This window comes from Eucalyptus grandis, chromosome 5 (assembly GCF_016545825.1).
Source record: "Eucalyptus grandis isolate ANBG69807.140 chromosome 5, ASM1654582v1, whole genome shotgun sequence".
In the NCBI taxonomy this organism is placed as follows: domain Eukaryota; kingdom Viridiplantae; phylum Streptophyta; class Magnoliopsida; order Myrtales; family Myrtaceae; genus Eucalyptus; species Eucalyptus grandis.
In genome coordinates this window covers 61,047,333-61,108,280 of record NC_052616.1, presented here as the reverse complement: position 1 = coordinate 61,108,280, position 60,948 = coordinate 61,047,333, and the positions used below count along the sequence as shown (strand labels likewise).

The window sequence follows — 60,948 nt, the reverse complement described above, 5'->3', positions numbered from 1 at the left end:
TGGTGCACACACCATTTTCAATGTTAACTTTGTGGCCTTTTCGGATAGTTGCCCAACACTAAGCAAATTCCAAAAGAGTCCCGGCACAAAGTAAACGTCTGCAATAGTAACATTAGTACCATCTTTTGAGTTGATATCAATGTTACCTTTGCCCATCACGAGAATTTTGGATATATTCCCGAAGTTGACTTCACCACGAACCGTCTCATCTAACTTCGAAAATAGCTCCTTTTGACCACACATGTGATTGCTGCACCCAGTATCAAGATACCAAATTTTTGTGTCCATGGTACTTGAGTCATCCATTTGGCATGCTAACACCACACCTTCATTTGCATCGACAGTGTGCACATATTCTGGCTGCTCTTGCCCCCTGTTTGCTCGACATTCGGATTTGTAATGTCCGAATTTGTTACAGTTAAAACATTTGACTTTTGATTTGTCACGTGTTTGATATCTTTTAGTGGAATTTAGATTTCCACCTCTACCTCGGGCACCACCACGACCTCCACGACCTCGGGCACCATGATGACCTCCTCGATTTGATTGAGTGACCCGACTCTGTAGTGCTTGCTCAATTCGAACCGATAGACTTCGGTTCATTATTTGCTCATGCGAACATAATGAACCCATCAACCTCTCCAACGTCATGGTTGATATATCTTGGCCTTCTTCGATCGCCACAACCACGTAGTCAAATCTTTCAATCAAAGACCTCAAGATTTTTTCTACAACTCGTACATTTTGGAGCTCTTCACCATTAACCCTCAGTTGGTTAACGATGGCTTGTACACGATCAAAGTAAGCCGAGATAGATTCTGAGTCATTCATGCGTAAAGACTCAAAATCTCCTCGAAGTGTTTGGAGCTGCACCCGCCTGACATGATCATCGCCTTTGTAGGATTTTTGCAATATATCCCACGCTTCTTTCGCTGTCTCCGCACTCGATATTTTTTCAAATATCATCTCCTCCACAGCTTGAAAGATCGCATATAATGCTTTCTGATCTTTCTTTCGAGATTCCACCAACACTTCTTTCTCCTCCTTCCTCAAAGCATTGAATTCTTTAGCATCAGCTACTTCGGTGTAGCGTTCTCCACCAGGTTCCACAAATCTTGGGACTGAATAGAACCTTCATCCGGACGGACCAGTTGTTGTAATTTTTCTGTTCAACTTTGGAAGTTGCAACTGAAACGAACTAGTGGATGCCATTGCTAGCTCGATACCAATTGTTGGAACCAAAAAGACTTGGAGGGAGAGAGTACACACACAAAGAGAGATTATATTACACAATATGCCTTTGTAAAGGCTTAAGAGAGTACACACTAACTTTGCTAAGTTTAAAACTCTCTCTAAAATTTCACTCTCTCACACACACTAAAACTAACGTAAACCCCTATATCTAAAAGTACTTCACCGCATGGACTTCAAACTTGCAAGAGTTAAAGTTAAACTTTTCTTCTTGGCAGTCAAAAAAGGTGGGCTGCGTATCTCTTCTTCTTGCAGTCTTCAGAAAGAATAAAATATTACTAGCCACAAGTTCACCTCCCTTCGTACTTCTTGAGATCTCCAGCAGCAAGGACTTGTACTTTCTTCATGATTTTTCTTCTCCGGCGGCTTAAAGAGACGTGGTGCTGTAGCACACGTTTCTTTGACGGTTTACAAACCGAATAACACTTGCTTACACACACATAGCCAAAAAACAATTAAAAGACAAATAAGCTAATCAAAACACAAAACACAAAATCAATTTTACTATTTTCTAACAACACCGGCGACCGTTTCTAGCATGGCAAAAAACTTCGTTGATTCGATAACACAGGAATATTTCACGCAAACCATACTAGAACCCAGTGTAAGCAATAAAAATTAACATGATTTAACAGAGATGGCAGCAGGCACTAGTCTATTTCGAGTTAAAAATAGAGACTGCATTTCAGCTCTCTTTGGGGCATTTCATCAAACAGTTAGGGTTCATCTGCGGGAGGAGTTACGCGGATTCATTAAAGACGTGGGCTTAGGCAAACGTCCACACGACATGTACAAGAAGCACTCAAAATAGCTCGGGGACGGGTTAATCGCACTCAGAATGGGCATTAACGAGAAACGATCGGTCTCGACCAAAACAGACCCCAAAAACTCGACATCTCGTTCGAGCATTTTAGCAAGCAGTTAAACAACAGATTTTTGCCACGATCGATACTCCAACGCGGGCTTAGGTTCCTAACCGAATATACCAGAACACACGGAAACATCCATGAAGGATCGGTAGGACCGGAGCTCGCGCGAACCGGTCGGTCGCGAGCTCCAGGCCGACACCTCCCAAAACGGGGCACCTATGGTTCGGAAGACATACCTAGTTCGGACGACGAGCAACGGGCGGACCTTAGGCGACGGCGAAAAGCTCTCTCGATCTCACTCTCTCCCTCTGGCTCGCCCTCCGCTCTCTCGAGCTCTCAGATCTCTCCCTCGGAATCTCTCTCTCGGCTCCCTAACGAAAAAAAAGTATAAAAGTAAAAAAAAAAACCTGGAACGAGCCTCTCTCTCTCTCTATCCCTTGCTTCTGCCGCTGCCAGCTTGCCGGCATGCCTGATCTTGACCCGCGGATCACGGCTGCTTTTGCTTTCTGCTCCTTTAAATCTCTGTCGCCAGAGAGGAGCGCGCGTCGCGTGAGGGAGGAAGGAGGAAGAAGATGGCGCGCGGGCCGGGCCGGGGAAGGAACCAAGGAAATGGGCCTGGCCCAAGCAAGGGAGAGGAAGAAGAATGGAAGAAGAAGGGAAAAGAGAGAAGGCCGGGCCGGCCTAGCCCCAGCTCGGTCTCCCTTTCTCTCTCTCTCTCTCTCTCTCTTTTTAATTAAATCATTTTTCAAAAAAAATCTAACAATTAATACTAATAATGCAAATGTTCCTAAATCAAATGCACGAGTTGACTCAATCCAAAAAGTTCATATGAAAGCGAACGCACTTCTTCTCCCTACTTTTGGACTTTTTGTACCAAAGCAATGGTTTGATTTCCCATCGTACACGGTACGCCTATATAACATTTTCAACATGAACGACTGACTTTAGCTGTCTTTCTTTATTGGGAAAAATAGTAAAGCCAAAACGCATCTCATCATTTTGCAATATTTTTTTTGTAAGTTTGTTTGGTGTACCTACTATTATTATTGACGAAAGTTCATAAAAGTCAATAAATTTTTCATATACATTGTGCCCTAAATATAACGACTACATTGTCATCGTTTGGAATTTACGTTAAGGATTTGCTAAAACGTTTTCCAAGTGCACTTGTTAATAAGTGTCCTGGAGACTCCAAGATTTGTTAACAGTTTCCATACACAATTCTTTTTAGTGTCGTGTGCAATCAATGCTTAGGAAATCAGAATGTTTCCATTAAGTATGCTTAATGACTGTTCAGGGCACCCATTAATCGGACCTAAATATGTATACTAAAACTAACTAAAGCTTTTTCTCATGTTTATAAGGTTTGTAAAGGTCAAATTAGTGCCTTCATTTTAGGAGAAGTTCATGAAGGCTTTTCATTGGCTCAAAGCGAAACCAACATGCTCGCCTGCTGCATGGATAATTAAAGATATTGAAAATGAGCAGAGCACTATAAATTAACATGTCGATAGAAAAGTCAACTTGCACAAGCAATCTTTCTATAGTTTTCCATCATACTACAATTTTTCCCGATGGAAAATTGGAAATATATATTTTAAAAACATATATATCTCAACATTAATCATGCGTAAGCTAAGCCTTGCATGTAGAAAACAATATGTACACACATATATATATATATATATATATATATATATATATATATATATATATATAAAAAACGCTATCACATTGAACAAATGATGATATAGAAGAAACACATTAGATTAAGCAAAGAATAACAAAAAGAGTAAGCAACATAAAGGACAACTATTGGGCACTCATTTTCCTCTATGGTATTAGAGTACAATTTTCAAGAGTGGTTTGACTTTCTTATTATACATCCAATCGATCATCACATATCAAATTTTTCGTTTTGATGGAACTGGACCCAGATAAATAGTATGCACCCATAACCTAAGTAGGCGGCCGGATCACAATTTCAATGCAAAATGGCGGAATTTGCGAGGAACCATCGTAACATTTCTGACGTCAATTCACCGGAAGCTTCTCTTAAAATGCTTTTCTTTGTTCTTTGTTCTTTTTTTTTTTTTTGGGGCCTTCCAACGTCAATGCTGCCTTGCCCGAGAAGGCTTAAAAAAACGCGTCGCAAACGTGTGTCCGTACAAGCCAAGTGCTATAAAGCCGTTCATCGCCACCCTCGTCTTCCCGCAGCTTCCAATCAGTATTCGCTCATTTCTCTAGGGCTTACGCGCGCCGGCTCGTGCATAACATTCAGCTTCCATTGATTTGATCAGAGCATACCTAAAAAAACATGACGGTTTGTGAATTCTGCTTCTGTGATTATGTTTGGGTGTCCAGATCTCTTGTTTCTCTTCTCTTTCATCTCTTTGAGTTAGCTGGTTTCGCGTGTTGACGTTGTCTGTGCACGGATCCGCAGAAGAAGATCGTGTTGAAGGTTCAGATGAAGTGCCAGAAATGCAGAACCAAGGCTCTTCAGACCATCACCGAAGCAGATGGTAACGACCCTCTACTTCCCATGAACTTGGTTTTATGCTTAGGTTAATCGGCCTCATTCGATGATGTTTTCATCGCGTCTGATCTTGAATCATCACTTCTGCTCAACCTCAGTTCCTCCAAAACGAATTAATAATTTTCACTTCGACTGTTGCCGCTGTTTTAAATTACACAATCAATTTCCCTGACAAGCAATGCTGTCAACATATGCAGGTGTAAACTCAGCGGCCTTTGAAGGAGAAGACAAGGTGGTGGTAGTTGGGGGAGTTGACGCAGTGCCTCTGGTCAACCGTCTAAGAAAGAAAGTCGGTCCGACTCAGATTATTAGCCTCGGAGAAGGGAAGTAACACCCGTGAAAAGAAAATACTCACATGAAGAAAATGACATGACTCAGATTTTTCTTTTCTGTTCTTTTCCTATTTTGAGAGAGAGAGAGATTGTCAAGTTTCATTAGGAGGCTGCTGAAATTTTTTTGTATTACTTTTCTTGGCTCTTTTTACAATTATGATTCGACATGAATAACAATATCAAATATGTTAATATATTTAGTGAGATTTTACATATACAGTCTTTTTTTTTATATGCCTATGTGTCTTATTCCTAATTTTTGTTGGTAAATAGATCGAATAGTCTACATATGATCCTGGAAGCGAATCAATCAAAGTAAATACTTCGTTTTTTATCTTCCTTTTTCTAGTTTTATTAATATATTTGCTACTAAACTTTTTACATATTCATTCGATGAGAGGGAGGGGGAGAGACATGGTCATGTAAAAGGTCAACAAGTCTTAAGAATTCTGCTCAAAAAGCCGACTAGAATTGTCCTTACCAACGGATTGAATGGGAAAAGTCGTTCGCGAAGGCCTGGGTCCTCTTTTAATAATACAAATAAGGTCTTCGTTCCTTCTGTAAACAGAGAATTCACCTAATTTGTGGGTGGGTCAAATCAGTCCGAAGACCTGCTATCAACTAAAAGGTGGTAAAGGACAAGTGCACTGACGTTTGGGCCGCGGTTTCATACTTCAATTAGGCGACTCAAAATTTCTTATAATCATATCAACCTTGAATATCTATTAACTTTTTCATGAATATACCGATTAAAGTCATTTTCAATTGACAATAATTTCACAAGGATGACCAAACATCGTTCCAAGTCCCCAGCCCCATGAAATGCTACAGCTACGAACCAATTCGAAATAGCCTTCTTGGTAAAAAGATCGAGTTGAGCTATAATCGTTGTTTGGTAACTCCCAAATCTAGCATTCCAACGTCTAAGACCTACGTTGAGTGGTCTAGTATTTAGTGTGAATCCATTGATCATGTGTTCAAATCATGTAAGCATCATCCAACTTAGAATAAGGGGGTGTTTGGTTGGGCATTCCTCCAAAGCCCCTTTGGGGAAATTTTGGGTGTTGGCAAGGGCTTTTGAATGCCCATTTGTGAAATGCGGGCATTTTAAATGTCGAAAGCTGAATTCCAGGGAGGACTAGCTTTGAGCATTGGGCATTTCGGAGATGCGATTTCACTGTTCACCGAGTTACTGTTCATCGTTTCCTCCGCCGTTTGCCTTCTTTTTCGCCGTTCGTCTTCTTCTTGCGATGGGTGGCACTCAGCCGCGAGCAGCCAGATCTGGTCGCCGGGGAGCCAGATCTACCGGCCAGGAAGCCTCACCTGTGGTCGTACAACCTCGGGCAAGGTGGTTTGAGGTCGGGTGACCTCAGGCGGCGTCGCTTGGTGCGCGCGAGCTAGGCGACGCCGGCTAAGGTCCGCACGACCTCGGGCGGCATCGCCTAGTCTCACGCGAGCTAGGCGATCAGGCGAGGCCAGATCTGGCCGTCCGGCGGTGGCCGGCGGTTAGTCGGCGGTGGTCGGCCGCCAAAATTTGATTTTAGACTTTAAAAAAAATAACAAAATAACAAAAACTAATTATAAATGTGAATTTTGCCAAACAGTGTTTATGCAAAGTTGCATTTCAATGCTATAATTTACCAAACGGTCTAACATTTCCAAAAGCCCCTTTACCTCAAAGGTATATACATTCTCTCAATGGCATTTCCCCAAAGTCGAACCAAACGGGCCCTGACATGTCAACTGCTTATAGAGGGCCTCCTTGAATACTCCATATACCTATTACTTATAACCACATTGACCCGTGAAATGCACGGGTTAGAATTAGCAATATTTCCATGAAATATAACCCAGTTAAAACCAAATTTTATTTTGACCTTCTATGTAAATATGTGTTAAAATTAAATGGTTGCAAATAAGAAGTAACATAAATGAATATACTAAGTATATAACAATTAACCACGTATCACATAATATATGTACATATATATACACACACATATGCTCATCCGCAACATTCACTACTAAGGGAAAATGGGGTAAGGACACCGCAAATACCAAAAGTTTCAAAAAGTATACATAAGTGTCAAAATCAGAAAAAAAATTGGGATATTTAGACTCTATTTGTTTTGCAAAAATGTGGCATTTCTGGAAAATATTTTTCAAAAGTCATTTTCTGGGAAAATATAATTATTTACCGGTGTTCGGATGAAACCCGATAATGAAATGCAAAATATTTTTGTTGTTCAAGTAAGGAAAATATTTTCCTCCATATACTCTTTTTCATTATTATATTTTTTTAAAATGAATTTTCACATTTTAAAAAAATTAATTTTTAATTTTTAAATCTATTATTAATTTTTTCATTTTTTTTCTTTCTTTTTCTTTGTTTTCCATCTTCTTCTTTCTTGGTCGGTCGCCGGCCACGGTGATGGCTCCGTGATCCACCGGTGAGCCTCGAGCTCGCCAATGAGCACAAGGCTCACCAAATCGACGAGCGCAAGCTTGAGATTGACGAGCTTGAGGTTCGCCTAGCGATGGCCAACGACTAGCCAAGAAAGAAGAAGATGGGAAACAAAGAAAATAAAAAGAAAAGAAATAGAAAAGAAAAATGAAATTAAAAATAATTCGAATTAAAAAAGAAAAAGGAAATTAAAAATAATTTGAATTAAAAAAGAAAAGAAGAAGAAGAAAGGGGAGGAGGAAGTGAGGATTTGTAAAGGTGTGAGATAAGAAAGATCAAGTGAGAAAAATGTTTTCCACTTTTCAAAAGTGGAAAGCATTTTCTTCTAATTTAAAAGGCTTTTTTTTCCTTTCATGGAAAACATTTTCCCCAAGGAATTTATTTTCCGTGAAACGAACGCTGTAAAACCTGGAAAACGTTTTCCCCGGAAATTATTTTTTGCGAAACAAACGGAGCCTTAAGTGCCAATGACGAGAAATTCCGGCCAAATGGCTAACGTGACATTTTCTGGCGACTTTTTCTACTGACATGGCAATTTCTTTTTTAAAAAAATTCCATGTGGCGATATAAACCCCCAAAATTAATTTTTAATATAAATAATAATTATAAAGAAATTAATAAACCAAATTATTAGAAAGGGGGGATAGTAGGTTCGGCGAAGGCCTCCACGGCCCTTGCCGAACTTGCTGTTCCCCCCTTTTTAGTTATTTTTAATTAATATTAAATTAATAATTTATGGACAAAACGATGTCGTTTTGCACGTTCATTGCTGAGTAAGCATTCTGATGAGCCACTTAGACCACTTTAAATTATTAAAATAAGCCATGTCGGATTTCTATTTACCCTTGCCAACGTTGTCACTTAAGTGTCCTGATTTTTTTTTTTAAGTGGCACTTAAATGTCTACCCGTGTCAAGTTTTGGCACTTACGATATACTTTTCCCAAGAGAAAACTAATAAATTACTAAGCGTGATGCTTAGCATAGGCTCTTCCAAGCCTTATCAATTGTAACTTGATAGTTTATTTTATTTTTTGGAGCTGCCATTAATTGGTTATGGTTGATTAGACACTAAAGTAAAATGTGGATGGACCAGAGATTCATTGGATTCTGGAACTTGATTATACTAGATTAATCTAATGTTTTTCGGTATATTTTCTCTTTATTTCAACAATGTTTTGTACGTAGTCTTTATCAATAAATCTTAATCCACAAACTTGTGAAGGGTGATCATATAGGCATGCAATCAAGAAAGGGTAGGAGGACCTCTATTGTGAGGTTGATTGACCGATCCTACGGGTTGCATAGGTTGTAGCTAATAACAATTAGATGCAAGATAACCATGCCGACACTAGTGTTTGCAAAATGGGTTGCGCAAGGAGGAAGAACTTGAAGTAGCAAGTATCGCATTTGTTGGTGTGGAGATGGACACAATAGCACGTGGTTCTTTCAAGGTAGCCATTCAAGTCTCCTCACTCAATAATTCCGATACAACTATCTCAATACGAGGAAATATATCCCTATGCGAAGGGAGGCCCTCATGGGTTCAAACTCATCAAAAATTGCATGACATGCATACCATCATGATTTTTAGAAAATTAGTGAGCATCACTAATGGACTGATGCATGTGATATAAGTTCCCTAATAGCTGATATTTGTGGGTAATATTTGAATTGGAATAATGACCGACAATAAGATCCCAAGCTTCCTTTGCCGTATTAGACAAAACTAGATTCAGATAGATGGGATTGAAGTGTTTTGAAATCATATGAGAACATGATGACTTTTACTATCCCATTCTTTGAAATGATCCACAAATTTAGCCTTAGTTTCCTTAGAAATTTTAATCAATTATAGATTCATTTAATCAATTATCTAGATGAGCAAAGCATGTCGACTTACACCACAAGTAACGTATACTCCAAGGGGCCATGAATTCATTTCGGCGTCTAATGAATTATATTTGCTGGATTGAGATTATGCTTGCTGGTTGTGTATTGTCTTGCTCGGCTGATTGGTGTTGTAGTCTTAATTTGCTCAGCTGGCTGTTTATTTGCTGGATTGAGATTATGCTTGCTGGTTGTGTAAATCCCACTCTCTTCCGTACAGAGTATTTAAGAGTCCGCGACATATTGGAATTAAGCTCCATATTGGCTACACTGATTACTCTTAAGCCCTATCCTATGATATTGGTACAGTGAACAATAATTGTATAAAAAGCATAGTGCATCACATTATTGGTATGAATTTTTACTCGGTTTATTCTATCAGTAGACAATAAAGGTTCATTTGTTTAAATGAAATTCGTTCCCTCATAATTGTTATCAGATTTTTCGAGGTTTGGATGACGGAAAACCAATGGATCTATGGAATAACAAACTTAGATTGTGGGAAAACAACTTCCCATTCTGGCAAGAAGGAGGTCCGTTTGTTTCATTGAAACTTCATGATAAAAAAAACATATACATTTAGTTTTCATTTATTTGATGGTTCAGAGAAAATGATTTCCTTCTTGTCAAAAGAAAAAGTCATTCACTCCCAATTGAAGCTCGTTGTTTTCAGATCCAGGAAAAACATTTTCTATAGATAGACTAGTTTTCCATAATCCAAACACCAAAAAGTTGGAAAATGATCTTTTGAAAACAATTTTTCTTCAAATAGATGGACCTTCCATGACACTATCATAGAATAAGGAACTTATGTTTTTTTTCCCCACGAAGGTATGCACCCTTCTAGGAATATTGGCGGCGATGAAGAACATTGCTTTATGGGTCATCTTCATTAGATAGCACTTGAGGTGTATTTTGGGACACCTAGTACCGTCATACTTCTTGTTGAACTATGGCACCTTGAAGGTTTAGGGAATTTTTTCACTCTTGAATAGGGAGACAAGTTGTTGAGCCCTTACATCTCATGCCCTTACAACAAACACAACCGCTCTTCCATTTTGGCAAGGCGTGTAGCACTCTTTTCTTCTAAAAGGAAGACAAGTTCTTCCTTCAGAGAAGGATCAAGGTCCACTATGAGAGGTGTGACCGAAGGGACTTCTCCAGCTACTTCCTTTCCAATAAGGTCAATAGTTGACGACTCAAGAATGCAGACAGAACGGGCATAAATGTAGGGGGTTTTGGATCCCCAGCAGTAGGTAGGACAGCGAAAGTCTTGATTTGCTCGGAAATTTCCGCCAGCATTGTTGTAATTTGAGCCAGCTGGTTCTCCACATTCGTCAATTGAATGTTTGAATCTTAGTTCTTCATATGTGCTCTTAAGCGAGTTCGAATTGGAGATCTTCTTTGGTCATAATTACTACCAAAGTACTTTTCTAATGCTTGTGCGCACAAGGAAAGTTGAAACTACTCCGTGTTTTACCCCACTTTTTGATCGATTATTCCACAATAACTGAACTAAAATCTCTTCTAGATGTCTTACATAGTTTGCCAAGCTCATCTTGATCACTGATCATTCCTTCAATGAGCGAATCTGGATGGCTATTCAACTGTCGACTGCGTATTAGTGTACTAACTTGGCACTCGATACATGATAGCACTTTCAGTGCACACGAACACACATTCGAGAACTTGTGAACTGTCCATGTGCGCGCACAGCACACAAAACTTGCGCTTTTCTCCCTTTCTCTTTTCTTTCTTCTGAGCTCTCACGAACGGGAGGACTTGGTCTCTCTTTTCTAGGATGAGGCTGCCCCCTTTTTATCCATGGAGAGTGGCCTTTGAATACTGAACCGAACCTCCCTCCTTTGACTACTGAATCGAAACCTCAAACTCTGACATTTGCCTAATCAACTCAACTGAAGATCATCCACCTTTTGGTCTCTTACGTGTTAGCCGGTTCTTTCCCATCCTTCTTGTTAAATCTACATGGGGTAAAATTTGCATTTACCTCTTGGTTCCTTGAAGCTCGGCCGTCGGTCTCTTGGAGTTTCTGCCGGTTCTTTCCCTTCTGCATGGTCCACCTTTATGATCTAATGGTCCATATGTGAGTTTGACTTATTTGATCTGTCACAGTCAATGACTTCAGGTGGCAGTGGAAGGCATTGGAGCAGAATGGTTTGGCTCTATTGTCTTGGGGGTTTTCCTTAATCCTCAGAGTCTTGGTTTTGATCTTAAGAAGAGAAATGAGTGGACAAGCATATATTCCTTCGGGTGAAGGGTCTTCAAGCCACTGGTAGCACGGCTGATCCACATGAGCAAGCAATTTCTATAATCAGCGGAACATGGACCTTTGATGAAGATAACCTCATGCCTTCATTCTCAAGCGTGACCGCCATTTGCAAGCACAGACAATCATTTGTGAGTAGAGCTACACTGCCTTGAGTGACGGAATGGGCTTGGGCTTGGGCTTTGCATCGATGTTGGGGTCGTGTCCATTACCTTTATAAAATTACTGTCTTAGTTCTCAGCAAAAAGTTCCGGGTTGGATCGCATAACGGGCCAGTTCACAAAAATTTGTAGTCTCATCTAGGTCGATGCTCGATGTAGACATGCTATCAAAAAATGTCCCTGATTTCTACACGTGGAGAAATGCGGTAGAGAATGATAATGCTAGACTATGGGGGACTGTTTTTTTTTTTTTTTTTCAAGATATGTATGTTGGACTCATAGGTGAAATTCAAGTGTCAACAGCTACTCCTCTTTGGGGGAGCTTGCAGAAGTTCCTTTCAAAAATGAAAGACACTTGAATTTTGCTAATGGGTTATGCAGTGAAATTCAAATGCAAATGCAGTGATGGAAGCTCGCTAGACGGTGGCAGGAAAATTGGCCCCTCTCCTCTTCTCTCTCTATTAAGTTTTTTTTTTTTTTTCGTTTTTTAAATTCAACCTTGGGCTACAAAAGCTTGCTAGATGATGGCATACTTTGGGCTGCAAAAGCTCACCGTGCAAATAAAATTTCAAGGCTGCATTTGCACACGTAATGGAAAACAGAAGACATCACAAGCTTTTGGTCTCTCACCGTGCAAAGAGTACTCCAAGGCTATAGGTTGCAATCACTTGTGGAAGGCGAGGCTTTGAGGCTACAACCCGCCATCACTTGCGGAGACCATGATGTGAACTCACCATATTATAAGAGATTCTGAGGTTGCCAATGAGCCTTGATGAGACCTAATCATTTGATTTAACATATAGGGGTGTGTCATTCCTAAATTAGTTCAACCAAGAATGGAAATGACTTGTTCCATCTCTCATTTTGCAGATAAAGGAGTGTGTTTGACCATAGTGACAGCACCTCTTACCAAGGAATCACGATAAGGCTGAATCATCCACTTCGGCACAAATTGGTGCGTGTCATTCCAAATGGAATCCATTTAGAATGTGGAAATAAGATGTCCTATTTCCTTTGTTGCAGGTGATAAAACGGGGCAAGTTGCCCAGCGGGCAACAACTCTCGTCCATGATGTAGTTTTAGGAACCTTACTTGTTTCTTTCGAATGGCAAGAGTTTGCAGACTTTTCTTCCCTCCATAAAAATCTGTAAGCCATTGCCTTCGTTCTTATGTCCTAAGTGTGGAACCATAGGCTCCAAAGTCCTAGATGAGTAACCTTAGGCATTTTAAGTCTTGGGTGTGGAAATCCTGGGCATCTAAAGACCTAGGTTAGTAACTTAGGCGTCTCATGCCCTACGTTTAGAAACTTAGGCATTTCAAGTCCCGTGTGAAACCACAGGCATCTTAAGTCGTGAGAATGGAATTATAGGCATCTTAAATCCTAAGCGTGGAGCTTCAGGCATGAAGTCCTAGATGAGTCACCAAAGGCATTTTAATTTCTAGATGGATCGTAGTAGGCACTCTAGATCCTATGTGAAATACCTTTGGCACTTCCAAGCTTTAGGGCTACGAGTGTACATAGACATGAGGCGAAATTCAAATGAAGGGTAACATGGTATCTGTTCCAATTTACCCACTAAAACTCTCTAACATGGGTCACGTGTTCTCGATAGGTTCATTCGGACGTTTTGTTACTAAATCGTGATATTGATGGGGAGTGACGTTGTATAGATTCCAATTTATTCATCGTGAGCTAGTTGTTGGGAAATGTCAAACTCCCAAGAAGGCAAATTCAAATAAAGGGTAATGTCTTGTCGTTTTCAACTTTTCAATCCCCAGGATTAATGCACTAACACTTTCCTTCCTATTATTTATAGGGTTAGTAAGTGATCATGCCGCTAGCAAATACCTTATTCCCTTAAAACAAATAAAAGTCAAATGTAGAGTTTATATATATATATATATATATATATATATATATATATATATATATATATATATATATATTATCACAAAGAAGCACCTTGGAGTCGCCAAGCTATCACGATCCTCCCAGCAATTCGAGGAAGATAAGTTTACAAGTAATGCCGAGTTGGGGACTGTGCACATTCTCCTAAATTCCCACCTTATTGTTATTATGATTGAAATTGATCTATCCATGAAGTCCAACCTAAATAGGTGTCCTCATGCCTAGATTCCAGGTTGCGTAGGAAGTGCGATATCTTCCTATGCCTCATTTGGCTCTTAGCCAACCATAATATGTTAGTGACAACTCCCATTTAGGTTGGACTTCATAGATAGATCAATATCAATTGTAATATCCCAATTGCGTGAGGCAGGGGTTTGGGAGAATCCGCGCTGGTTGAGGATGGTTGGTCCCCAACTCGAGTTTACTTAGGGCACGCATGACAAAATTTATGTTTCTCTATTTTTTTTTTTGTTCCTTATAACAGTTTTGAAACAGAAATCCATTTGATAGCGCAATTTTGAAATAGATTTGGAACAAAAAATCCTAAGTTAAAATTTTTAACTTTTTAATTTTTGGAACAAAAATGAGAAATGAAAACTCTTCTGTTCACTATTGTCATCGCCCGCCGCCCACCTGTCGCTCGTGGGATGCTAGATGCCTGCCACCGATTGTTAGACACCCGCCACCTACCGCTCGTTGTTGGTCACCGAATGCTGGATGCCCGCCGCCACCCTCCTAGAAATAAAAAATTTCTTTCATTATGAAATGAATTTATAATCCAAAAACAAAAATTTTGAGTTATCATCAAATGCATTTCTTTGCTCAAAAATTCGTCTAGGGAATAGACATTAAGATATTTATGGTCAGAAATTAATTTCTGTTCTAGAAGTTTTATCATGCGCATCCCTAGAAACACATCTTCCCATGATCGTTTTGGGACGGTCATAACAAGTTGCTTACCCATTCATTTCTATGTTTTCAGGTTTTTCAACTAATAGCTAGTAGAATGAGAGCAATGTCAATGAGAATTTTGGTAGTTGGATTTTGGATACCATTGGGTATGAATTATGTATGTCTAATGATATGCATTGGGTTTAATTGAGTTTGGAGATGTGTGTATACATATGTATATACATATACATATACATATACATATGTACATATGTATACATATATCGTCTTTGATAGATTGAGAAACTCTAGTCCTGTAGCCAACTCCCTGTTTTATCAAATATATAAATGTGTATATATTTTGTTAGCAAGTTGGTTTTGTTTTAGGCTGCATCCTTCAGGTAAGAATACAACCACATCATTCCTATTTTTGTTAGAGTTGGGGTGTGAGATATATTGTGACGGCTATGAGATGTGTGAAATATGTGGGAGTTGCGATATAGAGAACGAAGCTGGTGATTGTTGCCGTCAGATCGTCTTGGGAATTGCAAAGGCTGCGATAAAATTTGATGAATTTCACTTAGGTACAGGTTCTTAGTTTTGATGGATATATTACTGCATGGGAAGTTATTGGTTGGCTTGGAAACTATATTAAAAAATTTGATTACAAAAATATCCTAGAAATTGAAGGGTAGGGCTTTCTTACGGTGGGACAAAATGAAAGAGCGATGTTTCAGAGAAGGAAAATCACCCATCATGACTTGGTAGAAGATGGGTATTGTGACATCCTGAAATTCAAGCCCAGTGAAGGACGAGTGAAAGTGAATTTTGTCAATGCATTGTTGGTTGATCTCACTCGGAATTGATCACTCCTGAGATACTGACCTTGAGGGGAAAGGCTAATGAGGATAGAACTTGTACAACTAAAGGACTCGACCTGAGAAAACGACTTGACCATGAGACTTGCGTGAGGATGATCCTGTAGATAGGCAGGCCGATTCTAAGGACGACTAGAAGTCGATATGTGGACATAACATAATGGAATAATGGGTGATTCCGTTTACCGTTATCGAACCCGCGAACGACCCTACGTTAATCCTAAGTAATCGTGTACTTTGAAATAAGAATCTATCCTCTGTAATTTCATGCAGTCAAGGATGTCCATGCGTTGAGATGTCTTGAACGTGGTTTGGCACGAGTCAGTTATGCGTGATTCCTCAGAGCCGCCCGTCAGTCTGAGTTGTAACCGAAATGGCATTTGGTGAAATTGACATGGCAAGAGAACTTAGGATTGGACTTCGAATTATCGGGAATGTTCGGGACGGACTTTGGATGAAGCTACTCAAATACCGACGAGCCGCTTAAGCCGAGCAGTTGGAAAAGGGATTTTTGTACCGAGGAAGCGAGTCCATGAAGACGTGGGCCGGGCCAAGCCAGTGTGGGCCTTAGGCCTAAGGTGGACAACCATCATGGTGGGCCTAAGGAAATCAAATGAGCCCATTGGGCCCAAATCCACTATTCATCTTTCAAGCCCATGGTCCAACTTTGAGCCCAATCAAGCCCAACCAATTTCCAAGCCCACTCATATTCATGGCCAAGCCCATTTCTTAGGCCCATCCACCAATTTCAGCCCAAGGTCAGATGTGTAATTTGTGTAAGGTGGAAATGACCAAATTACCCCTAGTTATAGGGAGAAAAGGCTAGAGAAGAGAGAGAAGAGGATGATGTTATGCATGGGGACTTGAAGCAAGCCTTCAATGGCTTTGATGAGGCCTTGACAGTCCTCACATCACTCACTCTCTCCCCTCCTTTGGCTCTCTCTCGACGGAGCTCTCTCTCCCTCGTTCTCCCTCTCTTCCCGTTTCTATTCCAGTAGACCTTCCTTCAAAGATTCGAGTTTATTGTTGGCTTCTCGGACGAATCAGAATTCGTGCCACCCACCATTGTCTTCAGAAGATCCAGACCGTGCGGGAGACTTGACCGTTAGCCGATCGGCCGCTGTTTGACCCGTCAGCTGGCCAAAAGCCAACGGCCGTCCAATCGCTTGGAACAGTTTTGCTCCAGCTGACCTTTCGTCAAATATCCGAGTTAAAAGTTATCTTCCCGTGAGAATCAGGCTACGCTTCACCCACCACCACGAAGAGAACTTAGAGGCCGTACCGGAGCACCCAATTACTCGCCAAAACGATTCTCCAAACGTCCCAAAATCCGGCGCGAAGCCACCGGTCGCCGAACCACCCGGTTCCGCCCAGTTCTGCCTGGTTCGCGATTTTGGCCCGTTTTCTCCTGTTTCGACCAAGCTTTCACCCATCCCAACCTCCAGCAACTCTCCCTTGACCCCCAAGTGTCGCCGATTGCCGGCCACCTACTTCGCCGAGCTCCGCCAAGCCGTTCAACTTGTTTTCTTCTCCTGGGCTTTTTTGAAGTTTCGAGGAGTCTAACTGTGCTTGTTGTGCTGAGCTTGGGACCGCCTTGGATCGTCGTGGTAGAGGTCCCGATGCGTAGCCACCGTCGTTGCCGCCGCGTCGGTGTCTCCGGCGTGCTTAACGGGTGAGTTTAGCTTCTAATCCTTCGATTAGTGCCTAAACTTGCTTAGGGTTGGTTTAGTTAGATTTAATTCTAGTTTAGGTGATTTAATTAAGTTGTATTAGCCCTAAGATAGGTGGTTGAATGGATGTATTAGATTAGTTTAGCTTAATCTCGCTTTATTTGCTTAATGATGCTTATGTGCTTAATTAAGCTTGTTTTGCTTAATTAATTGTTTGTTTGTTTTAATTAATGTTTTGTTTAATTTCTGAGTTTAATTTATTATTTATTTAATTCTGGAATTTACTGTTCACGCGACACTATTCACGATTTACTGTTCACGAGGTACTATTCACGCTGTACTGTTCATAAAGTACTGTTCATGCTCACTATTCACCAGAATGCGAAAAGTGGTCTAATTTCACGTGTGTTGATTTTATGAAGTGAATGGATGTGTAAATGCATGGGCCTCCGCATGAATTGAGTGATGATTTGTGCAATTGTGTGATGATTGTGAAATATATGTATTTTTTTAATTAGAAAATACCGGGCGTCGGTTTACAACGCCAAGAATATGTTTATGGATCATTGAAATTAGTGGGATTTTCAAAAGGGGAAAGCATTGTATTTTGGCTAAGGCCGACCGTGTATCCACACGCGGCTGTTTTGTCGGGTATGATAAAAGGTGAGCGAGAATACTGTAATACGTCGGCTCGATGACTAAGTATGTCATCTCGGAGAAAGATGTTATGATTTGTCAGCTCGTTGAGTTGGTACATCACCTTGGAGAATGCACGTGGGTTCGGTGACCAAGTACGTCATCTTGGAGAATGCACGTGGGCTCGGTGATTAGATATGTCATCTTGGAGAATGCACGTGGGCTCGGTGATTAGGTATGTCATCTTGGAGAAGGCATGTGGGCTCAGTGACTAGATATATCATATTGGAGAATAAATAGTATATTATGTCGGCTCGGTGATTCGGTATATCACCTCGGAGAAATGCATTATATCATACTGGCTCAATGACTTTATATGTCATCTTGGAGAATAGATAGTATTGATCGGAATGACCGGTGATCGGTCTAATTGACATGTAATCGATTGAGTCGATTGATTGATGGCTCGATCTGAATTGATGCATTGATGTATGAAATTGTTATATGCATTAATTATATGCGTGAGTGAATCACATTGTTTATGGCACGCACGCATGAATTGATAACATGCAAGGAGTGGCAATGGCCAGGTGAGATTGCTTGTGACGTGACTCATATGTGATTGATGAAATGTCTCATCTAATGGCCATATGCATTACGTGTATTGTGTTGAATTATAACGTGCATGGTATGGTATATCAGGTAAGGTTGTATGCGAATCGACTATTGGCTGTTGCTTGTGGTGGGGTAGTTTTGGATAAATACCCTGAGTTGAGTTGGTGTACTAACCGGGGCTTAGGGGTGGAACTCGCTGAGATTTATATCTCACTGGTTATTAAATAATCATTTTCAGGTCCCTAGTGTGAAGAGCCAGGAGCTTGAAGCGGAAGGGTCAGGAGCATAGGTGGCTCAGTAATTCTTTATGATAAAGACCTTCTGTATAAGTTTGAAGTGTTTATAAAAGTGTATTTGATTTGAAATTGATTGTCCTGCTTTTCTATCTCATGTATGTCGTTGTCAGGGGATTAGTTAATTCGCTTCCGCATGTGCAATAAAATAAAAAGGGTCCGCGACGAGTCTTGAGAACGTCGCGAAATTCTATTGACCATCGAGGGTTGTGCGTGCGCTTGAGATTCGGGGCGTGACAGGTATCTTGTTAAACTATTGATTTTTGGCTAGGCATAACGAAGAATATTTGTTCGTCCGGCAAATCAAAGGTATGTACAGCGGGAAAAGAGCATTGGTGATTGTACAAGGCTCGTTTTACATAATTTCCAAGATCATGCATATCCATGCATGTCTCTGATGTTCCCCCAGTTTTCATTTGAAATAGTAGATGATTTTAAACTCGAACATTAGTTTCGAGTTAGTGATGATTTTTGCTATAGCTGAGAGATTGAAACCGATCCAAATCATGAAATCAGGTTTCTCGTGATAAAATAGAAGTTATTGGAGAAGGAAAGCTGGGATTTTTACAGGAAGTTGATTTTTTTTTTTTTTTTTTTTTTGGGAGCAAAACAGGAAGTTGATTTTGTGATGCCTGAAATGGACAGATCTGTCTCCCTACCTCACAATTGGTTGTCTAACCCCCTCATTCCCTTTGGCTTTTATTGTGTTCAGAATCTCTTTTTATGTACTCGAACTTGTTGATATACTAATGCAAGTCGTTTTTTGACCAAATAAATAAGTAAATAAATAAATGGACGGATCTATCTAACAAATTTGGGTGGGAGTCTTTGTTCAAACGAAGAGCTCTTGATTGATTTCGTCGATGTGATTCTGAGAGATTTGCTTTATGATGATAGTAAAATGGGATTTTGAAAACTGTTCGCGGTAAAATGAGTAAACACGAGTCAGAACTTGTAAATATGCGTGAAACGTAACAGAGAAAAACTCTCGATTTTCTATTAATTCAAAGGATAAGTTCATTATGAAAGAGAATCATATGAACATAAATAGTCTGAATTTCCTACTTATTCACTAATAAAAAATTATCGGAAAGCTATTAAGAGAAGTAAATAAAATCTCTTAAAATATTGTTTGGAATCTAATTACCCAGATCACGAGAAAACATTAACCAAACAGTGCAACTTGGGTACGCTCTGAAGATCGTCGCATCTGAAGATGTGTACTTCCGGAGACGAGAAAGAGAGGAGATACTTGGAGAAATCTATCTTTGGTTCGTGATTGCCAAAGACGGCAATCCTGGAATGTCGAAGTGGATCCCCCCATCTAATTCCTGGCGTACGAGACATTTATCTCTACCAGGTTCTCTGAATTCAGAGTAGTTTCGGGAAAATCCTGTTCCTGTATGAAAGTACCCCTCAACACTTTCGTAGCTTTCAAATCCTTGACTGACGTTGGTAACTTCTTAATCGCAGTGTCAGATAAATCCAGCAATTGCAGTGAGCTGAGCCTTCCTATTCCATCAGGAAGAGTAGTTAGCCTCCGGCAGTTCTTTAGAGACAGTGTCTTCATTTTTGCAAGCGATCCAATGGACTCCGGTAGGGTTTTGATTTTAGAGCCGTCGAGAGAAAGATATTTGAGAGACTCTAAGTACTTGATCAAATCGGATATTTCAGTCAGGTTTTCACAATTGCGAGCACTGAGAAATTTGAGCTTCCTCATGGAATCTTTATGGAATTCAATCTTAGAAATGGAAGTTTCATCGATCACCAGCTCTTTCAAGCCTTTTATGCTACCCAAATCTGGCATTTTACAGAGGAAACTGCATCCCTTCATGTTCAAAGAAACTAACTTGTGCAGATTATGAATTGACGAATCAATAGCTGCTAATCCAGAGCAACCTTCCAGAATGAGTCTTTTTAGCCCCAATGAATCAGGAAATTTTGGAGTGGAATTCAAACGGGTACAACCAGTTAGTTTCAAAACTTTCAGTTTACGTGCCTGCAAGATAAATAGGACGTGTTAGTAAATGTTGAGTTCCTGAGAAATACACGGTCAAAAGGAAAAATGCATGAATATAGTGAATTCATTCCGTACATTCAAAATCAACTCCCAACCATTCCACTCTTCGAGCACTCGGAGCTCCTGACTACCCGACAAATCAAGAATCACCAAGTTTTGCAAATTCAGCTGTAGCGATTTAATGTCAAACCTCAAAGGTGTCCCTTGCCAACCAAGCCACCTTAATCTCAAAAAATGATTCCGAAATTCTCCTAGAATACAAGCGTTAATATCAGCTTGAATATCAGCTCGATCCAGGTCGAGGAACCTTAAGTTCTGCAAGTCATTAAATTGATCACATTGAAAACTGATGATATTCCTTTCAGATCTGTCAGCAAACTTGAGCCCGAGGGCTTCAACTTTCTTGGTACCCTGTCAATCAAGCAAAACAAAATTACCTTAAAAAAATGGAGCTGTCTCTCAGCATCGCACTTGATGAATAATTGAACGAAAAGGATCAATAGCAGAATCAATTGGCATCTAAAGAAGAACAGACGTGGTGCAGTGGTCGCAAGTTACCTTCCCTTTGTTTAGTACATCCAGTGCCTCTTCGTGGTTCCACAGCCTACTGCGCTGGCAAGGTTCATTCTTGTTTTCACGCTTGACAATTTCCCTGCCAAAGGCCATCAGTATTCTCTGCATGCATAGTTTTTTATCCTCTCCTATTTCTACCAAAGACCTGGCACGAAGAGATAGAATCGACATACAAGGAGAATACCCAGAGTGTTTCCACATGTAATGGGGGATTCTCTTGTCCATTCTGTTGAAGAAACATGCTATATCAAGAAATATCTGTCGGGCATTCTCATCTAGGGTAGTATAGCTCTTGAGGAAGGCTTCTTGGACCCTCTCGTCAGGAGCGTCTTTTAACTGAATCAGTTTTTCCTTCCACGCCTCTTTGCTTTTTCGAACAGAAACCCACCTATCTTCTCAAGCGCCAAAGGAAGCCTGTCAGTGGCAGCAACGATATCTGTTGCAAGTCTCTCAAAATCCTCGGGGGGAGAATCCGATTTGAAAGCATGCTTACAGAATAACGTCAGAGCTTTATCTTTTTTCATCGATCCAAGGACGTAATTTTCTGCACCGTCAACTTTTTGAAGGACATCACAACTTCGGGATGTCAGAATGACCCTGCTCTCCGGGTGCAACCAACCAAGGTCTCCGACTAATGTACGGAGCTGTTCATGATCCTTCACATTGTCAAGGAGAAGAAGGACCTTCATGTGGCGAAACCTTTCCTGAATATGTTTCAGAGCATGGTCATAAAGATCGAACCTTTGGGCATTTCCCTTGTGGAGGTCGGAAATTAGTCTGTTTTGCACAGACAAGATGCCGTGATCTCTACTTTCTTCTTGGATATTCTCGAGAAAGCTACAGGCATCGAACAGATGATGAAGTTGATTATAAACATATTTGGCCAGAACCGTCTTACCAACCCCAGGGATGCCATATATTCCTAAAACCATTTCACGTGGTTCCCCAATTTCAGCTTGCCCATTGCGGTAGACAACCTTCAGCTTTGCCATTATATCTTGCGCACGAGGATCGACTCCAACTAATTGTTTTGGCACAACTAGGTCCCTCGTCTTCAGCTTCTTCTCAACTTCATGGACAATTTGCTTTATGACCTCGCCAAGAGGCCTGCCAAAATGCATGTGGAATAAAAAGGACATGGAAGAGGAGGACTGAAAGCGGAAGAAAACCTATTCATGCATGATGCAGCCTTTGTCATCGTTATAATAACGAATATATAATTGGATATAATTATAACCTAGTTAATCTTAAAGCCAAAGTACGTATAATACATGAGAAAAAAGAATCTCAGAACAGAGCGCGTCATGGAAATTACTTTTCATTTTTTTTGTTTTGGAGATGGTATCCCGTCAACTCTCCGATCTGACAGAAAGCGGGCATCCGGGGATTAAGGATACTGTCATCTCTGCCGCGCTTCTTGTGCTTATTCGAGGCCTCCTGGAAAGGGCCTGCGCAGTCGCGTACATCCGATGGTTTGACGTAGTAGAAGATGGGGATGATGATATGATTCTTATTCTCCATGCACTTCACCATTTCGTCCAATTCCATGAGGCAGCTCTTGCTGGATGCGTACTTCTTGGAGATGATGGGCATTGATATCTTGGACTGCTCAATCGCCTGGATCAGCTGGGGGTTTATTGCTTTGCCTACCTCCAGATCTTTATCATCCTTAAAGACGCGAATCCCAACATCTTTCAAGCTGGTGTACAGGAAATCCGCAAAGTTCCTGCGTGTGTCTGGCCCTCTGAAACTCAGGAATACATGGTAGTCTGGCCGTAGAGACATTGATGAGGAAGGACTGCTAACGTGACTGATGTCCATTGTTTGTGTAGCAGATCTCAACAAAAACGTATAATGGACCTCTGAAACTCAGGAACTCTTTTCTTTTCTTTTTCTGGGGGTCATAGACGCGCAGGTACTTTGGATTGGACCATCCTCACACTTATAGACCAGAGTCGACTCGGATTTGGGAGAGCAAATCGACCGTTGACTGGTCGGTGGCAGTGGCGCTTTAGGAATATTTCTTTCCCTGTTCTTATTACCCGTGTTTTTATTTTGTTTTGATTTTTTTTCTTCCAAATGAGGAAACGATTTATGAAAAAAGAAAAATAAAGTCCAAAAACCTATTCATTGTTTTATTTGTGAGAAAAAAAAGATAATTACCAAAACAATTATAAACCTATTTTACAAATATCAATTCAATCATAAATTTTTCGATTTTACCAATATAATCCTAAAATATTTGCGTGAAATTCCAATGTAACGTGGTGTCCAGTCATTGCTAGTGGTCCTACATGTTATGCTAATAAATTTGATGACTTTGATGTACGAATTCTTAGTTTGATGCATATTTTGTTGCACAGGAGTTTTTGGTTGGATTGCAAAACTAGATAGTTATGGATAACTTTATCGAAAATATTAAGACTGTCGTGAAATTACAGTTGAATTCTAAAATTTTCAAAAGTTGCAATCAAATTGTAAAATAAGTAAAATTTGTGTAACCAATTCATGTCGCTTTTTCTTATTACTTTCTTGAAACGCTTGAAGCTGACATAATACCCATTAAGTGCCACATTGGGAAAAAATTGGAAAATATATAAAAGAAAAGAAGGATTAAAATTTAAAAATAAAAATAAAATAAAAAGCTAACATTTAAATAATAATTAAAAAAAAAAAAACTCCCACCACCAAGGCTGAATGGGCGAGTTCAATGAAGCTCGAGGGATCCTCGTTCTGAGCTTGACCAGGCTCGAGAAGCCATGGTCACAATCTCTAAATCTCTTTTGCTACACGAGCTTAGTGAAGCTCGAGCGGCGGCCATGGCAGCTAAGTCTCCATCCCTCTGTTACTTCGCCCCTCTGTATCTCCCCAAATTCACAAACGCTGTGACAGAGGTAATCCAGTTTTCAGAGAAGCTGATTCGATCGCTACCAACCCCAAAAATAGAGGTGTATCAGGCGGTATCCATTTCTCCCTGCTTCATCCTCATTAATCAATCGACAAGTTGGGGAAGGATTTCAAAGAGAAGCCCGTGATCGACATCTCTGAAGCCAAGCCTGATTGCTTTTATACCAAATCAAATCTGCAGACAGAGTTACTGTTTGAGGAAGAAAACGAAGAAGGTGAAGATTCCGACTTCGAATTCACTTGCCTCAACATGGATAGTTTGCCAGTCTGGGCCGACGATGTCTTTAACAACGGCTAGATCCGCCCGGTTTTCCCTCTCTTCAAACGAGACCTCATCTTTGCCAAAACCCGAGCCGTTAATGGAAGCAAGGGTCGTTGGCGGGCTAGATGAGTCATAGGAAACTTATTGCAACCAAACGGCCCGAATCATGGAGGAGATGTTACCGATAATGTAATTCTTTATTGTGGAAATTCAAAAACAGGGAATCTTTGGTGTTCATTATTTTCCATAACAATACTATTAAAAATAATTGTTACAGAAACCAAAGAGATGAAGAAATCCAATTTCTCTCCCTTGACTCACTTTTCTTTTTGTTTAGAGACCCACTTTTTTGTAACGTGTTTTATTTGACAAAGGATAGAATACAATGTACCTTCTCATGGGTGAAAAGATGACCAAACTCCATTTATATAGACAACTCATAAATACCTTTCATCAAAGCACATTCTATCTTCATAAGAGTTATACCTCTTCAAATAATTATAAATTCCTCATAAAAATTGCACCTTTTAATGAGCATTGCAGCTTCTCGTAACTAATATTTCTTTCATAGCATTTGAATAATTATTAAATCATTAATTAATAATATCATATGGGCCACTATAATTCTTATAAGAGATGCCATCCTCGCTAGGGAGTAGTCGGAAGGGCAACTTGTTCGGATCCTTGAAATTGTGGCTGTTTCGAGACTTCTTGCCGCGAGCAAAGCAATGGCAGGGACTCCTCATGCTAAACCCTCCTTCTTGAGCTTTGTCGAGCTCGGCCAATCGACTATGGCTGCTGGAGCCATTTTTTTAGCTTTTTTTTTTTTGTAATATTTTATTTTCTTACACTTTTTTTTTTTTCTCTTTTCTTTTTAATTTTTTATAATTTTTCTTTTTGTTTTAAACTTTCAGTTCTTTCTTATGTGGCGCCCGCCAAACTCCACATCGCTGCCAAGTGTTTAAAAATGGTATTAAATTCCAGCGGCTAAATTGGACAAAGTAAAAGAGAGATTTGATTGCACGAATTTGACAAATTTTACAATTTGATTGCACATTTTATAAGTTTTAAGACTCAAATGTATTTTCGCGACAAATTTTGGGATGTTTGGTGTATTTATGCCTATTTTTTATGACATTGATATCTTAGAAACTAGAAAAGTGAAATTGGTGAAGAATAAATTGAAGGCACAGCCTTGTTACGGTGGGATTAATCGAAGGAGCAACGTTTGAGAGAAGGAAAATTACACTTCATCACTTGATCGAAGATATGTAGGTTGTTAAAATGTTGATTTTTGCCTAGGGATAACGAGGAATATTTGTTCGATCGGCAAAATCAATGGTATGTACACTTGGAAAAGAGCATCATTGGTTACACGAGGCCCGTTTTACAGAATTTCCAAAGTCAACCCGTCAAAAGCTGACGGTCGTGATTTACGAGCCTCTACACCAAGATATTGAGATCTTACAATTTTCATTTGAAATGGTAGATGATTTTGAACTTAAACATTCATTTCAATTTAGTGATGATTTCTGCAATAGCAGAGAGTTGAAACTGATCCAAAAATAATCATGAAATGATGTTTCTCCTGATAAAATAGAGGTTGTTGAAGAAGGAATGCTAGGTTTTTTTTTTTTTTTATTGGAAGTTGACTTTGTGATTCCTGGAATTGACGAATCCATATCTTTATTTGGGAAAATTGTTCAAAAAGTTATAAATTTATTGCATTTTTGTCAATTCAATCATAAATCTTTTCATTTTTCCAATAGAGTTCAACCGGCTAATTTTGGCCAAAATTCACTACCATGGACACTAGGCGTGCTTGGCCAAAATATTTAACAATATTTCAATATTTAAAATTTAAAATTATTTTTTTGAATTTGTTTGATTTTTGAATTTTTTATTTCTATTTTTCCTTTTTTTTTTTTTTCTTTTTTTCTGTTTTTTTTTTTTTTTTGTTGGCAAGAGGTCACGACCACTATCGATTGTCAGGCCTCAATGGAAGCAAAGGCCCTTGACCATGGTTGGCAAGACCATGATGGCCTCACCCAACCTACGTGGCTCCACTCCGCCGCCCATGACCCTCGTTCGCAAAGAAAAAAAAGCAAAGAAAAAAGGAATATAAAAATATAAAAATTCAAAATTCAAAAAATACTAAAATATAATGAAAAGTTGTCTATTGTCAATGGTAGCCGTGACATGTAGGATGGTCGATGTCTACGTCAGTGAATTCTAGTCAAAATTGGTTGAATGAATTCAATTAGTTAAATTGAAAAGTTGAAGATTGAATTGACAAAAGCGTGATAGGTTTAGTACTTTTGAACAATTTTGCCGTCAAATTTGATTGGAATCTTTTCTCAAAGCAAGAATTGTTGATTGATTAGGTAGATGTGATCCCAAATTTTGAGAGTATTACAAGACAATTGTTTTATGATAAAAAATCCAGCACTCAAGTCGCAACTCGTAACATGCATGAAGCACAACTGAGAAAACTCCCAATTTTCCATTAATTCACAGGTTAAGCCCATTACAAAAGAGTACCACATGAATATAAACCCTGATGATTGAGTACTAAAATATCATTAGAAAGCTATTGGTGAAACATAAAATCTATTTCTTCTGTATTTCTTCTGTCCGGAACCAATCATCCTTTTGAAGATTGTCGCACCTGGAGATGCGGATTTCTCGGAGACGAGAGAGGCGGGAAATACTTGGAGGTAGTTGGCCAGAAATCCGAGTGTCGGACAGTTTCAGGATTGCCAAAGACGACAATCTTCCAATGTCGTCGGGGATTTTCCCCGCTAAGCTCCGGCATGACGTGAAATCTATCTCTTCCAGCTTCTCCAGATTTAGTATATCTTCAGGAAACTCCCGTATGGAAGTATCTCTCATCCTGAGCACTTTCATATCTTTCAAATTCTTGACTGAAGGAGGTAACTCTCGAATCAGAGTGTTAGATAAATCCAAGAATTGCAGTGACCTGAGCTTCCCTATATCATCTGGAAGATTGGATAGCCCCCTGCAGTCCTTGAGAGACAGTGTCTTCAGTTTCTCGAGCGATCCGATGGACTCCCCGAGGGTGACAATTCCAGTCCCATCTAGAGCGAGATATTTGAGAGACTTCAAGTACGGGAGCTGATCGGATAGGTCAGTCAGGTTTTCACTTGCAAGCACTGAGAGTTTTGAGCATCGTCATGGAACCTTTTTGGAAAGGAATCCGTGAAACGGAAGTTTGATCGATCAGCAGCTCCTTCAAGCCTCTCATGGGACCCAAATCTGGCAATTCACGAAGGTCACTGCACTGCTTCACATTCAAAGAAACCAACTTCTTCAGATTACTAAATGATGGATGGATAACTGCTAAGTCAGAGCAATCTTCCAGAATAAGTCTTTCCAGCTCCATTGAAGCAGGAAATTTGGAGTAAAAATCAAATCGGAACAATTAGTTAGATTCAAAACTTTCAGTTGCCTTGCCTGCAAGATAAATAGGATGTATTAGTAAATGTTGAGTTCCTGAGAAATACATAGTCAAAAGGAAAAATGCATGAAGATAGTGAATTCATTCCGTACCTCGACAGGCAACTCCCAATCTCTACTTTCTTCTCCAGCCCAACCCTCCGAAAAATCAAGAATCACCAAATTTGGGAATTTCAGTTTAGCGATTTAAAGTCAAAAGTCGTAGCGTCCCCTGGCCAATGAAGCCATCTTAAGCTCGAAAGACAATCCCCTAAGTCTTCCAGAATATTATCCCCATCCAGACTGACGAACATCAAGTTCTGTAAACCATCAAATTGATCACATTTAGAACTGGTATACCATTTGGATGTGTAATCAAACTTGAGCTTGGAGGGCTTTGACATTCTTTGTACCCTGTCAATCAAGCAAAGCAAAATTAACTTAGAAAAATGGAGCTGTCTTTAGCATCACACTTGACAAATAATTGAACGAGAAGAATCAATAACTGCATCAATTGGCATCTAAAGAAGAAAAGATGTGGCGCAGTGCTCGCAGAACTTACCTCCTTTCGTCCTAGTACATCCAGTGCTTCTCTGGTTCCATAGCCTACTGCGTCTGCAAGGTTCGTTCCGGTTTTCATTCTTGACAATTTCCTGGCCAAACTTCTCCAGTGTTTTAAGCATGAGTAGTTTTTTATCCTCTCCGATTTCGATCAAAGACCTGGCAATAAGAGCTTTAATCGATCTAGAAGGAGAATACTTACAGTCATCCCACATATAATAGGGGATTCTCTTGTCCATTCCAATGAAGAAGCATGCTATATCAAGAAATATCTGCCGTTCTTCCTCATGTAGGTTGTTATAGCTCTTCTCCAAGGCTGCTTGGACTCTCTTATGGGGAGCTACTCCCAATGCAGTCAATGTTTCCCTCCACGCATTCTTTGATTTTACAAGAAACAGAGATGAACCTATCACCTCTAGCGCTAAAGGAAGCCCATCAGTAGCAGTAACGATCTCTTTTGACAGCTCCATGAATTTTCCTAAGGGAAAATCCATTCCAAAAGCATGCCTACAGAACAATTTCAAAGCTTCATCTTCTTTCATCGGTTCAAGGACAGAACTTTCTGCGCCGTTGATGCTTCTAAGAACGTCTTGTGTTTGGGATGTTAGAATGACCCTGCTTCCCAAGCCTAGCCAATCAAGCTCTCCAACTAGTGCGCTGAGCTGTTCATGATCATTCACATCGTCAAGGAGAACAAGGACCTTCATGGTGCAAAAGTTCCTCCGAATATGAAGCAGAGCTTCCTTAGAAGAACCAAACTTGTTGGCATTTCCTTTATCAAGGTCGGAAATTAGCTTGTTTTGTAAAGACAAGATGCCGTGATGTTTAATTTCGGCTTGGATCTCCCCAAGAAAGCTACAGGCATCGAACAGATGATAAAGTTGATTATAAACATATTTGGCCAGAATCGTCTTACCCACCCCGGGGATCCCATAGATTCCTAACACCGTCACACTTGTGTCCCCAATTTTAACCGCTTGCCCATTGCAGTAGTCAACCTTCAGCTTTGCCATTATGCTGCGCACATGGCAGTCGACTCTGACAAACTGTTTCGTCACGATTAGTTCTTGCTTCTTCAGCTTCTGCTGAACTTGGTGCACAATTTGCTTCACGACTTCACCATGAGATCTGCCAAATGTATATGGAATAAAAAGGACATAAAAGAGGACGATTGAGAGCGGAAGAAAACCTATTTTTGCATGATGCTGCCGTTGTCACTGTTATAATAGCGAACGTGTGATTGGATATCGTTTAAAACTAGTTAATTTTAACGCAAAGATACATGAGAAAAGTAATCTCGGGCCAGAGCGGGTCATGAAAATTACCCTTCATTTTTTTCATGGAGATGGTGTCTTTCCAACTCTCCGATGCAACGGAGAGTGCCATCTCTGTCATGCTTCTTCTGCTCACCCAAGGTCCGCACGAAAGGGCCGCTGCAGTCGCATACATCCGACGGGTCGACATAATAGAAGATGGGGATGATGATGCGATTCTTGTTGTCCATCATGCACTTCACCATTTGATCCAATTCCAGGAGACAGCTCTCGCTGGACGCGTACTCCTCTGAGATGACAGGTATTGATACCTTGGACTGCTCAATCGCCTGGATCAGCTGGGGGTCGATTTCTTTGCCACTCTCCAGCTCTCCCGTTCTCCTAAACACGCAAATCCCAACATCAGTCAAGCTGGTGTACAGGAAATCCGCGAAGCCACTGTGCATGTCCGGCCCTCTGAAGCTTAGGGACACTTCGTAGTCTGGCTGTGAAGACACTGATGAGGAAGGATTGATAACATGACTAATGTCCATTGTTTTTTTCCTTTTGGCCGGAAATGTCCATTGCTTGTGTAGCAGATATTGAGAAAACGTGCGAAGGAGCTCGGTCACTACGAACGCGCTCGTACTTTGGATTTACAATTCCTCACAATTATAGAACAGAGTGGCTTTGGTTTTTGGGCAAGCAAATCGACAGTTGACTGGTCGGTAGCAGTGGCACTTGATGATCTTCTCTTTTGGTTGGTTCTGCTCTGTATCCGGATTACTTTTGAACATTTTTTTCGCTCTTCTTATCTCAGTTGTTTTTTACTTTGTTTTATTTTTTTCCCCAAATGACGAAACTATTTATGAAAATAAGAACGATAAAGTCCAAAAGCTTATTCATTGTTTTATTTGTGAGGAAAAAAAGACAGCACCTATTGATGATATGATATCAGCAATTACTCTCTACTATTAGGGACGATCAGTGCCTGGACCGGACCATCGGTCCCATCCAACCGAACTAGTCACTTTTTCTTTTCCACTAATTGATGCCATATGTTATGAAGATAAAAAAAAAAAAAAAAAAAGCTGGTCACTTTTTTTTTTTTCTTTTTTGAAGAGATTAAAAGAAAATAAATGTATATATAGTCCGTCCGGTCTGGTTCCCCCTTGAAACCGGTAACAGGACTACTTGGACACTGGATCTATTTTTAGGAACTCGAAATCAGACCAACACTTCTGGGAATAGGACCAAACCAGCCAGTTTGGTCCAGTCCGAATGGTTCCCAGTTTGGGCGGTCCGTTTTGCACATCTTTATCTACTATCTTCCTTCTCCAAAGGAAGGAGTCCACGACCTAATATTTTAACAAAGGACTTGTAGTCCACCAATGGAATCCATTCACCATTTGAACCAATAGATTGTCATGCATAGGCCAATTGAATTCCATAATGTCTGCAAGCGTGCATGATAGAAAGTTATCAATACATGTGATTGTGCTATTTTCTCGACCAAAAGCTTAAGTGATAATTTGATGGCTGACAGCACACAAGAGTCTTAGATGCGCCCATCGTGCCGTTTGGCCTTTCATTGGGTGATTTGTTATCGCACATTTCGATGACATGCTTATCCACAGTAAGGATAAGGAAGAACACATGACACATCTCCTGTAAGTATTCCAAGCTCTGAGAGAGCAAAAATTATTTGCTATCTCAACAAATGTCGCTTCTTGACTAACAAGGTAACTTTCCTTGGCTATGTGATGACTAGCTCTGGAAGAGAGCTGGATCCTAGTAAGATTGAAGCTATGACTCCTGCAAACGCTGCTAACACTTCATCAGATTTGAAGCTTTCATGGCCTCGCTTCTTTCTTCAGGAGATAAAAAGAAAAAAAATTCAATTCCATTGCTGCATCAAATACTAAATGCTTAAAGGAGAAAGGCTTCAAAGGAAAGAAAAAGCACCAAGGAATTTTGAGTCCTTAAAGAACATGATTATTGAAGCTCCAGTGTCAGCGCCACAAAACTTTGATTTGGTTTTTGAGGTTCATTGATGTTGGAAATATTTGGAGAGGATGAAAATAATGTCAACTGTATGAAGCGTGCAAATACTGTCCTCAACGATAATTTTGCTCCTGGGAGTATGAAACTCTTGCAATGGACTTCTTGCAGCTATTCTCTAATATGTGCATTCCTCTTTACTCCGCATTGAATAATAGATGGAACATGAACAACAAAATTATATGTAAAACCCAGCAAGCAAAGAAAGAAATGAAAGGAGAAAAGAGAATTTTCTTATTTAATAAGCGTCTCTGTAGTTGGAAGTTCTATCTTTGGCAAATGTAAGAGAGGGTAGGTATAAAACAAATTAAACCAACCGGCTTTAATATTTAAAACTCAAACCGTTACACAACTGATACAACCCTTTAAAAAAAATTATTGCATAATAATGGCTTCCATGGCCGTCACAACTTCTATCAAAGTCGTTACAGAATAATAATTTTCAGACTCCCAAAACTGTTAAAATATCTAACAATGGCTATGCTTCAAATGCTGGCATGGTGTTTCGCTCGGTCAAGAAAGCCGTCAAAACTGGAGCCACATCTGCTAACAGGAGAACGTGTTTTGGACTCTGACCATGAGGAACATAAGCATATGAACTCTCGACAGAACCTTAATCGCTGACATATAGCTTGGAGTGAATTTCTACAGTCATTTTTGTTTCTCCTCAAACATTAACCTTGTGATCTGGCCCTCAAAATCGAGTCAAGGATTTTTAAGCCACCAACGTACCTTCCTCTCTACCATGCAAATCAAGGTTATTGGATTTGAAGTAGTAAAACATATGTATGAAGTCCAGATTTTGGAAGTTAAACTCCTAAAATTTCAAATTGCACAGTTTCATCGTCAGTGGTGTGTTTTCGCAACGTTCACTGCATCAAGCTATTACTTTTTAAGCCCATGATGGTGGACCGGCGGGGGTCATTTCGCTCGTGACAAAACTTTGGCGCTTGCCAGGGAGAACTTTCATTGGCCATAATTGGAAATATGAAGCCGCTCATTGAATGATGCCAAATTTGCCCCATTGCAAAAGCTGGGGGCCAAAGCACTGTTTTTTGCTTGCCGTTACCTATTCCACAAGCGCCTTTGGGAAGATACGAGCATGGACTTCGTAATGAGTTTGCCAAAGACTCCACGCAACAAAGATTTAGGTTGCATTTAATTCAACTTTTCCAATGGACTTGGGGAAATATGACAAAAAAAAAAAAAAAAAAAAATGGACTTCGGGAAAATGAGTTAAGGGATTTCTCGAAATACAAATTGCGTTTGGAGAATTAACTTACAATTTCTTTGTAAAGCAACTATGGGCTAAATACTATCCGGAAAAACTCTTACTGCAGGGCTTTAGCTGCATTTTTTCTACTTTTTGTTAAAAAAATGCAAACCCTTAGCCGGCAAGCCAATTTTGGTGCCGGTAGCCATCGTTTGAGGTTGCACAACCTCAAGCAATCCTCAGCAAGGGCCGCATGAGGTTGCACGACTCCAACGAGGGCAATTTGGGTCGCGCGACCCTCACCAAGGGCTGCCCAAGGTCATGCCACCTCAAACAGCTGCTACCGCCTGCCTCAGCCCTACGTTGAAGCTAGCGCTTGGGTCACACAACCTCGCTGGCCTCTCGTCAGCTCCTCGCCAGCCTCTTGCTGACCCTTCGCAAGTAGTTCTAGTGTCATCGATTACCCTCATGCAGAGAAGATGAATGGTAATAACGAGGGTAGAACTAGAACAAAAAAATTGGTGATGGTAGTTTTGAAAGAAAAAATTTACTTGACTTTATAAATATTTTTCTGCAAATGCTGAAAGCCCAAGGCAGCATGTGGAAATCTATCTTGGAACATTTGGCCAAACAAGTCCCAAAAAATTTGCCAAACACCACATATTTTCCTTAAGGGGCTTTGGAGAACCAAACACAATTAGCCATGGTTGTGGTTGATCAATTTTATAAAATACATTTTGAACCATATAGTAAGACTCTTGATGAGATACATGTTGCTGAGTTCTATTTTCATAAAATTTGGCGCCTACATGTTATATTCCAAAGACGATTACTTCTTATCCTTATGTCACCTTATGAGTTATCGCTACATTATGGCGAAAAATAGGGACTCAACTTCAATTTCGTTCTGCTAGTCATCCTCGTACTGATGGACAAGAGGGATGTTAACAGAATTTTGGGCAATTTATTAAAAAGCTTCATTGGAAAACATGTTAAATGGTGGGAATTATTAAGGCACACATGATAATCATTTTCTTTCTCTGTTTTTCTATTTATTTATTTTTTTTTCTCTGAAAGAAGTTTGTAATAGAAATCCGTTTGGTAATGTAATTTCATTTTTTCAATTAGGGAAAAATTTAGCCTAGGAATAGGTTTGGAATACAAATGACAAACATAATTTTTCTACCATGCTATTTTTGGAACATAGATGGAAATAAAAATCTTCTCATCACTGGCCCTTACCACTTGCCTGTCCGCCCACCTGCCAATATTCGACTCCTACATCGATTCTTTCAATTCAATTGATTAAGGATGTTATATCTCACAAAAGAGTGGAGCACAATGAATGGAAAAGAGTATGAAAGAGAGATATTTAAGAAGGCCTATTGAACGGGAATAATTTTTTTTTTTTTTTTTTGGTTATTAAACGTGTATCTCTGCACAGAATCTCGTCTAGAAAATAAAAATAGAAAAATCTATTTCTAACCAATAATTATTCTTAGGAATAAAATGGTTATCAATCGCAACCTTATTAGCTCAAACTAAGTTCAACTATTATAATTTGGTAGGCAAAAGTACACCCAGAGTGCCAAAACTTAGCATTGAGAGATACTTACGTGCAAAAAGTTACAAAAGTGACACTTAACTGCTATTTTTTTTGGGCACTTAATTGCCAAGTCCAGCGGGGTGGCCAGAAATTTTACATGGTAATTTTTTAATAATATAATTGCCTACATGGCACGTCGGAAAATTGAGTCAACAATGAAGAACCAAAACGACTTTGTTTTGTCTTTTTTTAGAATTTTAATGCAAAATGATAATGACACGTCAGCATTTTGGCCGAATTTTCTCGCCATTGGTACTAAATTAATCCATTTTACTCCGATTTTAGCACTTAAGTATACTTTTCCAAAATTTTGACACTCAAATGTTCGTGTCAAGTTTTGGCATTCCAAGTGTCTGGCTCCCTAATTTGATGAGTGAAACTACGGGAAAAGGCCCATTTGAAGCTGTGCTTGGAAAGCATCATTTTAGCCATCACCTACAAAGCGTCAATTTAGTGGAGACACTGAAGAAAGGGCCTAAGGAAATCAAACTAAGAATTTTGAGGCACATTGACAAGTATTGCCGTCGAGGAAGGTGATCTTATGTTATCATCTTTCACCTGATTATCATGCTAAATTATCTCCTTGAAGGGATGGTCTTTTTCAAGTTTTGAAGTACATTGACGATATTGGCTAGAAAATTGAACTTCCAGGACAGCATGGTGTTTCTGGTACATTCAATGTTGCTGATCTACGACAATATCATGAAAACCAAGAGCTTGGTGAAGATTGGCCTCAAGATTATCTCTTGCTATTATTTCAAAATGAGGGAAATATATAGGTAATATTTCAAAACCTTTTTTGGAGGTCTCAAGATTATCTGATGCTATTGGAATATTGGAATGATATATATTTCCTAATTCTTAATTTATTTATTGGTTTTATTAGGATTATTTTATCTAGATTAGGAATTTAATAATATTGTTGCCTATTTGAAATTTATATTTTTGATAAGTTATATCTTCTTTGCTTAGAGGTCACTCAAAGGGCTCCAGGCTCTCAACTATAAATATCCGGGACCTTTATTGAAACGCAATAGAGTTGATCTCAACTATAAACTCCTTCTCAAGTAGTTGATCTTCCTTCATAACTACTTGAACCGAGTAAGCACCTCTTTGTTATGCTTAAAAAGACAAATCCAAATCCTCCTCGAAACATCATCAATAAAGAACGATACATACCTGGCATTACCCTTGGACAAAACATGAGAGATTCCCATAAGTCTTGAGTGTACGCAAACTAACAATATATGAGGTCTGTTGAACACTACTAAAATTCACTCTCTACGTTTACTACTGATGTTGCAATACTCAGAGAAGTTCACCTTCTCAGTCCGGTGGCCTCCTAGTAGATTGATTAAGAACCTTCATCTATCTCTCACTCATGTGTACAAGCGTTATGCACCGCAATTGAGTCTTGTATTGTTCTGAAGCCTTTGAGAATCTAGTAAACAAGCCATTAGTGTTGTTGCCTATAGGAGATATGACCTGTGGTCTATCTTCTCTTGCATCACAATTAGCATATCTCGAGAGACCTTTAAAACTCCACCTTCAACTAAGGCAGTATCCGAATTTGTCAAGTGCACTTATGAGATAAGGTTCTTTCTCATCTCTAGTACATACCTTACTTCAATCAATCTTCTCAGTATAACATCTTGCATCATAATCTGAAATATTTCGATCCCTACAATTAATGTTTTCTCCAACTTTAAGCTTCAAAACGGTGGCCAAAATAATTTTTTTCACCATATGAGATTCTGTTAATCATGAGCCAAATTTACTTCAAGAGCAGTCTTAAATTCTTAGCTGAGAAACATCATGATTTTCACTGGAGGAATCAATTATAAGTCTGGTCTTTTCCAGTAGCAATTTCACAGTCCGGATCTCCCTAGTAGTAAGCTATAAAGGGCATATGCTAATAAGACTCAGCTTCAAAAGCATTAAATAAAAGCCCATCGTACAAATGAAGTGCACTTTTACTGACAGTATTCTGATAAACGGCGAAATTCTCGTTTGTTCAGGTCCTAGTTCTGGCATTTTTACGTCTTGATCAAGATCCTTATCTACTTACTTTGCTTAGGGTATGGCTTCTCCTTTACAATGCTCATGAAAAGTTGCACGATAAGAACATTCAAATCAAACTCCCAATCATCGTCTGATGAACTCATGGTGACTGCTAGCACATCATTACGATTGCCTGAACTATTCTCTAATATAATAATAACATTATCATCGGCAGTAGACTACATCTTTACTCATTGACCTTGTTATTCAGACAATCTCTCATGTAATGTCCACCTCATTGCGAAGATTACATTGCTAATTTCGAAAGTTGGACCTTGATTTAAAACAGCTCTCCATCTGCTACCTTCGGACCTTCTGCATTCGTCTCTACCTTAGATAACCAAACCTTAGTCCATATCCTTCGCTAAGTTGTATGCTCCAAACTTCTTTTCCCACTCCTCAGCAAACAAGACGGACTTTACTTCTTCCAAATATGCCCTTGTAGTATTGATTAGTAAAGTACTCAAAAGAACCTCATTAATGTTTTTCATGTCTATCATGAGTTTAGTAAACTTGTTTACATGAAATTTAATAGATATGCCTTCAACCACCCTACTAAAACATCATTTTCAGCATATACAAGCAATTGTTCAATCCTCTCATTTAACAAAAGTAACTCCAATTTTGCCCACAACCTGTGACATCCTTCTCTTCATCTTCAGCCACGTCAAGCAACACCTCATCTGATAGATTTAACAATATAATTATTGGTCTTTTTCATCGCTCCATCTACTCCGATGCCTTCGCCAAGTCTTGGGTTGTTATTAGGGAACGCATCTCAATGCTCTGCAGTCCAAAATTTTTCTTCCCTATTAAACTTTTCAATCCCACCTTTAGCTCCAAATGTAATAGTAGTTTCTAGACAGCGATCAGAATGGTAAATGCTCCAAATGGACTCCAGAAACTCTAAATTTACCTTACTAATTATTGTGAACATAACTTGATAGCTTACGGATCTTACAATTCAAGTTTAATTCAAGTAGACGAAATATTTGACAAGACTAGTAAGAATAATACATAACACTAGAGATTTATGTAGTTTACTCTGAGTGTTGCGGTGCTTTCTATACTAGGAGAGCTAACAATAAATAAATCCATTATTAATCTAAAGAATTACAGAGTTACAATTGCTGCAGCGTTCAAATGTTTCCCATTCCTAAATTACACTCAAAGCAAACTCTCAAGTGTTATCTCACAATTTCTCACAAAAAAAAACTCACTTAGAGAGCTCATAAAACGAAAACTCTAAAGACTCCTTTTGCTTGCTCTAATGTGTAATAACCAAATGGAATTCTATTTTATATATGTTCTAATGCGAATTATCAACCCAAATTAGGAAAAATTCATTTTCTTCCTTTCTTTATCTTTTATTCAAGATTTTTTTGGGTCAAGATCTTTAATTAAATATTAGATTCCGCCAAATTTTGGATTCCACTGAATTTGCTTGGACATAAAGTCCAAGTCAAAAGACATTCAAAATCCATGCTAGACTTCAACCGGGTGGAATTTCGTACGTGAGCTCAAACGCGAGACATAAAATAACAAAAAAAAAAAAAAAATCAATTATGCACAAGTTAATCCGGACAAAACGTCCTAATACCTTAGGAGTAGGGAATCAATAGCATGTATAATGGCAAAATTAGGTGAAAACCCGATGGCTTGGACTGTACAACCATAATAATTTGGAGATAAACAATTGATCGGTGTGTTAGAACCGAATTCCGCATTTGAATAAGTTCAAAGTTCTGATATTATGATGCATCTGATTTTTAAGTTATGTCAACATTATTATCAACATTATTACTACACTGGAGTGTCGTTTAATAAGAAAAAATAAAAATAAGGGTTAATACCCTGAAAAACCCCAAACTGGTACACCTGTGACAAATTTACTCCAAACTGGTGTACTTTTGACAAATTTACCCAAAATCGGTACATTTGTAACAAATTTACCCTCTATTAGTTTTTGTTAAATTTTAATTAAGTTAAATGACACATGATAGTTGACTGTTATACCAATTTAGGATTTTACACTCTGTTTGTCACAATTTACAATTTTTGTGATTTTTTTTGTGATATTAATCCAATTTAGCGGAAGGTATAATTGTCACAAATTTACCAGTTTAGAGCTTTTTTTTTTGTCGAATAAATTAGTTTGGGGTAAATTTGTCATAAATGTACAAGTTTCGGGTTTTTTATGGTCAATCGGGGTAAATTTGTCACAGGTGTACTAGTTTGGGGTTTTTCAGGGTATTAATGTTGGAGAAATCTTCGTGAAGTGTTTTGAAGTTGACAAAACGTTTCCATCGAGTCTAGTCGAAGGTCTGCAAACTCGTTAGTTAAAGTCTCGAAGACTTCCTGACAGCCGACTCAAGACTCAAAGTCTATCCTCATTGACAGTCTCTAATCCGTTGAAGAAAGGTTATCCAACTGGATGTTTTGTTCGAGATTTAACCTTATCATCCGGAGAAGATCTCGTGGTTGGAGAAGACGTATAAGAATCCTTTGATTGATCAAGATTGATTCAATGACTGAAGATTCGATGATTGTCTAAATATTATTGGAAGGTTCTACTTATGGAAACCGAGATCCCGATTGTATGGGCGAACAGATTGATGGGCTATCAACACGTTCCTTTAATAGCTCGAACAATCTTCCTAATTGATTCTGTCCAACGGGTAGATTGGAGGAATTCCTTTGGTAAGTGCCAACGGGTATGATGGCATAAAGGAGTATATAAGGAAGAAGTTCTTAGTTGTTCGAGGTGTGCGTGATAGAAGAATTCCAAAGTCTCGAAGCTCCTATTTGTTTAGATAAATCCTTTGAGCGAATACTTGTATACAAAAGAGAGTCTATATTTGTGAGAGACCTTGAGGAGGTGTGGTAAAACATCTACACTGTGGAATCAAGGCAAAGCTGTGCTGTAACTTCTCTTTTGATCATAGTGAAATCCAGCTAGTGGGTCGTCATGCGGAAGAGTGGACGTAGGCTTGGAATAAGCCGAACCACTATAAATCCTGTGTTCAATTTTCTCTTCCTCACTCTCTCTACCTCAATCGTATTTCATTTTGTTAATTAAGAGAGAATTTACTTTCTATCATATGTTAAGAATCGCTTCCGTATATCGATAAATTGTTTAGGCACCTATTCACCCCCCTCTAGGTACTCATACTGCAATATCAATTAACCCTAAAATAAACAGCCGATAAAGGCAAAAGTGATGGGCACAGAAATCGAAGTGTGGCGATAAGAACATAAGAAATTTATTTATAATACGAACTTAATCTCGAAAGGGGCGAGATATTACATTTTTTTAATGAACTTTCATATGAATTATTGCAAATTTTTCCATAAAACTTGTCCAAATCAGCAGACGACCTAACATCCCTTTCCATTCCTCATTATTGCATGGATATGCATGCGATGTAAAACACAACTACCATCATAATATTTTCTTTGGTCAGTGAACAATTGACGGGAGCAAATGTTAATGGCGTGGCCAAGAATCTCTAAACTCGCGTGCATTGTTGGCAGTTTAAGATATTTGGTTTCTACAAGGCCAGATATTACTTATGGTGTGGGAATTATTAGTCGATTTATGGAGAAACCATACCAATCACATTTGCAAGCAACAAAAAGAATTATACAGTATGTTAGTGGAACTCATGATCATGGGATTTTATATTCTCATACTGACAATTTCAGTTTGGTGGGATACACAGACAGTGATTGGGCAGGTGATACTGAGACTCGGAAGAGTACTTCTGAATATACTTCTTTTCTCGGATCAGGAGTAATTTCTTGGTTCTCAAAAAAACAACAAGTTGTTGCACTCTCGACCGCTGAAGTAGAATACATAGCGTTAGCTTCGGCGGCATGCCAAGCAATATGTCTTTGTAGGATGCTATGTGAATTGATGCATGAACAGGCAAGTCCTATGAAAATAATGTGTGATAACAAATCGGCTATGGCTTTGGCCAAGAATCCTGTTTTTCATGGCAGGAATAAACACTTCAATATCAAGTTTCACTATATTCACGAGCAAGTCAAAGATGGCGAAATTGAGCTTAACTTCTGTAAATTGGAAGATCATATTGCAGATATTTTGACTAAACCATTGAAGGCAGATTCGTTTGAAAAATTGAAGATGATGCATGGAGTTGTTGAATTCCAAAATCAATTTTAAGGGAGGCTGTTTAAATAAAAAAATTGATTATTGGATGACGATTGCTGGATGAGAAACCTGCAAGCATTGAAGGAGCCATAAAAACTTTATGGTAGGCTACATGGATTTGAAGAATAGAAGTTATTGAAGACTTCTGTTACTTTATTGTGCATTTTGATTGTCTTTATGATTACATGTATGAGGCTATTTTGTTTGTCATTAAATTCTCATCATTGACATTTGTGGGTTGTTATGTAATCATTGGCGTTTGTAAACTTCAATTCCTATTTAAAGAGATGAAGTCGTGAGTTGTAAATTAAGCCACAAGCCATAGTCCACGAAAACATAAATAAGAGAAAGCATTCTCAATAAAATTTCTCCCTCAAATTTCTAGTGCTCTTATTCCAAGTTTCCAAAGTTTATTGTCATTCTTTTGGTTCCAACAGTACATATATGTATGCGTGCTCTCAGTCATTGGAGCCGCTTCTTGCTAACAAAAGAATGTGTCTTGCATTCTGACCATGAGGAACATAAGCACATGAACTCTCAACAGAACCTTAATCGCTGACATACAGCTTGGAGTGAATTTCTACTTTCTTTTTTGTTTCTCCTCAAACATTAATCTTGGGATCTGGCGCTCAAAATCGAGTCAAGGATGCTTTAAGCTCCAACTACGTTCCTCTCTACTATGCAAATCAACGTTATTGGATTTGAAGTAGTAAAAGATATGTATGAAGTCCAAATTTCGGAAGTTAAACTCCTAAAATTTCACGTTGCACAGTTTCAGCGTCAGTGGCGTGTTTTCGCAACGTTCCTTGCATCAAGCTATTAATTTTTAAGCCCATGATGGTGGACTGGCGGGGGTCATTTCGGTCGTGACAAAACTTTGGCGCTTGCTAGAGAGGACTTTCATTGGCCACAAATGGAAATATAAAGTGGCTCATTGAATGATGCAAAATTTGCCCCATTGCAAAAGGTGGGGGCCAAAGCACTGTTCTTAACTTGCCGTTACCTGTTCCACAAGCGCCTCTGGGAAGATACGAGTATGGACTTTGTAATGAGTTTGCCAAAGACTCAACACAACAAGAATAGTCATAATTGAGGTTGATCATTTTTCTAAAATGGCGGATTATGTACCATATGGTAGGACTCTTGATGTGTCAAGTCACTGAGCTATATTTTTATAAAATTCAGCACCTACATGATATTCCAAAGACAACAAGTTCTTATCACGATGTCAACTTAATGAGTTACTTTTTTACATTATGGTGTAAAATGGCGACTCAACTTCCATTTCGTTGTGGTCGTCATCCTTGTACTGACGGACAAACAGATGTTGTTAGTAGAACTTTGAGGGAAAATTACTAAAAAAATCCTAAATCTATTATAATTTTATCAATTCAGTTTTAAATCTATTAATTGAGTCAATTGAGTTCTAAACATTTTCACGTTTTATCATGTCGCGACCTAGCCCTCAGAGGGAGGAAATAGGTTTAGGGGTATTGCTTAAAGAATGGACCTAAGACCGATGATTAGGCGCGTGCTCTCTTAAGCCCATACCTCATGTGACATTGAGGTATTTTTTAATAATTTCGCAATGAGGAGTCGCCACTACCCTATTGGGGTCGGCTAGAAATCAAGTGAGGCATGGTAGCGTAGTGGCCCTCTGTAGGCCCGGCGACCCCTCCGGCTAGGGCCGTGATGGTGCCACCTCGACTGGGCGAGTGGGAGCAACCCTCAACCTCTGAGGTCGGGGGTTCCGCCGGCTCGTGGCCCTCACTCCGCGGTTGTCCAGCCAGGGCAAGGGAAGCAACGACGGTAACCGGTGCAGGTGATGTCCGACTAAGGCATGACGTTTTTGCTTCGACTAGGCAAGGGCATGGCTCAGCTTATGGCTAGACCGTCGCTGTGCTCCGGCGGCTGAAAGACAGAGTTAAGGTTAAGGACAACAAAGTCGGTTTTCGGCTCGGCATTTGGACAAACAGATGGGGGCACTCAGGAATCGTAAGATTTTGAACCCAATTGTGACTCGAGGCAGTGTTAGGGAAATCCCTTATGATGTTTTAAAGATGACAAATTAAATCAAAGGCTACTAACGTGTTTAATGGTTAAGTAATAGACCGTGCAAATGATAGAACATGTAAAGGATATTTTTAAAGTCTGAAGACGACCAGAAGACTGAACGTAACGTATATTATGAAAATTTCCAGACTTCTGTGTCAATGTCTGAAGATTGCCAGACTTTAGTGTCAAAGTCTGTTCTATATCAGAAGTCTGCTCACTCTGACAAACTCCAGACTGAACGTGAATGAAGAACCAAAAGACAAACTCTATACTGAAGCTGAACTTATTCAGACGGTATTCAGACCTTAAAGCTAAATCTGTTCAAAAGTAGAATATGTTCAGACCCGGATTGTAAAGTCTATTGTACTCAGACTCAGATTGTAAAGTCTATTACACTCAGACTTTATATCCAGATTCGACATAACGTAATATAAGCCCAATCATATAACGGCTAGTGATCTGGTTTGGATTCCACATCAAGATAGATTTGATTGACTCAATCTAATTGATTGACAATCGGATATTAAAGATAAGAACTTTCTATACGAAGAAGCTCTACTTATGGAAACCAAGATTCTGTTTGTATGGGCGATCGGAATCAATTTGGGATTCTACCTTTGTCACTCAACGGCTATCAAATCTTCTAGATACAGATCTGTCCAACGGGTAGATTAGAAGATAATCCTCGAGATACTGTCCAACGGCTAGTTTAGAAGTGGAGGAGTATTTAAGGAGATCAATGATCGATAAGCAAGTAAGAGACAGAGCATAGAATTTATAATTCCAAAGTCTTAGCCAACTTCGATCATATACTTGTCTTTGGTGAGCTTAAATGTTTGTGATCGTGAGAGAAATACCAAAAGAGTGACTTAGTGAGATAGTGTGTTTTACTACTAAGTGTTTGCACTCAAAGTTGTAATCTCTTGTTGATTGCATAGTGGAATCCAGCCAGGAGGCTATTAGCGTGAGAGAGTGGACGTAGGCTTGATTTAAGCCGAACCATTATAAACCTTGTGTTCTTATTCTTTTCCCCCAAATCTCTTTATTTTGTTCGTAGTTCTATTTAACTGCTAAAGTCTGATCTCGCTCAAAGTCTGCTGTTCTTCAGACTCGGTTTCAAAAGTCTGTTGTTATTCAGACTCAGATTAAAAGTAAAGGCTTTCACTGCATTTTGCAGAATCTGTTTTTACACTTATTCACCCCCCTCTAGGTGTTCATACTAGCACTTTCAGGCGGATCCGAGATCCTCAGCAAACAAACCACAACCAACAATGACCTAGCTAGGGACCTACGGAGGCCGGAGCTCACTTGAATCAGACGAAATGAGCTTCGGCTAGCTCAACTTCAAGAACCGCGCACCAAGTGTTCGAAAGAATGTCAACCTGGGTTCCGAGGAAGACGGCTGCGATCGGCAGCTCACCGGCGACGACTGGATGTTTTGGGAGCTCCTTGGCTCCTTGGCTCCTTGTCTCACCTCCACGAGTCCTCTTCTCTTGCTTTTGTCTATGGTTTCGCTCCCTCTCCCCCTCGGTCCTCCCCGTGTTCTCTCCTTTTTTTTTTTGTTTTTTTGTTTTTTGTTTTGTTTTGTTTTGTTTTGTTTTTTTGTGTTTTCCTCCTTTTTAGGGCAACCGATCGGCACGCATGGCCTTTACAACTGCCAGCTTGCCGGCTAGACTGCCCCCAACCCGCGGATCACGCCGCCCATCTGCCACACCGATCCCCTTGCTCTCTGTCGCTGCTCCTCCTTTTCTGTCTCTTTGCAGGTTGTGCGTGCAAGACACTAGAAGGAGGAAGGATGTGCGCGGGCTAGGCCGAAGGGGAAAGGAGAAAGGAGCTGGGCCAGGCCGTGCGTGCGTGAGAGAAGAAAAGGGAGAGGCCGGTTGGGCCGAGACCGGATTTGGCCCAACCCGGCCCCCTCGAGTTCTTTTTTTTCTTTTATTGTTTTTAATTTTTGTTAATTAATTAATTTTTTTTACTAAATTTTTTTTATATGTATTCGAAAAAAGACATTAGGTGTCAACATGTCAATTGAGCTCATCGACTAATTTTGATCGGAAATCGTTAAATGTGGTACAATCGATGCTAATATGGACAAACTTTTTAATTTTTCAATATTTTTTCGATTTTTTTTAATTAATTTTTCTTTCATTTTCCTTTTTATTTTATTTTATTCTCTTTTGCTTATTTTCTTCTTTTTAAGTGTGGTTGGCAAGGGTTGTCGGGCTCTCACCAGCCGTTGATGATGATTGATGAATATTGGCCTCAAGGATAGTATATTCCAACGAGGGAAAAATGATACGGGTAATATATCGAAACCATTTTTGGAGATTCAAGATTATCTCACTCTACTAAAATATCAAGAATAATATATATTTTCCTGATTGTCAATTTATTTTTTTGGATTTCTTAGGATTATTTTTCTCTAGATTAAGAATTCAATCATTTTGTTGCCTATTTGAAATTCATATTTTTTTTTTATAAAGGCGGTGCTATTTCCACCCCATTTTGACTAAAGCGCTCCTCTTTTCCAATTAACTTAACAAGATAACCTCCTCTCTCTCTCCCTATCTCTCTCTCTTCAATTTTTTGTTTTTTTTTTTGATAACCTGGGAACCCCGTAAGCCGACGGCTGGCGAGCAAACCTTGGGAGAGTGATTGCAGGACCCATCACCACAGTACTCCAGGTAAGAATCCCTAACGACACCTCTGGATTCGAACTCCTCACATTCGTGAGGGGAAAAGAGCTCAAGCCAACTGTGCCGCTGCGGGTAGTGGTTCAATTTATTGTTTTGTTTTTTATTAATCAAACCCACAAATTTAACTTTATTTCTATCATCCATCTTATCATTTTAACAATACAAATGCTTTATTACACCCAACAAATTATCATTTTCCTATGCATCTTGTTAATATAGGAAAAAAGTCAATAAAAATCTCAAACTTTGCCCAATGTGACAAATTTATTCCAAACTTTTTCTTATGAAACAAAAAACCCCAAACTTATAACCGTGTGACACATTTATCCTAAACTATAGGGCATTTTCGTCTTTTACTTTTTTTAAAATTTTTCTTTCTCTTTTTTTTTTTTTCCTTTTTCTCTCTTCCCTCCGCTAGCCAAGGCGGATGGAAGCTAGACTCAAGTGAGGGCATTCCTTGCTAGATCTAACGAGGGCTGCTAGATCTAACGAGGGCTACCCTTGTCGGCCCAAGTGAGGGCCGCTCTCACCTATATCGGGCAAAGGTTGCCCTAGCTGAATTTGGTGAAGGTTGTCCTCACTTGACCTAGTGGAGGGCGACCCTCGCCCAACACCGGCAAGGGCGACCCTTACCTAAGTCCAACTTCCCTCCGTCGGACTCAAGCGGAGGGAAGCAAAGAAAAAATAAAAGACGAAAATGCCATTTAGCCAAATAGTTTGGGGTAAATATGTCACAGCTTGAAAAAATTTGAGGCTTTTTGTGTCACAATAAATAAATAAAAAAGAATTGGGGTAAATTTGTCATTCTGAGCAAAGATTAGAGTTTTTTTGTGGCTTTTTCCCTTTCATCTTCTCATATTTTCAATCACAAGGAACATTCGTGTATGATGGCTTATAAATACACAATTAATTGTCCTTTTTTTTTATCATAGTGTGAGTGAAACCATATTTCTAAGTTGAAAATTAAACTTTAATTTAATTATCTCGCCATCTTGATAAAAAAAAATTGAAAAGAAAAATTGATCAAAATATGGAAAATGTTAATTTGTTAGAAGCATGACTTAACGTCAAAACATATTTCTATCTAGAGCATTAACAAAAAGTAAGGACATAAAGGAAAATAAAAAGGAAACTTCTTGGTGTTCTATTCCTACTATGAAGAAAGTAATTAACATCAATTGTAGATTCAATCTCATAGTAAGTTGATCAAAACTTTAAATATGATAAAAACTTTCCTTTAAAAAAGATATATGATGTAAGTTTGAAAGTGAATAAGGTATAAATAAAATTTTCATTCATATTAAAATGAGAAAAGCTCAAAAGAAAGCACAAGTCAACAGTGTTTAAGTTCTGACAAAAAAAAAACTGTTTAACTTTAGAGATCTACAAAGTTAATCCAGAAAATCACCTACGACAAAATTGGCTAGATAATTAGATTGAAGTCTAATTTTCTACTTTCAAATAAAGTTTCCTTAAACTTTATCATAAAAAATAGGTAATTAATCGTGTGTTCACAAGTCGTCATAGTTAGAAACTTCTAACTTCTATGCAACATGGGTAATTAAAGTATGAGAAGATAAATTAAAATTAACGACATTCTCTAGGCAAATCAATAACATGATGCAAAATAAGATAATATCTTGTTAAGTGTAAATTTACATTTATATTACGAAACTAATAAGATAAAAGAGATAATAGAAATAGAAAATTTCAAATAATGATCTAATGTGAGGGCATTTTCTCCAAAGATGTCCTAGAGTAGACCTTATTTTAAATAAAGGCTTGAAATGATCAATTTAGTTTCAAATAAGAGCCTAGTTTTTGGTCGGCCAAATATTTGCTAACCGGTGAGCACATGCATCTCACATGCCATTTTTTAAGTCATCTTTAATCAAAAATTTTATTTTTCTTTCTTCTTCTTCCTTCATCTTCTTCATCATTCTTCATCCAAGCCTTCTGTTCATCTTCTTCTTTTCGGAACGCGGCTGACTCTCATCAACTGCACAAGCTTGACAGCAATCGACAACAACGACTTGGTTTGGACTAGAGGACGTGACGACACTGGCAACCTCAAAACCAAGTCCCTGGGCTTGATTTCAGGGTGATTGAAAACTAGGGAGGTGACAAGCCCTCCAACCGCGGTGGTGATGATCAGCGATCAACGATAATGACCTGAGTGGCTTCCACAACCACAAAGCTAGCTGTTCTCATTGTTGTGCAGCTCAAATCGTGTCTTAGGGCTCGAATCTGGTGCTGATATCCTCACGGCATCCTGGTGAATTCTGATAAGTGCGACTCGTTGATAAGGACATTACTTATTTGTGGTGATTTTGGGGCGATTTCAGGCTTAGGTGCGTCAATTGTGAGGTTTCGATTTGATATCTGCTTTTTGGGACTTGTTGGGACAGCGATTTAAGACCATGATGTGGAGTTGTGATGTTTGCTTCGATTCGTGGTGGAGGTGGTCGGAACTGAGGCAAGTCAAGGAATGTAATGGCTTTGCTTTTGGCGTGCAAATGGTGCAATTCGCAGTTGTTTCGAGCGATTACAGTCGCCGGGCTAGTTTCCGGTGAATTTGTCGTCATTGATGAAACATCAGACGTCAAGAAACTCTTCCCGTTGTGAGTTTTGTGTATTGCAAGTGCAGGTGTGCGGAGAGAGACGGCGGTTTTTGGAAGTATGGGGATGGGGGCGGCGGTGAAGAGGAGGATGGTGGTCGGCTGGCTGCATTGTGCTTCTTTAAATTTTCTTAAAGTTGTTGAATTGGGCTTGGGATTAATAAATGGGATAATTTGGAAGTGATTTAACTTTGTTAATGAAGACAATTCGGCTAGAATGAACATTAGTTCACAGCTACCAATACCCTCTTTTGGTAAAATTTACCATTGAAGAAGAAAATGAACAGTGAATAAAGGAAAGATAAAGAAAAGGGAAGAAAATAAAAGAGTCTTTGGACGAAAATACCCCTAAAACTGACTTGAAAAAGGAATGCATGTGCTCACTAGTTGGCAAATATATGGCCGACTATAAAGCTAGACCCTTATTTGAGACAATATCTATTCTCGGTCCTCTTTTGAGAAATCACCTTCATTTTAGGCCTTTATTTGGAATTTTTCTTAATAGAAATAAAGACAATTTTGTTAATTAGGTTGATAAAAAAAGAAAATAAACTGAAGAGAGAGAAGGGTATTTCGATTAGTTAATTGTAAAAAAAAAAAAAAAAAGTGTTTTAGATAAAAGAGTTAATCCACAAAAAAACCCAAACCAATACATGTGACAAATTTAACTCAACCTAATTTTTTAACCACGAAAATCCCAAACTGGTACATCCATGACAAATTTACCCTATATTAATTTTCGTTAAACTTTATCGTCAGATAGCTAAGTTGGATGACACGTAGCGCTTAATGGGTATACCAGTTTGGGGTTGTATGGTTTGTGATTTTTCGTTGTATTAAATAAATTTAACAAAAACTAATGGAGAATAAATTTGTTACAAATGAATTAGCTTAAGGTTTATGATAGTCTAAAAAATTAGTTTAGGGTAAATTTGTTACAAGTATATTAATTTGAGGTTTTTCCCAATATTAATCTAGGATAAAAATGAGGTAAAAATAGCACCGCCCTTTTGATAAGTTATATTTTCTTTATTTGGAGATTGCTTAAAGGGCTCTAGCCTATCCACCATAAATAGGGTTATTGATATTGAATACAATTTCATTCATTGTTCCTATTTTCTTATTTGAATTGATAGTATCTTTACTGCAAGGGCATCCCTCTTTTCGGTCACTTTGGCAACACCTCATCCGATATATCCAATAAGAGAAATTACAAAAAAAAAAAAAAAAGTCGTAACATATTGCAATTATACCAATTCAATTCTAAACTTTTTTTTTTAATTTAGTCATAAACATTTTGCATTTGTGCTAGTTCAGTCCATCCTGCCAATTTTGGTTTGTCGGTGCTAACGTGACACAACCAGCATTGACGTGGCATTTTTAAAATAATATTTTAATATTTTATTGATTTTTGGGCGTTTTTTCTTTAATTTTCCCCCATTCCCTTAGGGCCAGCAAGAGTCGTTGGCCAATCCTCACTGGCCATAGGTGAGGGCCGAGATGCCCTCGCCAGCACTGGGCGAGGGTGTGGGCTAGGGTGTTGGGGTCCTTGCCTAGTTTGGGCAAGGGCCGCCATGCCCTCGGTTGGCTAGATTTGGCGAGGGCATTGTGGCCCTCGCCTAAAGCCAAAGAGGGTGTCCCTGCCCTACTAACCCTAAGGGAGGGGAGAAAAAATTAAAGAAAAGAAAAGTTATCAAAATTTCCATAAAATATTGTTTTTAAAATGTCGCGTCATTTCCGACAGTGCCACATCGGCGTCGGGCTGACCAAAATTTACCGAATAGACTAAATTAGCACAAATGTAAAAGGTTTATGATTAAATTGGCCAAAAAAAGTTTATGATTGAATTGGTACAATTGCAATAGATTTATGACACTTTTGGTAATTTTCCAATTCAATAGCATTATGCTTTTTGCCTACTCCACCAACTCTACCTTATTGTCCGCTTTCATCATTTCTAGCAATTTGTACTTACCATCCAACACCTTTGTTAATTCTTAGGTTGTTAACAGCATACACATCTCAATGTTTGGCAATCCAAAATTATTCCTCCCGCTCAACTTCTCAATCCCAACTCTAACTCCAGGCATAATTGTAAATAAGTTTTCAGACAGTAATCAAATTGGCAAAAGCTCCAAATCAACTCCGAAATTTCTAAATGTAGCTTACCAATTATTGTGAAAATAACTCAATAGCACATGGATCTTACAATTCAAGTTTAACGCCAATAGAATAAATTACCAAAGAGATTATCTAGAATGATAATAAAAAAAAAATTAACTATTTACATGGTTCGGTCTTAATGTCAATACGTACTCTCTATTGGGAGAGCCAACATCAAAGAAATCTATTATTAATTTAGAGAATTATAGAGTTGAAAGGGCTAGTATAAACACCTAGAGGGAGGGTGAATAGGTGTAAAAAAAGAGTTGTCTCATGATGTAATAAAAATATTTTTCTTTTTTAAACCGAGTCTCATTAGACAATAGACTTTGAATAAAGATTCAGACTCAAAAATATAGTGAAACAGAAATATCTCAGCAAATAACTTAAAAGAGTTCGGGAAGAGAAAATGAACACAAGATTTATAGTAGTTCAATTTAGATTAAGCCTACATCCACTCTCCCATTCCGATAGCCTTCTGGCTGGATTTCACTATGAATCGAAAGAGTATTACAGTAATATAGCACTGACTATACAGTAAAGAGTTTCTTTTTCTCTCATTAAGTCACTCCTTGATGTTTCTCTCTCTTTCGAATACACGTATGAGCACTCTCAATGAAGAACAAGTGATTTAAGAAGTTTCAGACTTTGGAATTCTAGCTTTCATGCTCTATCTCAAATGACCCGAGAAACCTCTTTAAATACTCCTCCATGCCTTTATGACCATTGGCACTATTCAGAGGAATTCTTCCAATCAGTCCATTGAACAGAATCAATCAAAGAGATCTTGAGCCATTTGAAGATTGAGATGAAAATCCGATGATCCTGGTTGCCCATACAATCAGAATCTTGGTTTCCATAAGTAAATTCTTTCCAAATAAACTTGTCTTCCAAATTGATTTTACCAATCCGTGATTGATTTTATCATTAATATCAAAAAGGTAAGTGAGATTTCCAACCAGAAAGCCAGATATATCTTGTTCATACTGAATTATTGAAGGAAGAACAATAATCCTGAGTCTAATTATTTCTTTGTTCTTCACTTGAGTTTAGTCTGGGTCTTCGTTAGAGTGGGACAGACTTCTGATGTAAGATAGACTTTGATGAAATTCCACAGAAGTCTAGTATTCCTCATAATAGAAAATAGAAATAGAAAAGTTTTGTCAACCTCAAAATCTATTGGAAGTTTTCTCAACAATCTCCTCCTTTTTTATGGTAACAAAATTTTCATGTAGATTTAAACATTATATCCAGCAAAACAACACTTTAGCAGTACATGATAGTTTCTAACAAGAACATATTAATGTAGTACTGAATAACATAGAATCTGCATCCACAAAACACATTAGTCTTAACAATTCTGCAATAGCAAAACAAATAGAGTTCAAGCACTACAAAAGTTCAAACCACAAGTTCAAACAATTCAAACCACACAACCAAGTTTAAATCAAAACAAGAACTTTAAATATGCTATCATTCTCCCCCGTTTTGTCATCAGCAAAAAGAGATAAAGTCAGTCGGGAATAAAAAGAGTGAGTGAAAAGATGATTAAGGCTGTTTGGGAATGCGAACAAGTCAGAAATCCTCCAATAACTGCACGGTCTCCTCAAGCTTGTGTAGGCACTGATGATATACATTCTCCACTTTGGCTACAGTCTGCAAAGTTTGTTGATTCAGCGTCTGAACTTGAGTGTCAAGAGACTGTACCTTGCTTGTAAGAAACTCTGAGGTAGATCCTAAAGCAGCATGTAACTTCTAAATTTCAAACTCCATAGCATATTGATGTGCCTTTATCTCCAAGAGGAGGTCTACTATCCTTGGATAGTTTGCTTCAGGTTCGGTTTGGGCAATAGTTTAAGCAAAATTAAATTGTGGAGCATCCAAAAGTGAAGGAATGTCAACTTGAACGTGTGCAGTTTGTTTCTTACCCTGACTTGGAGTTTCCTCTTCAAGTTGAACTTCAAGGAAATGAGATGCATATACATCTTTAGCATCTGTAGGAGATCTACTGATACCATCACTAGTAATAGGTGCAACTAATGGAGTTTTCTCATGTTCTCCCCCTATTTTGGTGCCTTCAAGTTGAGACAAAACATCTCCTTCTTGCACCTTCTCCTTTCCAACACGAGATCGCTTCTCTAGTTCAGTCTCCTCTACTTCAGGTGCAGCAATGTCCTTGGTTTCTTCAGTCTTCTTATTTCTGGTATTATACCAGCGTCTCATTCTAAGTCTTCATCCTCATTCTCTTTCTCTTCAGATTATTTAGCAACACTCTCTTCTTCTTCTTCTTCTTCTTAGCAATGGCAGAGATTGTCAAATTGTCATCCTCATCTTCTTCATCTTGTAGAAGGATAGATTTCTTCTTCTTTGATGTCTTCTGGACAACATCCTTTCCCTTGCGCTTCTTTGCAGCAATAGATCCTTCTTTGATTTTGCTCGATGATTCCTTCTTCAAATGATCCAGGGCTTTAGAAAGATCTTTTAGCCTCATCTTGGAAATCATTTTCATTCATATTTCCATAGGAGCAAGAGTTCTTGATCAAAGTTGAGAAGGTATCTAAATATGAAAGTGTCTGAAAAATTTCGTTATTAAGGCAGAGTAGGGCAGTTGCCATTTTTCTTTCATTATTGTTCTGTACATGTGCAAAAAGATAGTATGTGGGAGTGAAAAAGGAATTCCATTGCATATTGCCCACATTATCTTTGTCTCAAACTTCAAAACATCAATCTTAGAGGCAACCTTGGGTCTGATGCAATTGATCACTATCTTATGCAGCATAATGTTTGAAGTTGGCATTCGAGAGTAAGTGATACTCCCACTCGGCATATCTATCTTTCACGAGAAACCTAGTAGCTTGATTTATGGATACATTTATGGGCAGAAAACCACTCTGTTCTACACCCAAAATGTAAGCCAAAAGATCCACATCTATATCAAACATACTATCACATACAATAAACTGAATATGAGTTTTATCCAGAAAAGATAGATTCGAGTAAAAATACGCCGTTAATTCAAGATAAGCTTTAGATGTCTTTGCACAAAATTTCTCAAATTGAAGTTTGGCTAACTTCTCCCTCAAGTTAACCTTTATAGAATCCAAAAAGTCAAAGTCTACTGTTCGCGGGTTTATGACCTCTCAGTTCAACATTTGAGCATAAACCCTTTTATGCTCTTTTGAACGAAAAAATTTCGTTCTTTCTCCAATAATCTCAGCCGCCACACCCATCTTTTGTTGGAAATTTGTAAAGATTCTCTCATCGTCATCTTTATTCTCAAGTTGATTTTCTAACCCAAAACGAGGATCATAAGGAAAATTCAAAAATTCCTTCTTGCTGTTCCTTTTGGCGCCAGTCCTAAATTTTCCATCGTCCTCAAAAACCGAGTTTCGTTCCCATATCCATTATCTTTCAGAAAGCTAGTGATAAAGTCCATAAGACTTCCACACTGTTTCAAAAACTTATAATATTTGAAAAGTACCTCAGGCCTCTTTACAAAAATGGGTGTTGCCTCATATGTGACTTCCTCATCTGCAAAGTGACAAGGAGAACTCCGGGGAGAATCTTCTCCAGTCAGATCAAAATGAGTTGGTCCTTCAGGCATATTGCGAGGGCCACGACTTGCGATGCGAGAAGATTTTCTCTGGAATGACATTGTTGCAGACTTGGAGGACATCGACGACATGCTTGAGTGGAAGAGAGAAAGAAATTTGCAGAGTGTTTTCACAAAAGAAAATCGAGAGAAAGAGAGTCGAGAGTTAGGGTTTGAAATCACTGTGCTCAAAAGAAATAATTCGAAGAATTCAAAGAAATCGAAATGGGGTAAATGAATCAATACTAAGAAAAATATTTTTTCAAAAATAATAACCGCCAAATATATTCCAAAAATTCAGTAATAAAATTGTAATTAAAAAAGGCAAGCGATGATTCAGAGATAAACATACTTGTTCAGTTTTTAAATGCCAAAAATAAAATACCTGGATTAGAACGATTTCTAGACTGAAGTAACTTCCTTAAGATGAGATGTTGAGTCTGATCGACTGTAGACTCTAGTCGAGAGGAAGGATAATATTTAGCTTGCTACGAATAGATTCAAATAAGCTTTTCTTCAATGGTTTTGTAAAGATATCTACCAGTTGATTCTTTGAATCAATAAATTGAACATTAATCTCGCCATTCTGAACCTGATCTCTTATGAATTGATGATGAATCTCGATGTGTTTTGCTCGTGAGTGAAGAATTAGATTTCTAGTAAGGTTGATAGCACTTGTGTTGTCACATCTAATTTCCATGCAGAATTCTTCTATTCCAAAATCTCTTAGTTGTTGTCCAATCCACAGAATTTGTGAGCAGCAACTTCCAAAAGCAATATATTCTACTTCTGCTTTTGGTAATGCCACAGTACTTTACTTTCTTGAGAATCATGATACTAGTATTTGTCCCAACAATTAGCATGTATCAGACGTACTTTTTCTGTCAACTCTACAACTAGCTAGATTAGCATCAGAAGAACCAAGTAAAGTAAAGTCTCATCCTTTTGGATACCATAGACCTAACTTTGGAAAAGTCGTAATATATTTGATGATGCATTTAACGGCATTTAGATGTGATTCTTTGGGATCAGATTGAAATCTAGCACAGATGCACACACTAAATAGAATGTCAGGTCTAGAGGCAGTGAGATAAAGAAGAGAACCAATTATGCTTTTGTATAGCTTTTGATCTACTTTCTTTCCCCCTTCATCCTTGTCTAGCTTTGATGAGCTGGACATGGGAGTTTCTGTTTTCTTGCAATTTTCCATTCCAAAATTCTTGATGATATCTTTGGCATATTTCTCCTAGTGAATAAATATTCCTTTCTTTGATTGTTTGACTTGCAATCCCAGAAAGAATGTCAATTCCCCCATCATGCTCATTTCAAATTCTTCCTACATAATTCTTGAAAATTTCTTGTAGAGATTTTCATTAGAAGATCCAAAGATTATATCATCTACATAAATATGTACAAGCAGAAACTCTTTTTCTTCTCTTTTTTATAAACAAAGTAGTGTCAACTTTTTCTTTCTCAAAGCCATTATCTGTTAAAAACTTACTTAATCTTTCATACCAAACTCAAGGTGCCTACTTCATACCATACAACACCTTCTTTAGTTTGTAGACGGAGTTTGGTTTTCTTGGACCTTCAAATCTTGGTGGTTGTTCCACATAGACTTCTTCTTATATGAATTCATTAAGAAAAGCGCTATTGACGTCCATCTGGAATAACCTGAATTTTTTAAAACAAGCAAAAGCAAGTAATAATCTAATTGCTTATAACCTTACTACTGGTGCATAAGTCTCATCATAGTCTATCGCTTCTTCCTATATATACCCTTTTGCCATAAGCCTTGCTTTGTTTCTGATAACTTTACCTTTTTCATCCATCTTGTTTCTGAATACCCACTTTGTTCCAATCACAGACTTGTCTTTGGGTTTAGGAATTAGCTCCCACACATCATTAATACTGAATTATCTGAGTTCTTCCTACATAACTTCTATCCAGTTTTTGTCAAACAAAGCTTCTTCTACTCGTTTTGGTTTTATTTTTGAAATAAGTGCTACTGCACTGGAATCTTCTTTTCCTTTGGATCTAGTCCGGATTCCTTCATCTAATTTGCCAATGATGAGTTCTTTGAGATGACTTGATTTTTACTTCCAGTTGCTATTTGATTTGACATTCTGTTGATCATCTGTTTCCTTTTATTCTTCAAGTTCCACTTGTTGCTGTACTCCAGAAGATTGAAGTTCTTCAGGGAAAATAGACTTTGTTAAGTCTGGAATAGGTTTGGACTCTTCAAGTTGAATATGATCTTGTTGATTCTGCATATTCCCTTGAAATCTGACGTTCATTGATTCTTCTACAGATTGAGTCTTCTTGTTAAAGACCCTATAAGCTTTACTTGACATTGAATAGCCAAGAAAAATTCCTTCATCCGATTTTTCTTCAAACTTTTCAGATCAATCATTTGCATTCTTCAAGATAAAGCACTTACAGCCAAAAACATGAAAGTAAGAGATATTAGGCTTCTTCCCTTTATATACTTCATAAGGAGTTTTCTCTTGGATAGGCCTTAAAAACACCCTATTGATTATATAACAGGTAGTAGAGACTAGTTCTGCCCAAAATTGAGAAGATATTTTGCTTTATATCAATAAAGTTCTGGCCATTTCCTGTAAAGATCTGTTTTTCCTTTCCACAACTTCATTTTGTTCTGGAGTATATAGAGAAAAGAAAACATGTTGAAAACCAGATTCATCATAAAAGTTTGCAAAATCTTGATTTTCAAACTCACATCCATGATCTATTCTTATGCTTGAGATAGCATATCCTTTCTCGTTCTGAACTTTCTTGGTAAATTTTGAAAAATAAGAGAAAGTTTTAAACTTACTTGCCAAAAAGGATACCCAAGAGAATCATGAATAATCATCCATAATTACTAGACAATATTTCTTTCCACCAATACTTTGATTTCTAATGCTTTGAGTTCTTGTTGGTCCAAAAAGATCCATATGAAGAAGCTGCAAAACATGACTGGTAGAAGCCTGATTTACTGGTTTAAAAGAACTTCTTACCTGTTTTCCCAAGATACAGGGAGTGCACAATTTAGACTTTTGATAAGCCAAATAAGGAAGCCCTTGAACCAGCTTCTTGGAAGAAATTTTGACAATCTGTTTCATATTTATATGACAAAGTTTACGATACTAGAGACTTACTTCATCTTGAATTGAGATAAGGCATTGAGAATTTTATGGATTTACGTCCAAAAAATATATGTTGCCATGCCTTCGCCTAGTAAAGGATTGAGAGAAATCTTGACTTATTCCAAAACAAATGCCTTCTTGAAAGTTTATTATGAACCTTGTATCACAAAGCTGACTTATACTCAAAAGATTGTAGTTTAAGCCTTTTACTAGGGAAACATTGTTGATAGTCAGACTTTCAATCTTCACTGTTCCATATCCTATAATCTTCCCTTTACTATTTCCACCAAAAGAAACATTTCCTCCTTTTAGCATTTCAAGCTTTACAAAGCAGCTTGAGTCTCCTGTCATATGTCTGAAATAGCCACTATCCAAATACCATTTGATTTTTCTTTTAATAGAGACCTACAATCGAAGAATAACTCAAACTTTTTTGGTACCCAAATTTTCTTGGGTCTAGGAGAGTTAGTGTTAAAAATAGTCTTTGCCTAATCCTTCTTAACTGATCTCCAAACTTCGGGACATTCATTCTCAAAATGTTTTGAGCTTGTTATACTTAGAACATCCTAGAGCACTTCAGCCAACAGGTTTTACAAAAACTTTTTGAAAATGATTTTTGTAAAATGCCTTTGGAGGTTTTTATCTAAGTCTCTCTTTTGCTTTAGGAAAATCAATTAAAGAAATAGTTTCTCCAATTTTTCTGATCCTTTGGAAATTTTTTTGAAATATATGTAATCTCACTTTTTAAATAGACATTTTCCTTTGAAAAAGAATCTGAATTTTCTTTCAAATCATCAAAACTTTTTTTCAAACTTTCAAAATTTTCTTTCAAAGAGACTTCCTGTTACCTGAGTTTAGAATTTTCCTTTTTCAATTCAGAAAACCTTTTAAGAGATGATTTAAAATTGATGCAAAGTTCATCTATATATTTAGAGACTTTAACAAGAATTTATGAGTGATTAACCTCAAATTCTTTATCAAAATATGAATCGGTGTCTGTTTCTGATTCTGAGTTTGACTCTGAGTGAGCCATTAGGCATATGTTTGCAAATTCCTCTTTGCTTTCTTCATATTCGGTGTCACTCCAGGTTTCTACTTTAAGAGCTTTCTTGTACTTCTCAAACTTCCCTTTCTTTTTTTTCAACAAGGGACAATTTGATCTAATGTGCCCATTTTTCTTACACTCAAAACATATTACGTTCTTGCTAGTTTCAATGTCTTCCGTTGGTCTCTTCTGGGAATTTTGCATGCTTTGCTTCTTCCAATTCAACCTTCTTCCTTTTCTGTTTAGTTTTATGAACTTCTTTATCATAAGGGTTAGCTCCTCATCGTCCATATCATCGTCCGAATATGTATCATAAGAATCAACGTTAGACTTTAATTCAATTGATTTCTTACCTTTTGGATATTCCTCATCATTGATCTGCTCCACTCCGTACAATTGAAGCGTGCCTATTAATTCGTCAACTGATAGAGGCATGATCCTTTGAGTTTCTTTGATTGAAGTCTTCGCATGAATCCAGTCCTTTGAAAGTCCACGCAGTAGTTTGTTGACTTTCATTGGTCCAGAAATTGGTTGACCTTGATAAGCCAAGCCATTCACAATTTTTGTAAAGCGATTGAACATATCACAAACAGATTCTCCAAGCTTCATTCTAAAAGACTCATATTGTTCGAGTAGAATATTTATTTTTGTCTTCTTCACACGATCAATCCCCTCATAAGTGACATGAAGTCTATCCCAAACTTCTTTTGCTATTTCACAGGAGGAGATTCTGTTGTATTCAGTGGAAGACAAAGAACAATATAAAGAATAAATTGCTTTTGCATCAAGAGCCTGTCTCTTGGTAATTTCAGCTTGTGTGGATTCATCAACATCTTTTTCCATCACTTATTTCCCTTTGTCTGAAGCTGATGTTGCCTTTGGATTAATTCATTTTTCAACAACATCCCACTCCAGTGGATCTTTGGATTTGAGAAATGCATTCATTTTGTTCTTCCACACATTATACTCATTTCCATTGAAATAAGGAGATCTGGTGTTCCTTTGTCCTTCCACCAATCCTGGAGCCAAAATACTAGCCATAGAAGATCTTTAGCTTAGAACTAAAAACACTTCAATAAAGTAAGCACATAAAGCTCTGATACCAATTGAAAGAGCTAGTATAATAGGGGGTGAATAGATGTAAAAATAGAGTTGTCTCAAGATGCAATGAAAATATTTTTCCTTTAAACTAAGTCTGTTAGACAATAGATTTTAAATAAAGATTCAGACTCAAAAAAATATAGTGAAACAGAAATATCTCAGCAAATAACTTAAAGGAGTTTAGGGAAGAGAAAATGAATACAAGATTCATAGTGGTTCGGCTTAGATTAAGTTTACGTCCACTCTCCCACGCTAACAGCCTTTTGGCTGGATTTCATTGTGAATCGAAAGAGTATTACAACAATATAGCACTGACTACTCAGTAAAGAGTATCTTTTTCTCTCATTAAGTCACTCCTTGATGTTTCTCTCTTTTTTGAATACACATATGAGCACTCTCGATGAAGAAGTTTTAGACTTTGGAATTCTAGCTTTCACACTCTATCTCAAATGACCCGAGAAACCTCTTTAAATACTCATTTATGCCTTTATGATCGTTGGCACTATTCAGAGGTATTCTTCCAATCAGCCCGTTGGACAGAATCAATCAAAGAGATCTTGAGCCGTTTGAAGATTGAGATGAAAATCCGATGATCCTGGTCGCCTATACAATCAGAATCTTGGTTTCCATAAGTAAATTCTTTCCAAATAAACTTGTCTTCCAAATTGATTTTACCGATTCGTGATTGATTTTATCAATAATATCAAAAAGGTAAGTGAGATTTCCAACCAGAAAGCCAGATATATCTTGTTCGTACTTAATTCTTGAAGGAAGCACAATAATCCCGAGTCTGATTATTTCTTTATTCTTCACTTGAGCTCAGTCTGGGTCTTCGTCAGAGTGGGCAGACTTCTAGTGTAAGATAGACTTTGATGAAATTCCACAGAAGTCTAGTATTCCTCATAATAGAAAATAGAAATAGAAAAGTTTTGTCAACTTCAAAATCTATTACGAGTTTTCTCAACAATAGTAACAATTGCTCAATTGCAAAAATGTTTCCAAATCCTAAATTACATTTAAAGCAAAGTCTCAAGTGTTATCTTGCAATCTCTTACTAAGAACTCACTTAGAAAACTCACAGAGAGAAAACTTTAAACACTTCTTTTGTTTGCTCTAATGTGTCATAACTGAGTACTATTTCGGTTTTTATATGTACTTATGTGAATTACCAACTCAAATGAGGAAACCTTCATTTTCTTCCTTTTCATATTTACTTCAAGATTAGGTTCCACAAAATTTTGGACTCCACTGAATTTGCTTGGACATAAAGTCGAAGTCCAAGGGCATTCAAAATTCGGCCAAGATTTCAACTGGATTGGATTTCGCATACCGGCTCAACTCAAGATATAAATTAACAAAAAAATATCAATTATGCGCAAGTTAACTGAGATAAAACGTCCTATGGGAGTAGGGAATCAATAGCAAGTATAATGGCAAAATTAGGTGAAAACCAGATTGCATGGACTGTACAGCCAAAATTATTTGGAGATAAACAATCGGTCAATACCTTGAACTGAATTCCACATTTGAATAAATTCAAAGTTCTGATCTTACGTTGCATTTGAATTTTCAGTATTATCATCATTATTACTACTACGCTTAATTGTCCTCTGATAACATAAAACAAAATTAGGAGCCAATCAAGGCGGCAGTGATGGATGTAGAAATCGAACTTTGGCGATATGGAAAGAACAAATTTATT

The 60,948-nt window shown here is 38.3% G+C and overlaps 3 protein-coding genes and 2 long non-coding RNA genes across 7 annotated transcripts; 2 read left to right on the top strand and 3 right to left on the bottom strand.

The window, feature by feature from the left end:
- The first annotated feature begins 4,337 nt into the window (after positions 1-4,337).
- Positions 4,338-5,220, top strand: LOC108959738. Its single transcript, XR_001987221.2, has 3 exons — positions 4,338-4,443; positions 4,564-4,642; positions 4,854-5,220. It is a non-coding gene; the product is annotated as an uncharacterized LOC108959738 (long non-coding RNA).
- A 4,089-nt stretch (positions 5,221-9,309) lies between these two features.
- On the top strand, positions 9,310-10,777 carry LOC108960150. The gene is made up of 2 exons (XR_005551133.1): positions 9,310-9,873; positions 10,172-10,777. It is a non-coding gene; the product is annotated as an uncharacterized LOC108960150 (long non-coding RNA).
- An 8,973-nt stretch (positions 10,778-19,750) lies between these two features.
- LOC104442677 (disease resistance protein RPV1-like) lies at positions 19,751-23,251 on the bottom strand. Of its 3 annotated transcripts, none has more exons than XM_018872573.2 (4): positions 22,589-23,251; positions 21,259-22,380; positions 20,776-21,111; positions 19,751-20,679 (listed from the first exon to the last, which is right to left on the bottom strand). In XM_018872573.2, exons 2-4 carry the CDS (start codon positions 21,496-21,498, stop codon positions 20,005-20,007), a joined length of 1,251 nt encoding a protein of 416 aa, XP_018728118.2. In that variant the 5' UTR covers positions 21,499-22,380; positions 22,589-23,251; the 3' UTR covers positions 19,751-20,004. The 3 variants fall into 2 exon arrangements, 2 of the variants coding, with proteins under 2 accessions (XP_018728118.2, XP_039168455.1); XM_039312521.1 differs by lacking the exons at positions 19,751-20,679; positions 20,776-21,111 and having other exon boundaries at positions 21,118-22,380.
- Positions 23,252-26,926: 3,675 nt separating this feature from the next.
- On the bottom strand, positions 26,927-30,460 carry LOC104447683 (disease resistance protein RUN1-like). The gene is made up of 3 exons (XM_039312295.1): positions 29,785-30,460; positions 28,013-29,587; positions 26,927-27,916 (listed from the first exon to the last, which is right to left on the bottom strand). Exons 1-2 carry the CDS (start codon positions 30,264-30,266, stop codon positions 28,420-28,422), a joined length of 1,650 nt encoding a protein of 549 aa, XP_039168229.1. The 5' UTR covers positions 30,267-30,460; the 3' UTR covers positions 26,927-27,916; positions 28,013-28,419.
- LOC120294097 (disease resistance protein RUN1-like) lies at positions 27,053-27,845 on the bottom strand. The gene is made up of 2 exons (XM_039314019.1): positions 27,669-27,845; positions 27,053-27,577 (listed from the first exon to the last, which is right to left on the bottom strand). The coding sequence occupies exons 1-2, from the start codon at positions 27,843-27,845 to the stop codon at positions 27,053-27,055; spliced, it is 702 nt and encodes a 233-aa protein (XP_039169953.1).
- Positions 30,461-60,948: the final 30,488 nt, after the last annotated feature.

Coding starts and splice junctions, on each gene's coding strand:
- LOC120294097 (XM_039314019.1), bottom strand. CDS start 27,845: ATGGAGCTGGAAAGACTTATTCTGGAAGATTGCTCTGACTTAGCAGTT. Junction 27,578..27,668: donor TGCTGATCGATCAAACTTCC/GTTTCACGGATT, acceptor CTATCCGATCAG/CTCCCGTACTTGAAGTCTCT.
- LOC104447683 (XM_039312295.1), bottom strand. CDS start 30,266: ATGGACATTAGTCATGTTATCAATCCTTCCTCATCAGTGTCTTCACAG. Junction 29,588..29,784: donor CTCCATGAAAAAAATGAAGG/GTAATTTTCATG, acceptor TACATTTGGCAG/ATCTCATGGTGAAGTCGTGA.
- LOC104442677 (XM_039312521.1), bottom strand. CDS start 23,094: ATGGACATCAGTCACGTTAGCAGTCCTTCCTCATCAATGTCTCTACGG. Junction 22,381..22,588: donor CAAAACAAAAAAAATGAAAA/GTAATTTCCATG, acceptor GCATTTTGGCAG/GCCTCTTGGCGAGGTCATAA.